This window comes from Gadus morhua, chromosome 11 (genome assembly GCF_902167405.1).
Source record: "Gadus morhua chromosome 11, gadMor3.0, whole genome shotgun sequence".
Classification (NCBI taxonomy): domain Eukaryota; kingdom Metazoa; phylum Chordata; class Actinopteri; order Gadiformes; family Gadidae; genus Gadus; species Gadus morhua.
Window position 1 is genome coordinate 7,801,964 of NC_044058.1, and position 52,500 is coordinate 7,854,463.

General features: G+C 45.9%; 3 protein-coding genes across 8 annotated transcripts; 2 read left to right on the plus strand and 1 right to left on the minus strand.

The window, feature by feature from the left end:
* The first annotated feature begins 5,179 nt into the window (after positions 1 to 5,179).
* Positions 5,180 to 25,740, plus strand: atp1a3b (ATPase Na+/K+ transporting subunit alpha 3b). 2 transcript variants are annotated; one of them, XM_030369859.1, is made up of 23 exons: positions 5,180 to 5,412; positions 5,518 to 5,663; positions 16,671 to 16,793; positions 17,637 to 17,696; positions 17,886 to 18,089; positions 18,502 to 18,615; positions 19,126 to 19,260; positions 19,469 to 19,586; positions 19,878 to 20,146; positions 20,463 to 20,661; positions 20,973 to 21,217; positions 21,649 to 21,841; positions 22,282 to 22,457; positions 22,609 to 22,745; positions 22,852 to 23,002; positions 23,292 to 23,460; positions 23,821 to 23,975; positions 24,112 to 24,235; positions 24,347 to 24,492; positions 24,626 to 24,756; positions 25,142 to 25,243; positions 25,344 to 25,435; positions 25,567 to 25,740. In XM_030369859.1, the coding sequence occupies exons 2-23, from the start codon at positions 5,658 to 5,660 to the stop codon at positions 25,593 to 25,595; spliced, it is 3,078 nt and encodes a 1,025-aa protein (XP_030225719.1). In that variant the 5' UTR covers positions 5,180 to 5,412; positions 5,518 to 5,657; the 3' UTR covers positions 25,596 to 25,740. The 2 variants fall into 2 exon arrangements, with proteins under 2 accessions (XP_030225719.1, XP_030225720.1); XM_030369860.1 differs by having other exon boundaries at positions 16,710 to 16,793; positions 25,567 to 25,595.
* A 3,064-nt stretch (positions 25,741 to 28,804) lies between these two features.
* On the minus strand, positions 28,805 to 33,659 carry rabac1 (Rab acceptor 1 (prenylated)). The gene is made up of 6 exons (XM_030369861.1): positions 33,553 to 33,659; positions 33,050 to 33,183; positions 31,462 to 31,674; positions 30,959 to 31,056; positions 30,303 to 30,404; positions 28,805 to 29,748 (listed from the first exon to the last, which is right to left on the minus strand). The coding sequence occupies exons 2-6, from the start codon at positions 33,169 to 33,171 to the stop codon at positions 29,660 to 29,662; spliced, it is 624 nt and encodes a 207-aa protein (XP_030225721.1). The 5' UTR covers positions 33,172 to 33,183; positions 33,553 to 33,659; the 3' UTR covers positions 28,805 to 29,659.
* An 842-nt stretch (positions 33,660 to 34,501) lies between these two features.
* Positions 34,502 to 44,412, plus strand: dedd1 (death effector domain-containing 1). Of its 5 annotated transcripts, none has more exons than XM_030371273.1 (7): positions 34,502 to 34,708; positions 34,848 to 35,358; positions 35,693 to 35,773; positions 36,218 to 36,358; positions 42,472 to 42,882; positions 43,196 to 43,225; positions 43,587 to 44,412. In XM_030371273.1, the coding sequence occupies exons 2-5, from the start codon at positions 34,869 to 34,871 to the stop codon at positions 42,864 to 42,866; spliced, it is 1,107 nt and encodes a 368-aa protein (XP_030227133.1). In that variant the 5' UTR covers positions 34,502 to 34,708; positions 34,848 to 34,868; the 3' UTR covers positions 42,867 to 42,882; positions 43,196 to 43,225; positions 43,587 to 44,412. The 5 variants fall into 5 exon arrangements, with proteins under 5 accessions (XP_030227133.1, XP_030227131.1, XP_030227132.1 ...); XM_030371271.1 differs by having other exon boundaries at positions 42,472 to 42,858; XM_030371272.1 differs by having other exon boundaries at positions 43,196 to 44,412.
* Positions 44,413 to 52,500: the final 8,088 nt, after the last annotated feature.

Sequence of the window (52,500 nt, forward strand, 5' to 3'; positions counted from 1 at the left end):
CACACACACACACACACACACACATAACTACACATAGACACACACAGACACAAACACACACACAAACAAAAATGTGCACACACACACACACACGTACACACACACACACACACACACACACACACACACACACACACACACACACACACACACGCGTACTTGCACACAGTGTCTTATCCGAGAAGTTCCTTCCCTGTATAAGTGACTGTGACACAGTAGGAGCTCAGCATACAGTCTGGAGCCCAAGGAAAGCTAAACAAGCTAAGCAGTTCCACTGAATGCAGCAGAGCCACTGGGATGTGGTGAACAGCAGTGGAAGGCCTTGGATTATTTGTATATGTATTGGGGAAAAACATGTTTGGACATGTATATGTGAAATTGCCATTGTCAAAATACGTCAAAGTACATTAATGTTATATTGACTGCGGTGAGGCATAAGCCATCTTTGCATCACTATTTGTATATTCTAGTCTTTCCGCCTTTCAGGAAAGACATGGGAAATTATACCGCAGCGATTTCAACAGTAGATATTTTGGAAAGCCGAGTTCAAATTGCAGAGGATTAACATGGGATAACACCCTGATAGAGTGTCTGATACAAGCATGCCTTCCACCAAACTATTCCATTAATAGCCTTGATTGCTTGTCTCAACTGTTCCTAGGATGGAAAGCCCAGATAAAAAATGGACACCTAAATAGGCAAAAGCCATTAATGAGACAATAGGCAAACAAGAGAGTCAGGTTGATGGACTAAAGTCCACTCAATAATCATGGACAGTTTGAAGTGAACTCAAGCACTTCACATTGCTGAAGACTGCTGTTTCAACAACCTCACTTATTACAGCGATTACAGTTAAATTATTAGACGCCTATTAAGAGAAAACTAACGGCAGCATCGACACACATCACATTAATTAGCCACGAGGAGCTGCTATTACTTATTAACCGATTACCGATGAGATCGCACTACCACACGTGTGTTGCCCAATCACAACTATGGTACGGATATACATTCAGCAGGCTGGGGTGTCAGCGTGAAGCGCTGCTGCTACCACCAACCGTGTGGGCCGAGGGAGAACCAGGGGAAGAGATCTTTTGCTGCAGTGGCGGAGCTGAGATGACAGTGTTGGGGGAGAAGGTGTGGTCGGTCGGTCGAGGGAGGGAGGGAGGGAGGGAGGGAAGGAGGGAGGGACATAATCAGAGGCACATTCTAAGAGCAAGGGTGCAGAGGTTGCTCGGAAATCATCTCATAAATATTCACATGTTATGCACGTGCATGTGTTATATATATGGTTACATAGATAGAGATATAGATTATATTTTATATTTATAGTTAGATATAGATAATGATATTACGGATTACTTTATCTATATATCTATTTGGTCATCCAGAAAAGCTGTGGCAGTACCTGTAGCCCACTGAGGGCTCTGGGAGGCTTCTGCATGAACTGGATCAGCTGGAACGGCTTCCTTAGTTGATCGTCTACCCTTGAGTCCTCTCCAGTTCCTCTCCTCCCTCTCTGCCTTCTCCTCTCTCTCTCCCTCTGTCTCTCCCACTCGTTGCATTTCCTCTCGGGTCCCATTATGTCGTCCGTGTTCAATGAATGGACACAGAACTTATTGTCTCTTCTTCGCCTGTTTCACCCTCCTCCTCCTCCTCTTCCTCCTCCCTCTCTTATCCTGCCACTCCTCTCCTCGTGTGAGTCACTCTTCCTCTCTCTTCCTTTCTCATCCTCAGCCCTGTGTTTTCAGTTCACACCCTCTCCAGGAACCATCAAAATATTTATTTTTCATTTTGATTTACATCAACCAGATTTGGGTTCTGGCCCTCATTCCTTAGCCTCAGCTAACCCCTCACTCAACCCTCCAGCTCTCTCTCTCTCTCTCTCTCTCTCTCTCTCTCTCTCTCTCTCTCTCTCTCTCTCTCTCTCTCTCTCTCTCTCTCTTTCTGTCTCTCTCTGTCTCTCTCTCTATTTCCCTTCCTGTCTCTGTCTCTCTGTCTATCTCCGTATCTCTGTCTCTCTCTATTTCTCTCCCTGCTTTCCCTGCTCTCTCTCTCTCTCTCTCTCTCTCTCTCTCTCTCTCTCTCTCTCTCTCTCTCTCTCTCTCTCTCTCTCTCTCTCTCTCTCTCTCTCTCTCTCTCTCTCTCTCTCTCTCTCTCTCTCTCTCTCTCTCTCTCCATGGATCCTTTCTCACTGCTTGCAAACAAAAGATGATGTCAGACAATATGGAAAATAAACTGATTAGCTGATTGCTTGTACACACACACACACACACACACACACACACACACACACACACACACACACACACACACACACACACACACACACACACACACACACACACACACACACACACACACACACACGTGTGTATACACACGTGTGTACACACACAGACCGGCCCAAGGGAGCACACACACACACACACACACACACACACACACACACAAACACACACACACACACACACACACACACACACACACACACACACACACACACACACACACACACACACACACACACACAACAGTCCAGAGGAACACACACACTATGTATAGTGCTGAACATCCCCCTATGCCACCAAAAACCAATGACATGAAACATTTCCAAAGAACATGCTGTGACTCACACAGTTGAGTCATGTGTCATATTTTGGTAGCCTACAACAAAAACACAGTATGCTCAAATTATTACACACACACACACACACACACACACACACACACACACACACACACACACACACACACACACACACACACACACACACACACAAATGGTCCACCAGCTCCATTTGTGGGGAGCATTTTCTTTAAAAACGAAAAGGAGAAAGATGAATATCTGAATGGTGGCACCGTGATGCATGGCAGCCATTCAGTCAGTGTAGGTGTGTTGTTTGAATACCGGGGACACAGATCTCCGATCCATCTCCTTCTAGGTCTGTCTGGGGTATTTTTTTCAGCCCTTTTCCACCTCTCCCATCCTTCAATTTATCTGACTCAGCACTGTGAGTCGGAGACAAGGTCACCTGACTGTTGCCGTGGAGACCGAGCATAGTTTTTTTTTTCCTCCCTCCCCCCTCCCAACGCTTCTCCTTCACTCTTCCGTTGCAAAGCGAGCAGGGTATTGCAGAGGTTAAAGAAGGATACTGCTGGCAGACATCTTGGTTTGAAGGAACTTTATTCATCCAGCCGCTCCGTGACAACAGAGAATGTGTCAACTGCATTGCTGATCCTGCCAGTACCAAACAGAGGTGTTTTAGTGATGCTGAAATACAATCCCTGTATGTAGAATAGGTTAAATCAACACATCTGAAAGTGGATACGATAATAAATACACATATATATCTGTTGTGGTAACTATGGGATTATACATTCAGCCAAGGTGCTTTGCTACTGCGTGACCTTCATCAATAGTGTTCTCACTGTCACACTGTCGCCGGGCGGGATAGGACAATGCAGTGAACATAAAGAGAAGGTGAAACACCCTGATGTGTGCGCTATTTCTACCACATCCAAAGACAAATGGAATAATATCTTTCCTTTTTTTTTTTTTTACCTGCTACACTGCGAGGTTGTATAACAAATGATATGCAATAAATCAACCACCGTTCCTTAGTGCAGAGGTAAAAATAACCCAACACATCTGCGGTTTCATCATAGCCAGTGGTAAGGGGCGGTCATGTGACCCTGGGTCCATTTTGCTCCATCTTCAGTCAGCAGGGGAAGCACAGACGCACACTCTCTACTACTCTACTATGAGAGAGAGAGAGAGAGAGAGAGTGAGAGAGAGAGAGAGAGAGAGAGAGAGAGAGAGAGAGAGAGAGAGAGAGAGAGAGAGAATATATATAGAAAGGAGAGAGAGAGATGGAGAGAGGGGATGAGAAAAAATAGTGGAGATATAGAGAAAGGAGAGAGAGAGAGCAAGAGAGAGGGAATATAAGGGAGAGAGAGGAGGGAGAAAGGAAAAGAGAGGAGATATAGTGAAAGGGCAGAGAGAGCAAGAAAGAGAGAGTGAATATATAGAAGGGGGAGAGAGAGAAAGAGGGTGTGAGAGAGAGAGGGTGTACTACCAACTAAAGAAAAGGAAATTTAAAGTACGGGCACTTTCAACTTCTTCACCCCATCCACGTTGTCTACGCCCTCTGTCCGCCTCCACCCAACAAACCCGCTGCACCCAGACTGTCTGAACTAAATAACGGTGATGCAACACTAAATAGTCAGTTCATACATCAAACTGTACACATTATATACATCAAATATATGTATCTCTGTAGGTCGCCTCCTCCAGTCTCAGTGCTGGAAGTCATTGTGCTTGTGATGTGCCAGTGTGGTCCCTTGCTCTCTAATGCTGCTGGTGAGTCAGGTCTTTTCCCCCTGCTCAGAGCAGCCACGTCCCTGCTCCCAGCAGGGTGCACACAGCCCGGTCCTACCGGGATCCCTGCACCGTGGACACACTGCCTCCAGGTTAAAGGACCATGCCCTGGCTCTAGTATCAAGTCTGGGCTTCTACACATGCTGAACATGTATGCTAGCTGTTCGGCTCATGCACATCACTGTGTTTGTGACTTCCATGAATCCATCGCATCGCAGGTATTCAAATAAATGGTGCAGTAACAGTAGTGTTCTTTTTTTTGCCTGGATTTAGATTCATCTGTATCAGACACACACACACACACACACACAAACTGACACACAGGCACGTGTGTGTAGTGTGTGGTGTTGGAACAAGGCCGTGAGTGACATTCACATGACAATATGAACATGACCAACAATAAGACACCTATATAAAGGGTATTTATCACATGCAACCGGCTACTGCTGTCAAGACTCATGACAACACATCTAAAACCACACAACGACCACGACACCTCAAATCTAACCTTGTGCGTCCATTTACACACGGTTTCAGCCTAGAGCCCCTCGACATTGCTGCCTGCAAACCTTAGAGTTCTGCAGTAAAACGGGAGGAGCAGAATGGCTTTCTATTGGCTACTGTGAATGATTATCAGCAACACATTGGGCAGATAACCCATCACAGAAGGGACGCTCGGCGTTGTGATTGGCCCACTGACGTGTCAGTAGGACGCTGTGAGCGTGGAGCTTATGGGCGCCCCCACCCGTTTAAACGGGGAGGGGCGTTCCGAGCTTCCATCGGCACTTATTTATGGGGCGGATTGCTGCGGGTTTAGAAGAGGAAGTGCTGCGGTACCGGTAAGCTCGCGGAGGGAGATCGGATTCTAATAAGGTAGCAGTGCGGCTTCTTAGATTCGCCGGTCTTTCGCTGCAAGTATCAGAGAGCAATAGAGGGTGCCGCGTCGACGCGTGATGCTCTGCTTGAGACCGCAACATTTCATTTGAGAGACGTCTCGCTGGAAGACCACATTCCTAGCCTCGCATTTTAAGGTTTGAGGGACCATTCGGTCATTTGAAGCTACATTTCACTCTTGTATCATATCCTATAGGCATCATCTTGAGTTGACGTCTTATATCTGCTGGTTTTTGTTTTAGGCCATAACCACAGCGCAATCTCTCGTCCGCCGCCGCGTTTTTTGAAGACGCACCAAGAGCTTTTGATATAACTCCTAACCTGAGGGCTGACACCTCTCAAGCTTTGCATCACCTGAGAGGAGAAGACCGACTGCGCCAACATGGGGGTAAGAGGAGTGATTCCACCTTGACTTGGTTAATTCCAGTGGCAGCCCACCTGAAGGGGCTCGGTAGGACGTAACGCATCACGACACGACACGAGAAGCCCCCCGAGAAGCTCCGAGTGACATTCACCATATTGCGGAATTTTGTGTTACCCTGGTCTTGTAGACTGCGACAAATCTATCCAACTGTCCGCTGTGGCTCAAGGCGAAGCGCACGCTGCACGGTGTGTGTGTGTGTGTGTGTGTGTGTGTGTGTGTGTGTGTGTGTGTGTGTGTGTGTGTGTGTGTGTGTGTGTGTGTGTGTGTGTGTGTGTGTGTGTGTGTGTTTTCACTGCTAAAGCCCTTGGTTAAATATGATAGGCTCCAGATGAAACATCTGCATTTTATTTAGCCGGTGGTATCTCCATTAAAGACCTCTCTGGCGTCGGATACGGATACGCGGTGATGAGTGCAGCGGTTCCTGTCGGCCTGCTCCAGTCGGTTTATCTTTACGCACAGCCATGACGGAGATCCCGTTAGCGCCACTTTGACTATCACCTTGCCGTACATCTTGTCCTCATCTGTTTATTCCTATAGAAATAATCGGGATGGGAGGGGGGATGGAGGAGGGGGACAGGGATAGGGGGGGGGTCGGGGTGAGCAGTAACATTTTGTCCGTGTCGTTGGTATTACATCCAACCGCAGTGGACCCGAGGTTCCCGGGGACATATGCCCACAGTGTGTCCTTCTGAATCTCCGCAACCCCCCTCCCCTCCCCCTCCTCTCCCATCGCTCCTCGCTTCGCAGTTTGTACAGTCGTATTTTATACTGCACGTCTCTGTTTTGCTAGAGAAGGGTACGGCGGGAGGAGACGCGCTGTCTTCCTCACTGACCCGTGCGTCATAATGCGGTTACTCGGAATAAGCGCCTGGCAGGCTTATTTACACTTAACATCATGATAGAACACCGAGTCTGTAACCGCTGAGCGCGGATGGGTGTCTAAATAAGAGACATTTGGAATGGAATTGAAATAGATTTCATTTACAAGACAGATCGGTGTAACGGGTTCGTCATGGACGTTATGCTAAATGACGCTTGTGATTCACCAAACTGCGCACCAGGAACGGGCCGGTCGGCGGTGTCCTCGGCACACAGGCCGTTTCCCCGCAGTAACGGCACTGGGATCGAGGAGGAACTCGCACAGCATTGGAAAATTACAAAGTGCAGATGCCGCTGTGTGTGTGTGTGTGTGTGTGTGTGTGTGTGTGTGTGTGTGTGTGTGTGTGTGTGTGTGTGTGTGTGTGTGTGTGTGTGTGTGTGTGTGTGTGTGTGTGTGTGTGTGTGTGTGTGTGTGTGGGAGGGGGGAGACGAGGGGCGGTTGTTGCGCAATTTCTGCTTCATCGTCATCCTGCAGAATGAGTTGTGATGAATGTAACGCCGCGGGCTCTGTTCCTTTAGTGAATAGATGAATTAAGATGTATTAAGGAACGACATTTAATCAGATCCGCGGTTGTTCCCGATGGTTTACTGGTGCATTCAGCGCCCGACTCGAGGCACCTGAATACAGATCGGTTATGTAACCCACCCAGAGGAGAGCGCGTCGGTGCCCGGCGATTCATTTCTAGATGAATAATCAGGAGCTCAGCGAAAGCAGTTGGCGACTATGCGTCAAACGCGCTGGTTATCTGGGCTATGGCGCTTCTCTGCGGGCTTACTGCAGCTGGATGCGAGGACGCGTCATACCGTCTCTGACCATCTCGTGACGTGACGCTTCACGAGAGAGCCTCAGAACCTGACTCCAGGGCCTGACGCGCCTCGCTACGGCATCGCCAGATGTCTCCTCCCCACTCTCCTCCATCCTCTCTTCTTCCTCTCTCTCTCCTCCAACCTCCCCCTCTCCTCCTCTACTCCCCCCTCCCCCTTCGCCCTTCCCCCCTTCCCCACAAGGCCGTTGGGTGGCGTTACGTGCGAAGCGCCTTTCTGCGTCAAAAAGGAGGCGGGGCGTCCGATGTGGAAATTCCCTGTCTCTCCCTGTGATAGGCTGAGGGAAGGTGGAACCGCGTTGCAAGGGTATAGCGGGGATGTAGAGGCAGGAGCGGGATTGCAGATGAGAGAGAGAGAGAGAGAGGAAAAAGCGAAGGATTGAAAGCGGTGAGGACGAATGAGGAGAAGAAGGGCGGGAGAGAGGGGGATAGGGGATGTGTATCCTGTTACAGGATAATGAGCTGAGCTCTCACATTACCATGGCTCTGGTTTCTCCCCACTGTCCTCTGTAGGGTTGGTTACCATGGAAACCAGATTTGGAGGGGGGGGGGGGGGGGGGGGGGGGGGGGGGGGGGGTTATATAAGAAATTAGGTATATATAGATATATCTATACATTTGTACATTTTTATACAGGTAGATATTGATTGCTGGTGGTTGATGAGGGGATTTCACAGGAACCAATGAGGATTAGGGAGAGAAAGAGAGGGAACATAAAAGAGCAACTGAGCGAGGGAGAGAGAGATGAGAGGGGTGCTGCAGAAGGGTGGTAGGGTGGGAGAAGGTCATCCTGACTAGTGACTCAGGGCGTGGCCAAATCTAAATCCCCCCCCCCCCCCCCCCCCCCCCCTGCTGGCCTCTTATTGGTGCATTATGCCATGTGGTACTCTCACCATGACATCACACAATGTGACACAGAGTGAACCATAGTTCTGGATCCAACCCATCGGCCTGGGTTCAGGCTTGAGTTTACCTAAGTGCACTGATACTGTACTGCACAGCTTGGGGCTGGGTGGGGGGTGGTGGGTGGGTCGGATGCGGAGGATGAAGGGTGGTGTAGGACCTGGTAGAGAGTGTGTGTGTGTGTGTGTGTGTGTGTGTGTGTGTGTGTGTGTGTGTGTGTGTGTGTGTGTGTGTGTGTGTGTGTGTGTGTGTGTGTGTGTGTGTGTGTGTGTGTGTGTGTGTGTGTGTGTGTGTGAGCGACCTCTGCAGCAGCAGCAGGCCCATCCCTCAGCTTTGGTGCAGAGTGCTCCACATCCCCTCCCTGCAGCACCTGGGCCGGGCACTGCGCTGCACCCCAGCTTGACTGACACCTCCCTAGGAACCGCCTCCTTTACAAGGGGAGAGACACAGAGAGGGCGAGAGGGCGAAGGAGAGGGAGATTTGATTGCTCCATATAGCGTTCCTTCTGGTCGGCCCGGAGTGATGGTTTGACCTCCGGGTTCCGGTTCCAAAGGACCCCAGGACCTCTAGGGGTCAAAGAGGCTCCTGGGGACATATTGTACTATGGTTCTCAGGTGGTGCTTGTGGTGCATGAGTGGGTGGAGAGCCGATCAATAGATCTATATTTGGATGAGGACCCACCCCGCCGCCATCACCGCTGCCGGAGGACACACCGCTTGAACACCTCAGCAGAAAGTACTGCAGTTAGCCTGCATGCTAACATAAAGCTAATGCCTCTCAGGTACAGGAACAGCGTGTGTGTGTGTGTGTGTGCGTCTGCGTGTCCGTGTGTGCTTAGGCGATAATAAAATGAAAGGTCATGGCTGTCTCCTTCACGCCGGGCTATAAAGGAGATGAAGGTGGTAATTGATCTGCCTCACAGTGCTCTTCTCTTGTTTTAGCGCTGATGCCTTCCTGCCCCAAGATTAAGCCTGACTACCTAAAGGACAATTACAGCCGGTCGTCCTAGTGATCAGTGTGTGCGTGTGTCTGTGTGTATGCACCCATGTATGCCTGGTGATGTTTCTCAGCACTAGGAAAAATATTTGAATTGTTTTAAGCTGCAGAGATAATGTCGACTCCGGTGTTGGAATTGGAACAGAATTATTAATTAATACTGGAATAATTAAATCCATTAATTACAATACAGACATGCTACCTGCATTGCACTGTATGACATTGGCATATGCAGTTAGATAGGCTTATAATACTGACTTGGTCATATTGCCAGCCTGAACGGGTTGGTGCATGCACTTAAGTGTGTGTGTGTGTGCTTTAGCATACCTTGGTGACACTTAAAGATGGCTAGATGCCATGTTTCCATAGAATTTCTGCCAAATCTGATTTAATACGTCAATCTAGTTTAGTCTAGCTTCCCCTCACTCACACATACACACACACACACACACACACACACACACACACACACACACACACACACACACACACACGCGCACCTACAAAAACTCTCCCACACATTAGAACTGTAGATGCACCGCGGCCAACATTGGAGTTTCACTTCCTCACTTCCTGTCAGCTTTCAAGTGAGCTTCCCTCACTTCCTGTCAGCTATGCAGGCCAAGTGGATCAGTGATGGACAGATGGCTCTGCTGTACTACCTCAGGTGGGGAGGGGCCGCGCTGGGCGGCGGCTAAAGCTCCATTAAGCTTTAGTTCTTTTACATGTGTCTGTATATTCATTCTCTGAAAGAGTCCCAACACAGATCATTTCTGAGCTTAAGAGAGTTCATTTCCCCGTTTGGTGTGTGTTTGTGTAATCTTCATAACCAAAAAGGATTTAATTTTAGTCCCCTACTGGCGCCACATTCAGTTTTTACCTTTTATTTCTCCCATTAAATCGGACCCCTTAAATGTGCTAAGATGTACTGGACACAGCGAGAACACTTTCAACCATCCAATAGCTATTTCATCCTTGCATTCCCTCTTCTGAATAGTATGTGTTCATTTGGACATGTTCATTTCTCCTCCAGTTTTGATTTGGTCCAGTCAATACCATAGATAGAGAGAGAGAGAATGGATTGATTGCCATGTTTTTTCCCATACTTATCGTAAAGTAAAACTATTGATAATACTGTCATCATGGAGTAAAATCCAATCAGGTAACCAGGCGTTGATAATCCCACCTCTATCGGCAGCAGTGATCCGTGGTGACTACCAGAGTACAATAAAGTGTGTTAGTGTTTGATATGGACAGAGTGTGTGTGAGTGGGTGATCAAGTGTGCGTGTGTGTTTGGGGGGGAGGGGTAGTTGGCTAATCCAGACTAGTAATCAGACCAGCTAATCCCAACAGCTGTGTCACTAAATCTCTATCCTGAGACCCCCCCTTCCCTAAATGGGCCGGCCAGGAACCAGCAGATGGTCCACTGTCTCTCCAAGGTCACACACACACACACACACACACACACACACACACACACACACACACACACACACACACACACACACACACACACACACACACACACACACACACACACACACACTCCAACACCACCACCTTGACGTCTTCAACCATAGACCAAAGATGCTCTATGCTCTCTCCTCCTTAGGGTTTGTGAGCTACAGATAGACATAGACAGACACAGCATCACATAGAGATATTCTCTCTGAGGGAGATGTACACAGCCTGCCAGCATTCCCGGTTGGGGGGCCTTGACCTATCACGAGCAGGCTAGCATTTCACCACTCGATGGAGGAAAGTGGACCAGACTGGAAATGAGTTGGGCATTCCATTTAGACACGCGTAGAATGCCATAGAATGGGATACAAAGGAATATAATAAAATGGGATGGAATGCAATGGAAGGCATTAGTCCTATTGAACCTGTTTTGTAATAATAAAATATAAAGGCCACAGCAACACTATGGCATTTCTAGTAATAATCAATAACCTGCCCATTTTTGTGCGCTAAAGGCCATCCTTTGGTGATAACTGCACAGTTTCCGTTACCTGGTCCCAGTGCACCTATTGTTTCCTGTACCAAGGAAGGGAAGTGTGTCACCATAGCAACAGCTTGCGGGCAGACCTACCGGCAGGTGAACTGAGGTAAATGGTCACTAATAACAAATACTGGAAGTGAAAGATAGTTGAGTTTTAAATCTCCAAACCACTTCTATTGTAGGTCCTCCTATTTTAGGATCAATAGTCGTTACTTCTCTGTCCCTGCATGAAGCATCGCATGGCGGTGGCTTCAAGAACATGAGTCATTTGATTGCCTGGAGCCCCTGGGAGCCCATTGTGCATTTGTGCGTTTGTGTGTTTGGGTGTGAGTCTGCGTGTGTGTGTTTGACAAGAGGGAGAGACCCTACATGATTGTGTAACAAGTCCCAACTTGTTTCCTTTGTGGTGCCCTCTGGGATTTCACTGCTGCGTCCTCTCAGAGCCACTCCTTCCTCCCCGAGACGCACACCAAGTTACACAAGTTTTCCCCCATGGTGCATCATAAAAAACCAGTCCACCCAGAACCTAAAACCTCCCTCTCATGTTGGCCGTTGGATGCTATAAAGAGGATGCCGGGGCTAACTAACGGCTAATCTCTCTGTCCCAACATGCTCCTTGGTGCTAGAGTGCTGGGCCAGGCATATTGCTCAATACGCTTTGAACTGATGCTTTATCTTTTTTGTCCTAACTGTTTTTCCCCTCTTCAAGTTCTCTCTCTCTCGCTCTCACCCTCGCTCTTTCCCTTTCTTTCTCTCTCTCTCTCTCTCTCTCTCCCTCTCTGTCCCTCTCTCTCTCTCTCTCTCTCTCTGCCTCTCTCTGTCCCTCTCTTTCGCTCTCTCTCTCTCTGCCTCTCTCTCCCCTCTCTGCCGCAGTGCGTGTAGACGCTGCGCAGACAGCCTGCATTCACCACAATGACTCACCTCTGTTCAACTGATGTGGAACTTCTCCTCTCCTCTGTATAGCACACACGCACATACAGAGACACACGCAAAATACACATATGACCGCATGAGGTTGCTCGCTCATAGACACATACTCTATGCAAACATGTTCAGGCAAACAAACACAGCAGGCAGACAAACTTAATTAAATGGAAGACCTCTAAGCAGCAGTGAATATGGTGTGAAATTACAGATACATCAATTATTGCTGGTCCCAGATCAGTAATTAATAATTGATGTATAGCCTCCCTGTAACCGTGGTTACTTGCCCTGCAAACACTCTCCAAAAAACACAAAAATATATTTGTCGAATGGGGTCGGATTATAAACAAGAGGACCGGCTCACTTTTAGTAATTATTTTAAGGTCAGCGGGATTGATGAGCCGCTTGTTAAATACAGACGCACACCGACGAGAGATTAGCGAACGTTTTTATTTTTTTATTCAAATTCCTCTGTCCAAAACGTGTAGCATTGTTACAACTGTAAAGTGTCTGTTACAGTTGGCTGACATCATGAATGAGTTATGATGAACATGTCATTGTTGGCAGAACCGGGGACCTAGTTCTTGGAGCGGTCTGTAAGTGAGAGCAGAGGGTGGGGCGTGCCTGCGTCTCTGCGTCCGTCAGTAAGTGTCTGTCGGAGAGGGGGAGGCCTCTGTAATTCCAGCTCTTTGTCTCCAGTTTCCTGCCTGAAGAGACGCTGGCGCTCCTTACGTTATCACATGAGACACTCGCAGTACTAGGATCTACGCACGCACGCACGCACGCACGCACGCACGCACGCACGCACGCACGCACGCACGCAAACACACACACACACACACACACACACACACACACACACACACACACACTCACAAAAACACACACTCACAAAAACACACACACACACACTCACAAAAACACACACACACACTCACAAACACACACACACACACACACACACTCACAAAAACACCCATACACACTCTTAGACATGGCACACATACCACACTCTCGTACGCACGCACACAAACACACACACACACACACAGGGCGGATTGTTGACATGTGTTAGCCCACTCTGTCTTTCATTATGAAACTATTTTATACACAGATACACACACATATACACACCACACACACAGGCACATGCACAAGCACTCGCACACACCCTAACCAAATGGAATTGCGACAATGTAATCTAACACACAGGGCATTATCGTATGTAAACGCGCCTGCAGGCGGTTGGGGTTAATCTACTCAAGTAAGGACCACCTCGTAGGCAGATAGTGAACCGTAGCCAACAAACAAACACTGCCATACAAGAAGTAGTGTGGGAGAGACTTGCTGGCAACACCCCCCCCCCCCCCCCCCCCCCCAAACCTATCTATCCATCTCGTCCACCATTGACACCCCATTGTATCACCACCACCCCTACCCCCCACCCACGCACTGTGGTCTCGATTTCAATCTGTCTTGGCCTAACTCCTCCCCTTTTTGTCTATCTGTCCGTCTGTCTGTCTCCCTCTCTCTTGCTCTCTTTTCTCTCCCTTACTATTTCTCCCACTCTCTCTCTCTTTCTCTGTGTCTAGTATACTCTCTCCACCTATCTGTATCTCATTATGATCCACTGCCAGAGGCTAGGCAGCTCTCCCCTCTTCTGACCAGCCCTAAACCGACATCCGTTTGTGTGTGTGTTTGTGTGTGTGTGTGTGTGTGTGTGTGTGCGTGTGCACATGTCTGTGTGTATGCATGTTTGTGTGCATGGCACATTTACTCCATATTTCCGTCTTTTATAAGTGTGCTCAGAGGCGCAGGTGTGCTGCAGAGATAACAATGCACGCCCCAACGTCTCGTATGCATACTTCACACTCTATTCATCCTCTATGGAAATAACCCAGAACCCCCCGCCCTAGTGGCTCTCAATTTACCTGCATACGCCCAGGCCTGTCCCCACCTGTACACACGGGGTGTGTCATGGTGGTAGAACACAAAGCACTTAAAAACACGCTCTATGTGACCTGATACCCAGGGTTCAAACGGTAGAGGCCCTTTTTAGTGGAAACACATGGTGTAAATAATAAGTTCAATATTAATATAGTCTATTTATACATAGCAAAGTGCTGTACAGGGCCAAAACATCCTAGAGCTTAGAATGAACAAAGAGCTTAAAATAAATGCGGAATAAACACGCATTGCACATTTCAATCACTTCCCTAACGGCTAATAATAATAATAATAATGATACATTTCTTTACATGAATAATGCTTCCCTATGTCAAAATCAGTTCCCGCTGAAAGATCTCGGGGAACAATAATCGCAACCTGGTAGACTTAGTCAGGGGAGAGTTGTGGTGTAGAACATCTGTTTTCGTTGAGCTGTTATCGCTATGAGCAGACTCTCCTTCATGGCACCACAGTGAACAGGAAGAACCAGAAGACCGCTCTAGACAGCCTCCAAACTGTCAAGATAATGTGTTGTGAAAGTTGTGTTGTGAAAGTTGAAGTGTGTTCAACTTTCAAATTATCAAATAATTTTGGGTTATCATTTACTACTACGGTTTTTATAAAGGATATACCGCATCGAATATTCCAACACTATTTTAAGGGATCAAATTCGAAACCAACTAATTTGCTCATCTCCTAATTGGACTTTACACGTTAAAGACCCCCACCAAATTCACCCCCTCTCTAAAACGATCACTACAATGTTGACCTTTACATTCAATCGTTTACCTTTTGCCACATGGTACACTTTCAATCCTAAATGAACCAGAGCGTTGTTATTGATGATGAGTTGACGAAATTGATTTTCCCGTCAATCCCTTCCCAGATAAAGGGCTGACATGTGACTGGGTGTGGGGGGCGGTCCTGAACCCTGACAGACCCATTCAGAGCCCCTACCCCTCACACAGGGGCGTAAAGACTTACGGATGGGTTTGATTTGCCCAGCGAACATCTCTCTGATAGCTAGGTTGAGTCAATGTGGTTCCCCTCTGACTGGGACCCGAGCGTGTCTCCAGGGAGACCGTTTGGATCTCCATGTCCGTCCCGGCCTCTGATCAGGGGACGTTTGTATCGATCAGGCCCCTCTCCTCCTAGGCTCTGGATGCAGCCACAGACCTAGGAGGCTGCAGGGTCTGTAGTGAGGGAGGGCACTGCTGGATGACGAGACCACATGCCTGTTTGTAGTTTGACAATGTGAATGGAATTATGCAAGGAAATTATTGCCAAAAAATCAACAAAGGTCCGTGCTTTCTTTATGTGTGGTTGTGCTGTGTTACTGTGTTAGTGCACGCATGAATGCATGTGTACGATGAAAGCCTGTTAATGGTTTTCATCATACACATGCATTCATGCGTGTGTTTGTGTGTGTGTATGATGAAAGCCTGCGAAGGTTTCATCTCCCTGACATCAAAGTGTCGCTAATGCATCCAATCTAATAGAGTACAACATACCAAGATGTAATTGGAAGGTCTTTGATGACTTAATATAATTCAGTTTGTGTGGCTGCCCTCCCCTGAATGCTTTGTTGTGGATGGCCTGAGTGGATGGTTAAAAAAAAACCTGTGAGATACACCAGGAGTCACGGAGGCAGCAGCGGTGTGTCCGTCAGTGTCACTTTGTCATGGAAAGCCGATTAGGGATCAAACGACACTTGGTGTGCTTGGTACGGTTAAGAATAGCACGGGCTTGTGTGTGTGTGTGTGTGTGTGTGTGTGTGTGTGTGTGTGTGTGTGTGTGTGTGTGTGTGTGTGTGTGTGTGTGTGTGTGTGTGTGTGTGTGTGTGTGTGTGTGTGTGTGTGTGTGTGTGTGAGACACCGTTGCGGTGACACAGCCACGCTCTTGACTCTCTAGTGTTCTGCAATCAGGAGAGACCGGGGTAACACACATTCCATAATCCGCTATTTTAGATGTGCTCCATATGCTGATGATATGCTGATGATGAGTGGTTTATAAATAACCACGCACAGGCCACTTCAGACTGATCCCTGCACTTTTCCTGTTCAAGGTCAAACCAAAGACTAGCCATACTGCTCAAAGGCACACACCAGTCAAGAAAGAGGATGGTTTACTTTATGAGACAAGTAGACACAGATGTAAGCATCATAAGTGCTAATGCCTTGCACATAGTCTGGACAGACGGACAGGGAGGCAGGATGGTCTATTGGTAAGGGCGTTTGTATCCCAGGCCGAAAGGTTGTGGGTACGAACCCCAAAACCCTGTAGGCCTCCAGGAACAAGATGCTTAACCGCATACCAGCTCCATAATAACGATATCTAGAACTCACTACAAGTCCCTTTGGACAATAGCATCTTCTCAGTGACTACACTTAGTACAGTCACCTGCGGACACCTGGCACCTAGTCCAGGCAACGGCAAGGCCCCCCATCTCACTAACACAGGGCAAAGCATGTATAAAACGTGTGTGTGTGTCTGTAGTATGGGCGGTCCGACAGTTACCGCGTTGCCACCACACAGGACAAAGCTGATCGCTCCCCGAAGAAGAAGAAGGGGGCGAAGGGAGCCAAGGACATGGACGACCTGAAGAAGGAAGTACCCATCGTGAGTACACCGTCACCTACCACTTCCTGTTTCCCGTCTTCCTTTGGTGAACTGTGGGGCTAACAATGACTGAGTGTGGCGTGTGTGAGGTTGCACACGAGAGCTGAAATACAACCAAGTTATATACTTTCTTCAACAGGAGTTTATTTATTTGATTTTATGTGTAATTAAAGAAGGTAGATCTTTGGTAATAAATTAAAACACATGAATACAATTCGGACGACAAAAGTAAAACATGAGATTAGGTTAATAATGATATCAGTCATCTGAATGCTTTATATCATTTAGATGAAGAACATTGACAGTGCATTTGTAGTTCCAATGAAGGATTTCTCTGGTGTGGATCCAAGATACAGTGAGAGAGGGATAGAGAGACATCGAGCTACAGAGTTAGAGAGAGGGAGAGAGAGAGAGAGAGAGAGAGAGAGAGAGAGAGAGAGAGAGAGAGAGAGAGAGACTCCATGAATTCCATGAAGCCCAAATGAATGATGATTACTGGGTGATAAGAGCGGCGACCTGTAATCAGAAGGTCGTCGTTCCATCCCACTACCCCTGCCGAAGTGCTCTTGAGCAAGACACAGAGCAACAGGGATGCCGTACCGGGCTGCCATGAGCCTCTTACGCCTCAGGTGAAATGCATGCAGTACTACTTTAATGATCAGTTGGAAGAGATATGAGAATGGAATTTATTTTCTGTTTATGAAAATAAGTAACTTTATTTTCTCCTGTAAACCAATTTGGAACAACAGTGTGTTTCATTGCATGTGCATGCAAACAGTCAGGTCAGGAGTGTGAGGCGGGCCACAGACAGGAAATTCACATTTTTCTTCAATCTTCTTTCAGACGGAACACAAAATGTCCATAGAGGAGGTATGCAGGAAATTCCAGACCGACATCGTCCAGGTGAGGATTTGAAATTCCGACAGAGAATGCTATACATAGAACTGACCACTAGGTGGTGATAGGGCATTTCAAAACAGTATGTAGCTGCATCATTTAAAGTATGTGAATTTTATTTTATTTGTAACTTTATCTTTATAAAGAGCAATTGTCACATACGTTTGGTTACCTTAATAATTCTTCTTCTTATAGGGCCTGACCAGTGCCAAGGCGGCTGATTTCCTGATCCGGGACGGTCCCAATGCACTCACCCCTCCCCCCACCACCCCAGAGTGGGTCAAGTTCTGTCGCCAGCTGTTCGGAGGGTTCTCCATCCTGCTGTGGACTGGAGCCATCCTCTGTTTCCTGGCCTACGCCATCCAGGCAGTCACCGAGGACGAGCCCGCAGGAGACAATGTGAGCAGGACACGCACACGCACACACATACACACTCACATATGCGCACAGACACACGCACACGTATGTATCCACACACAAACAATCACACACACACACAATCACACACACACATACACATACACCCACACACACACATATGCGCCCACACACATACATACATACACACACGAGTCTCCACACACCCGCAGACTCATAGTGTGTTCCCAAGTACCACAGCGGGTCCACCCCACGTTATGAACACGTCCAGGCTCACCATGACGGCACCTCGGTCAGCCGATCCGTCACGTCACGCCAACCGACATCCCACACCCTCTGCACTCAGCACTCCTACTTCTCTTTATGTCTTTATCTTTCATTTGGATCTAAACAGTCTCTCTCTCTCTCTCTCTCTCCCCCCCTCCCTATGCAGCTGTACCTGGGTATCGTGCTCACGGCCGTCGTCGTGATCACCGGCTGCTTCTCGTATTTCCAAGAGGCGAAGAGCTCCAAAATCATGGAGTCCTTCAAGAACATGGTGCCTCAGGTGAGACCCCAGCCGCCCGCCGGCCCTCTGCCAGTCCCGCGCTCCCTGAGTGCTCCTGTCATTCGATAGCGCCTCAGGGGCTTTGGGAATTCAGTGTTCTGTTGTGAATTCACAGAGGAACACGCATGACTTTTGGTTCAGCCCCAAAAGCCAAATTACCATAGTGAATGTCACCTGCTCTCTAGATAAATATTTATAAATATTATATATTTGTCTCTAATATATTCTTTTGTAATTTTTGCATTATTATATTTCTTATATTTTTATAATAACAGAATAACTTTCCGTAATAACATTCAGATAACATTGTCTAACACTGAGACTCCCTCTCCTCTGAGGGATATTGTAACGTTCCCATTGGCGTTGGTCAGCTTCTTCCTCTCATGGGTCTCAAAGAGGGTGTCTTGGGGGCAGAGGGTCTCGGCGTTCTCCCTCATCAGACCCGTGTGGACGTATGTGTGTGTGTGTGTGAGCATGTTCCCTGACGTTTGGCCCTCTGTGTGTCTACAGCAAGCACTGGTGATCCGGGAGGGAGAGAAGGTGCAGATCAACGCAGAGGAGGTGGTGGCTGGAGACCTGATCGAGGTGAAGGGGGGAGACAGGATCCCCGCCGACATCAGGATCGTCTCTGCCCACGGCTGCAAGGTACACACACACACACACACACACACACACACACGCACATACACACAGTCCACACTAACACACACCTGAACTAACACAAACACAAACACAAATAAATAAACAAACACACCCAGGCCGGGACTCCGTGTGCCACTAGACACATCGAATGACACCGTAACCTAATGCCTCGCAAATAAACAATTTATGTGTTTGTGCTTTCCCCGAACAGGTTGATAACTCCTCCCTGACTGGCGAATCAGAGCCTCAGAGCCGGTCACCTGACTGTACCCATGACAACCCCCTGGAGACCCGTAACGTGGCTTTCTTCTCCACCAACTGTGTTGAAGGTAGAGTGGCTGCGACAGACTCTCCGATGATCAATTGATTAAGCTAACCCGATACATGCTGAACAGTGAACGTATCTTAGTATAATGGTGGCCACTGTTTAAAAATGATAAAGTATAAAAATATAAATGATGGTTCCTCTGTTTTTAATCAGTCAGTCAATCAAACAATCTATCCATTTACCTATCTATATACTTCTCTATCTATATATTACAAAGCACCATCATTTCACAAAAGGGGGGCCCATTGAGTGGGACTGAGACGGTCCTATTAACCCCCCCTTCCCTCACCAGGCACCGCCCGCGGCCTGGTGATCTGCACCGGGGACCGCACCGTCATGGGCCGCATCGCCACCCTGACCTCCGGCCTCGAGTCCGGCAAGACCCCCATCGCCAAGGAGATCGAGCACTTCATCCACATCATCACGGGCGTGGCCGTGTTCCTGGGTGTGTCCTTCTTCGTCCTGGCCCTGATCCTTGGGTACAGCTGGCTGGAGGCCGTCATCTTCCTCATCGGCATCATCGTGGCCAACGTGCCCGAGGGACTGCTGGCTACCGTCACTGTGAGTGGGCCCTTTGGTTAGCGGAGAGAGGACACTAACACTGTCCTCAGGCACAGGCTGGCCCATATATATATACAGTGTATAGAAGGCATCTATGTATGCATCATTTGAGTAGCAGCAATGTAAAAACAAAACAGTAAATGGGAACAGAACAAACAGTCAAGGTGGACTATGTTTAGTTGAGGTTATTATTATCAAATGACAATTATTTGATTGATAAATAAAGCCTAAATTTCAAACCATCAGACTAAATCGACAACTTGGTGGTGGTTTACAAAAAATATCAACACACTGTTTTGTGTCATGTGATCTGCAGGTGTGTCTGACCCTGACCGCCAAGCGCATGGCCAAGAAGAACTGCCTGGTGAAGAACCTGGAGGCCGTGGAGACCCTGGGCTCCACCTCCACCATCTGCTCCGACAAGACCGGCACCCTCACCCAGAACAGGATGACCGTGGCCCACATGTGGTTCGACAACCAGATCCACGAGGCCGACACCACTGAGGACCAGTCTGGTGAGTGGACAGGAGCCGGTGCTGCAGTCCAAACCCAACTAGGGCCCGCCCACACTCCCAGGACACAGACATATGTTTATGTAGGACTTATTTACACCAATGTTTTTTTTTTTTTAACAAAGTCAAATACAAAGCAGAGGCGGCTAGGTACTGGGTTTGATGCCCGCTAGGCACCCTGTAAAGTATATAAATACACCTCACCTGCATACCAGCATCTGAACATTTCCCTTCGCAAGTCCCTTTGTATAAAAGTGTCCTATGCTCTACCACGTGCCATGAAAACAATTAAATTCAAATGGTTTCTTCTTCAGGCGCCTCCTTCGACAAGAGCTCCGGGACCTGGGTGGCCCTTTCCCGGATCGCAGCCTTGTGTAACCGCGCCCAGTTCAAGGGAGGCCAGGATGGTCTGCCCATCCTGAAGAGGGACGTGGCCGGTGACGCCTCCGAGTCGGCCCTGCTCAAGTGCATCGAGCTGTGCTGCGGCTCCGTGCGCACCATGAGGGACAAGAACAAGAAGGCGGCCGAGATCCCCTTCAACTCCACCAACAAGTACCAGGTGAGTGGGGGGCCCCCGGCAGAGACCCACAGTCTGCTGCGGCTGGGCTGGTAGAACTCACCGATGAAGCTCATTCAAACGGGGCTAGCCACTTATAGTGAGACCCTTCCTCTACCTGATCTAGAATTCTTCACTCCGGGGCCAAATAATTCACTCTATAAATCACTGAAGGGTCTAATTGAATATAAGTTGGATGGTTAGTGTTTATGGTGAGCAGAGGGTGTGTTTCAGGTTCTGGGTTCAAACCCCGACTGCTTCTTAACGACATGCATCTTGGGCAACAATCAGATGCTTTAGATAAATGTCTGTGCTCACGACTACATTGGAAATCAATGAAGCTCCCCCATGACAAAATCACACTACACACACTACAGCACGACTGACCTTGTCCCAACCCCCCCCCCCCCCCCCCCCCTTCTCCTCCACTCCAGCTCTCCATCCACGAGACGGAAGACCTCAACGACAACCGCTACCTGCTGGTGATGAAGGGAGCCCCCGAGAGGATCCTGGAGCGCAGCTCCACCATCATGATCCAGGGCAAGGAGCAGCCGCTGGACGAAGAGCTGAAGGAGTCCTTCCAGAACGCCTACATGGAGCTCGGAGGGCTGGGAGAGCGAGTGCTTGGTGAGCTCTGATGCTTTGGTTAGGTTTAGGTCGGCCAAAACAAGGGGCAAGCGGCCTTATTCAGCCATGGAACCAATATATGGATCCCAGGTGGCCGCTAGATGATAAAGGCCCATAGAGAAGACTTTTGATGAGCCTTAAAATTGAGTAGTAGTTGAACTATTAGAGATGGGGGAAAAAACCCTGAAAGAAAATCTAAAAAGTAAAGGTCATGAAAGGGGAACACTCACCTGGAATTAAGTTGAGAAGGAGCAATGGACGTAAACATTTATTTATCTCTTACTTGCTTTGCCTGCTCTTACTGGCTTTGCCTGCTATAGGCTAACTGCCTTCGTCTTTAATCCACACTTGGTCCCCACCCCCTCTCATGTGACATTAACAATAGATAAGACTCACATTGTATCCCTGACCCCTCTCATCGCCCCTCTCCTCCCCACCAGGTTTCTGCCAGGTTATGATGCCAGAGGACCAGTACCCCAAGGGCTTTGCCTTCGACTGCGATGACGTCAACTTTCAGACAGACAACCTGTGCTTCATCGGCCTCATGTCCATGATTGACCCTCCCCGTGCCGCCGTACCTGACGCTGTGGGCAAATGCAGATCTGCTGGTATCAAGGTAAATCGGCCGCGACTCACACAACACCACCAGGGCTTATTCCGGATTAGTTTGATTAGTTTTGAGTCATTTTTTGTTTTTAATGCTTCGTCGTGAAATGATTAGAAGCATTACCCAGCAATTAATTATGTATTTATTTGTTTTCTTTTAGGTCATCATGGTCACTGGTGATCACCCAATCACAGCCAAGGCCATCGCTAAGGGTGTGGGCATCATCTCCGAGGGCAACGAGACAGTGGAAGACATTGCTGCCCGCCTCAACATCCCCGTCAGCCAGGTCAACCCCAGGTAAGGGTTCGGACCGCCCCCCCCCTCCCCACACTAAACCCAGAGGGGTCTAGCAGCTCGTTGGCTGTGGAGTGGTGAGTCAAACAGAAGTGCTGCGTGTGTTCAGGGACGCCAAGGCCTGTGTGATCCACGGTACCGACCTGAAGGAGCTGTCCCAGGAGCAGATGGACGACGTCCTGAGGAACCACACAGAGATCGTGTTCGCCAGGACCTCCCCCCAGCAGAAGCTCATCATCGTAGAGGGTTGCCAGAGACAGGTGAGCCCTCCCTCTCTATTCTCTAAGGCTTTATACATCATGTGTTAGCTTCGCTTGGCCACATTATAAAAAATGAACACTGCTCGAGTCCTGTTCCAAGTCTCTTATCAAAAAATAAAATAATAAAAAAAGAGAATAGTTCACATTAAAAACTCAATCAAAACAAAATGTTCAAGCTACATTATCAAGTGGAACGGGGCTGATCTGAGGCTGTGTTCCCGCCGACGGTTCCCTACTGTATCTCTACCCTATGGGTCACTTAGTGTGCTCTCGTGATTGTCCCTCTCAGGGTGCCATCGTAGCTGTGACAGGTGATGGTGTGAACGACTCCCCCGCCCTGAAGAAGGCCGACATCGGTGTTGCCATGGGAATCTCTGGCTCTGACGTGTCCAAGCAGGCCGCTGACATGATCTTGCTTGATGACAACTTTGCCTCCATCGTCACCGGAGTAGAAGAGGGTGAGCCACCGTTCAAATGAAAACATTGATATGAAGTGGAACCATTCTGCTAGAATGCAGGTCACATGTACGTCAAATACATTAAAGCATGCTTCATTGTTTATTTTGTGATGCATTCAAATGCAACCACTTACAAGAATTGTAGTGCTATGTAGATCACATAGAGCTTTATCTCAATACGAAATGCTTACATTTTTATTGAAATATAATGCTAGCCATGCCTTGATATAATATTTTCTATTGCAACCATATACCATGAAGCAACGCTTAAGACACACAACACAACATTGACCTGTCCGTTGAAGCATGGCCCTAAGTACCTTCAGTAGTCATCTCCTGACTTGTCTGCTCTCTCTGCAGGTCGCCTGATCTTTGACAACTTGAAGAAATCCATTGCCTACACCCTTACCAGTAACATCCCAGAGATCACCCCCTTCCTGTTCTTCATCATCGTCAACATTCCTCTTCCTCTTGGAACCATCACCATCCTCTGCATTGACTTGGGAACTGACATGGTGAGAAACGCACTCATCACATAAACACACAGCTGTAGGGAAATTAAGATAAGGCAGGATGGTATGTTATTCATCCCATATGGGGGGGTCACCATAGCATGTCACACTGACTAATAACCACACCTTCTCCCCACAGGTACCTGCTATCTCCCTTGCCTATGAGGCAGCTGAGAGTGACATCATGAAGCGCCAGCCCAGGAACCCAGCCAGGGACAAGCTGGTGAATGAGAGGCTCATCAGCATCGCTTATGGCCAGATTGGTGAGTCCAGTTGGAGATCGACACAGACCTACTCTTCTATCCTTCCTCTGTGGAAGTAAGGGTCCTCAGTGTCCTGATGTACTAAATCATTGCGTTGTGTTTGCCTCCCAGGTATGATCCAGGCTCTTGGAGGATTCTTCGCCTACTTTGTGATCCTGGCTGAGAATGGATTCCTGCCCTCCATATTGGTGGGCATCAGGCTACACTGGGACGACCGCTCCCTCAACGACCTGGAAGACAGCTATGGACAGCAATGGGTACGGCCATAGTGTGTGTGTGTGTGTGTGTGTGTGTATGTGTGTGGCTTGTGTGCGCGTAGTTGCATATGTAGGTGTGCTTATTATGTACGTCTACATCACCGGCCCTTCTCTCCCCCTTCCCTCTGTGCAGACGTATGAGCAGAGGAAGATCGTAGAGTTCACGTGCCACACAGCCTTCTTCGTGAGCATCGTGGTGGTGCAATGGGCTGACGTCATCGTCTGCAAGACCAGGAGGAACTCTGTCTTCCAGCAGGGCATGAGGTGAGACGGAGCTTTCTCAGGGGACTCTGTCCATCATCTGATTCATATCAAAGTAATATTATCCATGCAGGGGATTTTCCTTCCCTAACTTTCGGCTGAATCACGCACAGAGTGTGGCTCATCAAATGAGCCGACCAAGAAGGCAACCCGCCCATTAGAGACCCACTTTCACTTCCGGCCTGCGGTCACATAGTGCCAGTTTCATCAACCCACTTCCCTGTCCCTGTTCACATCCTGTTTCCAATGCATAAAGATTTAACTCGCTAGTAGCAGCGTTGTTAGAGACGACAACACTTTTGAGAGATCCAATCCTAACGTGCCGCTAGCGAGTGAGGTCGTGAACGTGTTGATGCTAACCCCCTGTTCTCCCTGTGCGTCCCACCAGGAACAAGATCCTCATCTTCGGCCTGTTTGAAGAGACAGCCCTGGCTGCCTTCCTGTCCTACTGCCCAGGCATGGACCTGGCCCTCAGGATGTACCCCCTCAAGTAAGCACCCTGACATGTACCTTCTTCACTAGACATGTGGCACTCGCCTCCCGCCTCCCCTTCATCTGACTCTGTTCCTCCTCCCCCTCCTCTTCCTCAGGCCTACCTGGTGGTTGTGCGCGTTCCCCTACAGTTTCCTCATCTTCGTCTATGATGAAGTCCGAAAACTCCTCATCCGCAGGAACCCCGGAGGTCTGTACCACTGCGGCCCGTTGAAGAGAACGCACACAAACTCGACATGATATTTCCATTCGGGAATTCAAATTAGGTTTTTCTAATAGTTTGAACTAACGCGTCCTCTTCCTGTCTTGTCTTTGCTGCAGGTTGGGTGGAGAGGGAGACATACTATTGATCGATGGATCAGCTTCTTTACTCAAACCCCCCACCACACTTTCCACTTATTTCTTCCCCCTCCCCCCCTCTCCCCCCCCCCCCCCCCCCTGCCCCCGCCCTCCTCCAAACCCCGCCCTGGTCACTCCATCCTGGCAAGACGCTCACCGCCCCGAACAACCGCTTCGAAGCAATTTTCATCATGACTGCCCCAAAGATTAAAAAAACAAACAGCAGAAGCACCTTTACGACTTTCTATATTGATCCCCACCCAGTCCTCGCCATCTCCTATGATACTCTTTGCATGTGTTCTCTCACTGCTGTGTACATAAACCTATATCTACCAAACGGCAGCTGCATATTGCGTATGTAGATTTGAATGAGCTAGGATGCGACAGGAGTGTCTCATTCTGCAAAAAAATATTTAAAAAGGGCCATTCAGCTCCTCTCTCCCCCCCCCCCCCCCCCCCCCCTGCGTCCACACGCTTTCTCCTCTGTACCTCTGTTGCATTTTCTGTCCCCCCCTGACCCCACCCCCCCCCCCCCCTTCCCTCCCCTGCAACCCCTTTGCTTGTCGTCCAGTCACACACACACACACACAGATATACAGACCGCCAAGCGAGACCCCCACCACCACTCAGACCACCGTCTCGGGAGGACCTCTCTCTGTCGTTCTCGCCGCCGCTGCCGCGTCCATTTTTAACTTCTCTTTCCTTTGTTGTTGCTGTTGTTGTCGTTTTTCTTTGATTGGTCACAGTGTTGTATTTAGTTTTTTTAATATATACGGGGTAGGAAGGGGGGGGGGGGGGGTTGCAATGATTCTTTTTTTTATTGCTCTGGCGGGAGGGGGGGAGGTGAGAGAATCCCCCTTAACCCTGTTCATTGAGGCATAACAAAGCACACCCCATGATGTTCTGTATCCCCCCCCCCCCCCCCGCCCCCACCCCACCCGGCTCCTGTCTCTCACACCCCTCCCTCCCTCCCTCCCCCCCCCCCACCCCACCAGCCATGTTTGTCTCCGTTTGTGTGCAAAGTGTGAAACCATTGTCCTTGTTAATAATCACAGTACACCCCCCTACCCCACCCAGATGATGAAAAATACAACTCAAAACTTTCTGTGTGTTCTAGGAAACTATATAATTCTATACTGAAATTAAACGAAACAATAAAAAAAACACATGTTGAAAATAAACAGCTTGAGAAAGGAGTTTATGGAGTAGACATATCCAATGATATATCAGTACGCTTAAAGTAAAAAAAAAAAGATCTCTGTGTTTGCTTTTGTTCATTTGGTTTCAGGTTTTTCCGTTGTTTTTTCTTTTCAGGGTAATGTAAAATGATAAAATAACGCTAATTACAAAAGACAAAAGGCAGGGTTTTCGGTTGTGTTTTTAACGAGTGAGATGTGAGTCAACAGCCGTGGTAATCAGGTTCCTATCGCTGCAGATGTGTGGTGCGATGTGGCCGTAGTTCGCCCACTGGACCACGGTCACACCCTGACAGGGGGCCGCTCTTAAGTTCTGTGTGAATGTACGTGTTGGGAGGACCGGTGAAGGGGCCAGCATTCTAAATGGGTCTTAACTGAACAACGGCAGTAGGGGTTGAGATTGAAGAAAATACTTAAACAAATATTAGATCATACTGTGTGAAAGAAAGTGACACCAATAAAACATCTAGAACATTTAATACAACCAAGCTCTGTCTCTCTGTCTTTATGTCTCTGTCTTTGACTGGACGTTTGGCACTCCTTCTCCTATTGCTTTGACTTTTGTCCGCCTGTCTTGTCAGACTTGTCTTGGCCACTGCCTGCCGGCCTGGCTGTGTGTATCTAGTTTATTTTGTATTATATTCAGTCTTCCATTAAATGGAATAACCCACACAATTATGAAAAAGAAGTAACTATCATCATAGCTTGAATAATTCAGACAAAACAAATGCACTCTACAATATGGAATGAATTCAGATATGTTAGTAACTGTTAGCTTCATCTGACCTTTTGTAGCTCATGTGCGCCATCTAGCGTTGAGTTTATAAAGCCAACTGCAGGCTGCATAGCATGGCTTCCACATAAGAGGCTTGGCAGGGGACCAACGTAATGCACCAAACCGCGTAGTAAAAATGTGTGACGTGCTGACATCAATGCTAATGTACCATGGTAAGACATAACCGATACAAAGAACAGATTCATGAAACCCCACAACATGCAGTGTCGTGCTGGATTTTAAATAAATTGATTTAGAGGTAAACTACCTCACTAACAGCGATTATCTCTTCAGGTGAAAGAACAAGTTTATTTGAAAATAATTATTGTAATGTCTGAAAATTTGAATAACAATTTATTATTTCCAGCATTCGCAGTGACAAAGCCTACATTGGCCATTGCTAAATTGGAGAGCCCTGGTCATTACCTTTACACCCAGAACACGACCATAGAGCGAGACTCGAGGTGCACTTAAAGGACACGGCTCATCCCCCGTACGCCGTTAAGCAAGATGGGACATGTCTTCGCAGGGCGCTACAATTGGGATTCAAGGGGACAGCGGGGGTCACCTTGCCCTGACACATTCTGCTGGAATTAAATAAATACAAGTTTGCTTTGCCTTATACTTCCCGACGAGAGACAAATGAATAGTCTCTCCCCTTTCCAGACATATTGTTTGAAACACACACACACTGGCCTACGCCCACTGTTCTGCGGCGCTCTTGCTCAAACCCCCACCCTCTCACTAATTTCCCCAGTGCCTCTGCAGTGAGCTCACTGCAGTGTGCCTCCCCTCTCCCTCGGCCCCCTCCCGCCGTATAATAGAATATCGATCGGCTTGCCTTTGCCGCAGTGCATGAGTGTGTGTGTGTCTGTGCGTGAATGTGCGCGAGGGGGCCCCTCTCCAAGGTCATTGCCTTGGCAACCTGAGCATGGGGTCCCTCTCGCCAGGCTTTGACAGAGCACAGGGTCATGGGGTCACGTGAAGAGGGGAAAAGGGGGGGGGGGGGGAGAGCATTGGGTGTGCTTAGTGACAGTGACAAGCATCAGGGGTCCGCTGTGTATTCACACACACAGGACAGAATAATTTGAAAAACAGCGGTTGAGAAGTGCTAAGGGTCCCTGTCTACGGTGTAGTCCTGACTCCTGTCTGTCCTCCATGAGCAAAGTGAGGATGTGATGGTTAAAAAGAAAGAAACTTCATAAAATGGAGATCAAACCAGCGGCATGCAATTTGCCCACTCTGGCAATCATGATGAGGAATAATAGTTTATTGAGAGTGTATACAAACAGCCCAATATTATAATTTTGAAACACAATGCATTTTTTTGGCAATGATAAAACTGAAGGTAACAAATAAAATAGATATGTAAAATGTCCAAGCAAGTCGTGCTTATGCCCTATCTTCTGTAAACCGTTTCCCCATACATATGGTTTGACCCTTTTAACCTGACCTTATCGTCAGTTACTATAAAAACATTGCTATTCTAAATCCCTTTCTTGATTAAAATCAGTTTTATACACGTTGTCCTATTTATTAATGCACAATCAAAAAAAGACATGCTTAAAGAATAAAGTGGCACTTTTTCATTGGAAAGGTAAAGAAATTGGATTTGGTAATTTATGATTTTCAGTATATATGTAAAATTATCTTCAACTAAAGAAAATATTGTCAGAAATCAAATCAAAGCAATTTATGTAAATGTTATAGCGAAGCTATCCAAAGTCAAATCAATGACAGCTTAAACGTACCTATATTGGAAAAAAAGGCATAGGATTTGGATTACATGTGAACATTTAGAGTAGTTCTCCTTGCATATAGTACAACTTCTGCATTGACAGGCATTCCCTCAGTACAACAGAAAATGGGTTCGCCCGGGGCCATACAGCCTGTGAAATCCTCAAACAACCATCAAAACAAGGTGCCCCATCCTTTCACTACTGTAACTCCAGTACAAGGGTTTTATGTGGGATCCAAATCCGCTGTCATGTGTGCAGTGCATCCGTCTGCGGGCTCGGCGGTGGCGGGGGTCAGGTGGAAACTGATTGCGGGCTGGCTCCTCACAAGGTCGATCGCGGGCGAGGTGAGCGCGGGGAGCCCGTCCCTACACGGGCTCCATCAGCAGCTCCTCCATGTCCGATCCCTCCAGCTCGCGGAAGCCGGCGTGGGAGCCAATCACAAACAGCGTTGCTCCTGAGGAAATAATTGGCAGTTGTAAGGTTCCACGTAGGTCAGCGAAGGACAAGGCCTGCAATTTCTGTTTTTGTCGAGGAAGTATCTATTTCCAACTCGTGCTATTTATCATCAGGCAGCATCTTTTATGCGTTTAACGGTAAATAATTGCCACATTTTTAGGAATAACAACGCAAATATATCTTAATAATGACATTTATTTTGATATACTATATTATAGCCATTTTTATCATTTTCTACCACATTACTGCTGGAGCAAGCAAGGGGCGTTGCATCTCAGAATCCCCATTGCATTTATCAGTACCAAAATGTCCAACTGTGTGGGAAACATGTGGGTCCTTAGAACGATTGAGGACACACTTCTATCCGAACGGCCCGTTTCCTTCCAGTGGTTTTAGGATAATCTTATAGTTAAATTAATTTCTAATATTCCATTACAGACATAATTTATATTTTTCATTCTTTTTTTTTTAAACCACACAAAGCAACCAATAACCCCAGAAAAGAACAGGAGTGAATAAATCGATCCTATCAGGTGCTGCGGATGGCCCTACCGAGAACCCAGAAGACGGCGGCGCCAGCGCCGGCCAACCAGAACACAGGCAGGGACACGGCTCCCGCCAGACCCAGCTGATGAGGGACGTTCAGCTCCCTGCCTGGAGGACCACAGGACACACATTACCATCTCAAGGTGGAAGGAGACAGACAATGATATTGACATCCTTCGTACAGTTAGTCAGGGTTCATCTGAGGGGTTTGAACCCTAATACCGGCAGTTTAAGCATCTTAAAGCATCTTAAAAGCATCTTGTTCACTCGTAGCCTACGAGTGAACAAGTGATATATTTTTAAGCAATACGAGTCGTAGGAAGGTTTGCATTTCAAAATTATTTTAAAAGTAGTAGGTATATATATATATATATATATATATATATATATATATATATATATATATATATACCTTGACTGCAGCTTTACCACTATGTTAATCATCAATTCTAATGTCACAGAATAATTTATAATTTGAAGGCAATAGAACTGCCTCCTTGTTTACTTTTCCGACGTGCATTTTCTTGACGAATAAGAACTTTTTCTTAGAACCCCTTTTTCTTTTACCAGAAAGTGAAGATGACCGTCAAGATAAGATGTCTGGCTCCTCATGTTTTATGCAGGACGTACGTGTACATACACATTAGTGTGACTTTACTTACCAAGTATGACCAACTTGGATTCCATGGACTTGAGGTGAATAATGTAGAAGGCACCGACGAACACCGCCAGGGCGATCAACAGCATGGGGGAGCTGACACTGAGGAAGACCAAGGACAATGTTTATCAGGAGGCACGGGGAATAACAGTGAGGGTACAATAAGTTGAAGCCTGGCTTTCTTTGATGAACTGCTCTTCAAAGTTTGTTTTACTGTTAAGTTATCGGTCTCCAATTATTTAACGTTTATTAAAAAACTTAGGCTATTTGCTATTTTGCCTAGGTCCAATTATTTGCTTTTAGTTAGAGATTATTTTATATTAATATAAAATCTATACTTATATATTATATACTTATTATATTATATAATATAAAGTGTACATGTACAATTGTTTTATGAGGATGCATACTTCATGCAATCATTGTCATGTCCATTTCAAATTAAATGCTAATCAGTTCAATTCTAAGCCTAAAAGACTCCGTTCCGTTCCTCGACTCCGTCCTTACATGCAGTAGAGGATCAGGCCGAGGAAGATAAAGGTGTAGTTGCTGTTGTAGGTGTCCACGTTCTTCACCATCCTCTGACACAGCTCGCCAAAGTTGCGCGGCTTGGAGAACTTGCGCTGGTCAACGAAGCCGGCCCACGGTCGGATGGACATCCGCCGCTTCTCCAGCCACTCCTTGATCAGGCTGGCCGAGATGCCCTTAGGCAGCCAGATCCTGCGAGGGAGAGAGGCGACATCACCTTTACCATTCAGTCCTTTAGGACACTGTTTCCCAAACCTTTTTCGGGGGATTTTTTATTTTTTTTTAAATGACAGACCATCGTGACCCAATTCACAATAGGCCTTGTGTATAAATCATGAGAAGTAAAACTTTTTATGCAAGCGTTATTGAAAACATAATACACACGTTGAATACTTTATAAATGAGACCACGTAAATGCATTTAGGTGGAGTTAACAGGCTCATTGTTTCTCAATGTACAATGTACAAACTCAATGTACGCTAGCCTTTCATTCTAGAGTTAATGTTATAAGTAAAATTATCAGAACAAAACAAACATTCAGTACTATCAAAAACATGCTTCTTGTTGAAAGTTTTTTTAAATGCTCATGCCAAACAGGTAGGCTTGTGTTCCACAATCACTATTTTAACAACATAGGCATGTCTTCCCCTCTCTCTCTCATACCTTCCTGTCTTAATCTACATTAAAGGAAAATACCTTAATAGGAAAAACCTTTAAAAATATATACATAATATTGGGTCCCATATTTATTTGGCAACCCGAACAAGGTCTCCCATGACCCATGTGTGGGTCGGGACCCAGTCTTGATTTTTAACAGAGCGGAATATAGTGAGTTAAGGATCCATGTGGGTAAGGGAAAGGGATCTTTCTTGAGGATGCCTCAGGGCCTAAGGACGTGGAGTATCCTGCCCCCTGTGTTTGTAGACCCTTGAAATAAAAACACAACGGTTGTATGCATACCCCCAAACTGTGCAATCATTTTATATGAATGGACCATAGCCACTTTTAGTTATCAAGACACTAAAACTGTTGAGTGTCTTTTGAATGCCAGATCCTATGTATTTTATCCCTAATAAACTCGGGGTTAGTGCCAAGACTTTTGCATTATAAAAATGTTTAACTCAAGCATCAATAATGTGTTTATATATTGTATGTTTTAAAATAATAAATATATATCTAGTTGAGTAGTCTGTACATCCCTTAAGTTTGTTGTGTTTCGTTGTTACTTGAACTTTGTTAATTGAAAATAACAGCAAAAGCAAACCCCTTGAAAACACAAATGATTAATTTCAAGGCAGATCAGTTATGTTTCAACATGTTTTCCTCGCTAAATACAGGTGTTAAAAATAATAAAGAACATGTAGTGCTAGTCAAAAAGGGCCCCAATAAGTAGATAGAAACATTTAAGGCCCAAGACGTTACAAAGTAACATAACTTGTTACGTTCGAATATAAATGCTAATAAGACAACAACGATTGCTTGTTTGCTCTAATATATTTGCGTTATTATAAGATTATTAAAGTAAGCACAGTAGAGATTGACAAACAACGACGATGAAGTTCCTTACCTCGACATGATTCCTGCTCCACCGGTTCCAGTGGGGTGGGATTCCTCCGCGCTGAACAACCCTCCTGCCTTGCTGTCCATGTCCACCAGGCAGTTTTCACCCTTGGGGGCTCCGGTTGTCATCTATTCCAATCCCTATGAGGTGTGTGCGCGTTAAATATAATTTATAGTTGTTTTATCCGTACGAAGACATTCAAGGAATGGAAAATATGTGTAGACATCTTAGTCACTAAAAGGTTATTCACTGCTAAACTCACTAACAGGACTATATTCAGTAAAGTAACATAGGATGTCTATGCTTTGTATTTAGGTCAACACAACATTTCCAAAGTGTATGAAAAAGAAAGGTTTACTGAGGGCTGTGACTGGCATAGGCTCCACAGTCAGAAGTGAGGCTACATCGCCCTAATACAAACCGCACTTTTTCCTTCCTTCAAAATTTACTGTTTGATAGACATACAAACCCATCGGCCAATGCGTTCGAAAAACGCGAACTATACTCACAACAGAGGTTTCAAATCTTCTGCCCTGTTGTTTAGTTTAAGTTACCACTTGACGGATGTGATGTGTAGCTATTGGTTATACTTCCTGTGTACATGCTCACAGTAGACGTTGCCCCTTGTGGACAACAATGGAAACGCCATTGTATTATCTGGTCCGGGGTCAGCTGGAGCGTCTCCTCTCTGCGGTGAATCTACTATAAACTCGTACAGGAACCGATCGGAGACCGGTTCGAATCAAACGACACAGGGTGCTTTGATTGGTCGGTGGTTTGTTATTGCACTAGTAGAATGAAAAACCATGAAAAAATACCATGAAAAAATACGGATCTTAAAATAACGTAACGGTGAGAATTGATAGGCTCTATAATATCCACAGTTATGTGTGTATGTATACGCAGAATCTTATGAAAACACAAGTTAATGTGGATCAGTTTCCTGACCGAGGAGTCAGCCCCTGGTATGTTAATTGTTATGTTTCAGGTCATCTGGCCGCAGGGAAAGACAGCATTCCCAAATATTTGCTTTTTGAAATATTTTTTACATTTTACATTTAGGGCATTTAGCAGACGCTTTTATCCAAAGCGACTTACAATAAGTACATTTGTCATCATGCATCAATATATCGCTGTCGGTACAAAAAGGATGTTCATAGAACCAAGTGCAATAAGGTTGACATTGCAAACACGATTACACTTGCTTCATACTGATTGCAGCCTACTTGCCCTGTCTCTGAGTCTTTATTTCGACGATATGTCAACATGTGTTTTATTGTTTTTATTATTTGTCTTGGTTGTTTGTGGTTTTTTTCCCCTCTACAGGAACGTGATCAGTTACGTAATGAGAGAGAGCGCGTGAGAAATATACATATATGTATAGATATATATGTATATATATATAGAGTGACAGAGTGACAGAGAGAGAGAGAGAGAGAGAGAGAGAGAGAGAGAGAGAGAGAGAGAGAGAGAGAGAGAGAGAGAGAGAGAGAGAGAGAGAGAGAGAGAATTTGCTGCACCAGTTGCTGGGCGTGTATGGACTGGAACTGCTGCTTTCCTATGGACACCGTGTGTAGTGAAACGACGACAATAGTTTCACACTGCAGCAGAGTCACACTCATTCTTTCTATCGGTTGGACTTGTTCGACGGCCTCTTAAAAGCAGGTAAGTTTGATAAACTTTACAAGTTTCTTTACGAGTAACTTTTCCTACAATTAACATTACTTAAAAAACGGGATTGCAGCTGGTGATATTCAGTATGGGTATACCTATGTATAATAAACAATATAAACATTTTTAACAGCTCTGGTCCACACGAAAAGCCATGAGAGTATCCTCGGACATGGAGTTCATTCAGACTCCAAGCTGTCTCAATGATTCGTTTTACTGGGATGAAACTGAATGCCTCAACTACTACGGGATGCTTTCCCTTCACGAGGTGTTCCAAATAGTTGGCTCTCAACTGACAGTGGAGGACATTGAGGTGCTGTCGTTTCTGCTGGACGAATCGTTTTGTGCACAACACCCCCTTGATCCAGCAGCGTGGACAGTCAAGCCCTGCGAGGAAGACCCAACTGACCCAGGCGTGCCCCCTACTGCTGAGCTCCTTAGTGCGTGGAGGAGGTTGAAACCCCAGGGTAACCCAGGGAATACGGCCTCCCTGCACACCCCTAAAAGCGGCCTGGATCTGCTGCTGCAGCTGGAGAGACGAGGTTACCTCAGTGAAGAAAACCTGGAGCCCTTGCTCCAGCTCCTGAGAGTCCTCACTCGTCACGATCTCTTGCCCTTAGTTTCACGCAAGAAAAGGAGGACAGGTGAGGTGCTTTTTATTGTCAATGTCACAATACATAATCCGATCACTTAACTTGATCTAAATGTCTTACAGATGAGGCATACAAGTGTGTAGATGTATATGGTATGACCTATGTTCAATCAAGGTGTGGAAAACAGTCTTTATTGAAATACAGGGAATAAAACATAACTTATGTTGTACAAGTTAGAAATAATTCAAATGTGGCCTCCATTTTGTCTATTTGGAAACTGATATTGGATTCCTATTGGAGAAAATTGGTAGCCTTTTAAAATAAATTGTTTGCATATTGATATTGGAGCGACCAGATGTTGACCCATGTTTCTTTTCTCATTAAGTGTCTCCAGAACGAATAGTTCCCTACTTTTCTACAGAGAACAAAATGATGCCTGTGTCAACAATAACACACCGGAGAACTGGTGAGTAAGCACACATTCCTGGATGCGTGTTGCTTTTTAATACTCATTATACATCCTTTTAAGGAATGACAATCCAGCATTGGAAGTTCAATACATTTTATTTTATTAATTGGTCAATTCAATACGTTTTTAATTGACTTAATTGTAACTCTTTGAAGGCGCAATTTATATATATATATATATATATATATATATATATATATATATATTCTACGTCATTAAAATAGGCAAAGGCTATGATAATAGTTTCATGATAATGTCCTCGAAATCCTTTAATATTGTAGTTTTCCTCTTCACCACAAGGGTGTCATACAAGAATGTGGTCTGGAGACGGCCTACAGAAACATAAATGAATACCATAACACCGACAACAAAAACATAAAAGAAGACTTGACATTGACTGGGCTGGATTTCCTTGATTAAGTACCAGCCTTGTCCTTCCAGATACTAGCAGCCCCTCCCTGCCTGGGGACCCTGCCTGCAGGACGAGGAGACGGAAGAGGGGTTACGGCTGGAGCCGCAGGCCCAAGCGGTCCAACCAGCCGGGCCCTCCGCAGCTGCTGCAAACAGACGCAGTTAACTTCGGTGAGTGCACCTTTTTTATTATCTCTAACAGGGCTCCCCCACCTATAACCTGCCTCTCTCTTCTTCTTCATTTTCCCACCATAATCTCTCCCCATCACTTTTACGACCCAGTACTTTTTGTGAGTTGGTTCTGTTTACCAACTCCATCATCTATTCATCTCAAACATCCATGGTTCTTTACAGCGTTGTAGTCAGATCCCCATCTGTTATGCAAACTAACGTCCATGCTTTGTGTGTAAGCCCTGTTCTACCTTTTAGAGGTAATTATGGGTGTCTAACTAATCCAGTTTTTTCAGATTTTTAGATATTTTCTGCAAGGACAGCCTAGGGAGTAACGAGGGAGGCATGAATGTGAACTACCACCTACAATCAATGTAACCTGTGCTGACCTCTCAGAACAGGTCCTATTTTAAATGCATTAAAAAATGCAACTAAAGCCCTTTAACAATATATAGCTTTACATTTTATTCAATAATATTTCGAAACAAATAAACCATTGTTTTAATTTGTTTAATCAATTTAATCACATCCTACAACTGATTTATTCAGCAAATGCCAAATGATGGGTTACAATACCTCGTATACAATAATCTTTCTACCGGTACCCACAGAACCCCTCCCACTCATGCCACCCAGCCAACCGAGCCAGTCTAGTTCACTTCACACAGCTGCATAGACAGTTGGAGTGGACAGAACACGTTGAGTTTTTAGAATCCTGGAAGTCTCCCGCCTACTAGCTGGTAAAGGCTAAATCTTACACATTGCGACTTTAATGACAATTATAGTCAAACTCTAGCTCTGTATGTTATTACAGAGTTGCCAAAATATTTTTCTTAGCCATGTAATAATATTCCTTCAGTGATCATAGTATCAAGCTAAATGTTTATAGAAAAAAACAACATAAAAAACCATTGTTGTTGATTGATTGTGTTGCACCCAATTACTTGCAAGGAAAAATATGACTGTTGACCTTGAACCCTGCAGGACCGTTTCATCGCAGATCAGTTATGCCCCCAGAATTAATTAATTTGCGCCAGATGTATGACGCCAATGAGCTCAGGTCTATTTTTAAGGTAATGACCAGAAGGCTGGTTTTCAAAACTGCTCATGGAATTGAAAGGAATAGTCAAATACTGATGTTTCAAAAAGATTACATTGAAACATTTAACTCAATTCAAGTTGAATGACTACAGAGGCTTGGGGGATTGTCTTGCGGTACTTGAGCTTAAAACAAACAACACAACAGAATAGTAGAATGCAATACATGAATGCCAGACAGGACATGACAAACATCGTGATGTAAAGCCACGCGTCCATTCGAAAGGGCCGCTTTTGATGACAGAAGCGGAGGTGGCTGGCAGACCTCTATATCTTCGCCCATTTTCTCAACTGCCAAATGATTTATTTATGTCTGAACAGGTTTTGATGAAACAACCTTTTTATTTTCCATGACTTAAAACACCTACCTGATCTGGGGGGTTCTCTCCCTGCCTCCGTGTCCTCTATTCCCTTCCTCTCTGCTCATTCCACCTCTTTCTCTCCCCCCACTAAAGCATTACCTTCAGCTGCAGTGGTTAAGAGCCCAATCTGGTACGCAGTCTGCTCTCGTTTTCCCCCTCCAGTAACAGACTTGCCTGCTCCATTCAGCACCTGAAACAGCCCATGATGGGCTCCATTCCTGCTAAACATTAATGACATGGCGATGATATCAGCCTGAAGAAGTGATTTTTAAATGAGTCATTTAGATCGGAAAAAACTCAAGTTCATTTCCTGAGTTTTTACCTGCCTTCCTTATGCCTAAACAATTCCTCTGACTGCAGTGGGATGAAACAAACACAAACATGAATGGCCTTTGACATTGATTGAAATATGCTTGCCATTCATGCAGGTGCTTTCAATGGTGGTGTTTCTCAATGACTGTCCTGCCAATGACGGCGTTCAGGCCGACGCATGCTTTACTAAAACGCATCCTCTGTTCATATCGAGCTAATGCAAAAGCCGGCCTGGCTAGCTATGCAGAGTTAGGAGTGATGAGAGTGAAAATGTTGCTGTCTTGACGCCACCATTTGATTCCACCAGGTTGACTCAGGATTGCGACTCAGAAAGAGTAGCCTTGGAATCAATGGATGCATGGAGAAAATAAATGTGAAAAACAGGGAGGCTGGGAAACGGAAAAAAAAAGTCTGTAAGTTTGTCTCTCTGCTATGTGCGCACACGCATGAGTGTGCAGCTCAGTTGCGGTCTCTCTCCTTCATCGGTGTGCAAAGTAAACCCCTCCCTCCTCTCACAGAGGTTGGGGGTGGTGTATTCAATGTACCATCTTATAGCTGTCCTTCCTGACCCCTTCACAAAACAATCCTGTGCTGCAATCCTGTGCTTCCTTCCTTGCTTTTGTATTTGGATGCAGTGGATGAATGCATCTTCTAAATCTTTTCTATTGAAATATTCTCATTTGTCTTTTTCTCAACTCACTTGAAAGAACTTGACCTACATTTGATCTGAGAAAGACTGATCTGAATAGCTTGGCTGATATTTCAATTGTGTTTCAAATTTTGTGACGCATGCCTATTTGATCGTTTCATATGAACCAAAATATATTATTTACAACCAAAACCCACATCTCTTGGAAAATACTAAACCAATGCCTGTTTCTACTCGCACTACCTTCAGTGGCTTCAGTAGTGTGACCGACATCCATAAATGTCCAACTAGTTTGGCTGGATGGTCCGAATGTTTCTGGTTTACAAAGCATAAACTGTCTTCAGGCCCCCAAGTCACCATATTTACATCTGTAAGGCGGTTCAACTGGCTCTCTCAGGTCTGTCCTCCATATTATGTCTTGGTGAATACCTAAAATGGCTGACAATCAGCCTGGAGGCAGAGCACAGTAGTTTATGAACCACAACAGTTGTGTGTGTGTGTGTGTGTGTGTGTGTGTGTGTGTGTGTGTGTGTGTGTGTGTGTGTGTGTGTGTGTGTGTGTGTGTGTGTGTGTGTGTGTGTGTGTGTGTGTGTGTGAGCGGAGATAGATAGGGCACTTGGGCCGGTTGACGGCTCCACCTCTAATACCATTACCTGTCAGTATTCATTTCTCAGATCATTTTCAGTGAAGTGTCTCAATTACCATCCGAATGTTACAACGTCCACTACAAGTGCTGGACACTGTGTTGTGTGTGTGTGTGGAAATCTTCAGCAGCAAGTGTCGGCTTATCTAAATAGGATGCCTGTGATGCCTGTTAGTGGTTAGCACGGACCATAACCCTGAGAAATATTAAGCTCATAGTGTGAAGAAATGGGGCTGGGGGATTGTGGGTACTCATACGCATCCCGCTTAGATGCTACTTTGTCACTGTAGAGTGCTGATCTGCAGTCCATTCCTCGAGGATTTACTTTCCATTGCCAGTTGTAGCCCTAATGACCAATCTCTTCGCCAACTAATGGAGGCTTTGCCATGTCTGCCTGTTCTTGAAAAAAAGAGTCAGAAGCGTTCCAATGGACCCATATCCAACCCACTTGTACTTTTCTCTCCTCTCTCTCTCTCTCTCTCTCCCTCCGCCTGTCCTTTCTGTGTCCACAGTTCTAAACAGACCGACCTGTGTATGTCAGGAAGACACACACACACACACAGTGTGTCCTCAGACACAATAAGAGGGTGAGAACGAACACTGAGCGCTCAAACTACGCAAAAAATAAAGATACCCAGAGCTATTTTTTTTTTTTGTCGAGTGGGGGGAAATCACAAAGAGTTTTGTCTGCCTGTTTCTACTGCGCTCCCCCAACTCTCTCCACCGGCTCTCCCTCTCTCTCATGGTCAGTCGTTGAGCAGGAGAACGGATCAATAAACGGTTGAAGCTCCCTGCACCAAGTGACTTCTTATAAATGGGTGCTTAAAACATTTTTTGGGGGTGTGTGGTTGTTTTTGTCTTTTTTCCTGGTGGGGTGAGATAAAGGAAGCAGAGAAGGGCTTGGTTTTTTAAGAGGGGGGGGGGGGGGGGGGGGATGAAAACTTCTAATGTCGTTTTTTTAAGTGCATTGCTCTGCTGTCTGCTGAAGCGTGAAGTGCTCTGTAACCCTAACGAAATGACTGCTGCTGTGCTGCTGTCATTCCGTTATTTTTATATATATATATATATTTATTTAGTATTCCGCGCTATCTTTTCACCCCATGCCGCTCCAATAGGAAACGGAGAAGGCGGTCTATAAATGCATTTAGTCACATGAAGGGCGAGTGTTTATCTCAAGAGGGGCTTTGGCTGTTTTTAAGACGTCTCAAAGTATAAACTTGCTGTCCTTGTGCTTTGTTCAACGTCTCTCCGGATCCTTCTTGGATGTGGAATCAATGTATTGCCAAATGGAGCCCTCCCTCTAGGACACTCTGTTCCCCTGCCTGTGTGAGAAGGGCGATGCTCTGTTTGTCCTTCTGTAGATGCATTTGCCTCCCATGAAAGAGGGATTCAGTCCGCACCTGCTATGTTAATGAGGAGTTTGACAGTCAGTGTGTGTAGGAACTGATTGTGTTGTATGCTTAAGGTCCCTCATAACTTGTTATATGCAAGTGGCCTGTCATGCTCCACTTTCTTTATTTGCCCAAGGACTTGTTATTATTTTGTTCTAATTTTTCTCAAAGTCAACCCTTGTGTTTTTAGGTCAATCAAACTGTTCTTTGCTCTTTTTCTTACATTGACGCAAAGATAATCTATTGCAAATGTCTCCTGCCTTCACTTATTGTCTTTCTTTAAATTGGTTAGTTATTCCCTCATGTTCTTTCCTTTCCAACTTACTCTTTACAAATATATCCAAAAGGAGCAAATGTAAAGTTACACTGTTAACTATAATTCTTCACCGTTTTGACTAGCAGAAATCCACTTTGATTTTATGTTCAATACTTGAACTTGCTTTATTTAGTACCAGAACCTTTCTTGCAATTAAACCAATTGCTTCGTTTTTTTTTACATATTCCATGGTCATAGTCTTTGCTTTCTAGATTCTATAAATGTCCGATATTTGTGAGCATGAAACGCAGTTTTAGATGAAAACAATGCCTGTTGCAAGAAGACATCTGAGGCTGTTCCCTGAGATCACACCACTGGAAGTGTACGTACCATCCCGATGGTGAAAGGGGTTGTAGGGTTTGGGGGGAGGGGTGTCTTTGTTTCAGCTCAAAAGTCGCCTGCTCCAGGTGTCCGCTGCGAGCTCTGGGATAATGACATGAGACGAGGATCACTGCGTTGCTCTTGCTCAGTACAGTATGTATCTTCTGATCCTTCTCTGTGCTTCGTTGTGCTGTTGCATGAACGCCAATCCTTTTACTGTGGAGCTCGAAGGCCATTTGTTTTGGGACCCTAATGACTTTAATATTTTATGTTTTTTTTTAGAACAGAAACATACCAAAAATACAATATAATTTTAAAACATATTGCCCTTATTAACCACATCCACAACGCTATTTGATTCTCCTCTGCCTTTCCTCAGTTGTTCTGAGCCTGAAATCTCAATCCTTGAATCCTGCCTGTCTGTCTATTAAAAAACTGGTAATTGAACCAAAGAACTCGAACACATAGTGCGCTAGTGAATATTCAGCTTCTTCAATTCTGAATGATCCACTACCCAATCCTACCCTACCGCTCTGCAAACCTTACTGTCTGCACTCCTCAACACGCGCTCTCCACAGGCTGCTCTCAAAGAGTTCCCACTAGCTCCTCCAGTCAGTCCGTCGACACAGTGTCACAATCCAAGCCCTTCCACCTTCCTAATGCAGACCCTGCTTGATGCAGTCCATTCATGTGACCAACTTCAACAGGCCGATCTGGTTAACTCTTCCTTTATGTCCCTCTTTCCCTTTTGTGTTCTGAACCGTGATCACGTCCTTGACCTTCACCACCACCCCTCCTCCAATTCCACTTCAACTCCTGTCCCGTTTCAACTGCCCAAACATCTATTACTCTCCTTCCAACTTCCCTCTTCCTCATTCCATATCCTCTGTCTCTCTCGTCTTGTATCGTCCTCGCTGCTCCACCTCTCACTGCATCGTCAACTCATCCGCTCTTCTCATCAACTTATCTACCCTCCCTCCCCCTCCCCCTCGCCGGCGACGCCCTTCCCCCCCCATCACAGCTTACGTGCGGCTGCGCGTGCGCGCCGAGTACATGGAGCACGACGCGGCGCTGCGCAGCGGCGTGTCGTCGGACAAACCCAACCCGCTGGAGCGGCAGTTTGAGCTGTTCAGCCGCGCCAGCTCCCTGCTGGGCGCCCGCAGCCTGGGCTCGGTGGGCTGCAGCATAAAGTTCACGGAGTGGGAGTACCTGCAGGTCTTCTGGGAGGACTACCTGAGCGGGGTGCTGCTGGAGTCCCTGAAGTGCGTGTTCATCACCGACTCCATGCGGCAGGCGGCGGGGCGGCAGGGCGTGCGGCTGCTGATCAACGTGGACCAGGACGACTACGAGGAGGGCTGCCGGGTCCTGGCGGCCGGCCGGAAGAGGTTGAGGAGGCCCTCCGTCAGCGGTGGGTAGACGCAGAGGGGATTGGGTATGTAGACGCTTGAGCACCTGCTGATTATTGATCTATGACGTTGTTTATGAACAAACATGGTTTAACAAGGTGCTATATGAATGAAGTCTTTTATTATATCCTATATCCTAAAAGATAGTTTTCACACTCTTTACAATTCAGTATGGAGTGGAAATGGTAACCACCGTCCTCATTGGTTTACGGTTTGAATACAATACACGAATGAACCACTAGATGGCAGACCTTTGCAGTATGTTGTTGCTTAACATAATAACGGATCACTGTTATCAAATGTAGTCTAAACCAGTAATGGGTTTTTCTTTCTTTTCAGGAGCTGCATCTTAAGACGCATGTATAAATGGTGAAGATGAATGAGTTCATTATCGTTGTTCCCAGTACATAACAAAGAATCAATCGGCAGCTATGCACCAGCAGACAAAGGGAATCCCCTTCTGCTTGATGCCATTACAAAGGCATCAGGAGACAAGCTGGCCGACCAGAGGCCTTACGTTCTAGGTGCTCGCAAACTGTCATGCAAGAAGAAAAAAACAGAATATGGCCGATGTAGTCGCTGTTGGTTTGGGTGTAGTCTGTTAATGTTAAGAGTTTTGTGTATTTAAAAGCAAGTAAATGGAAACCAATTGAAACACGCCTACCTCTCAAAAACACCTGACCAATGTCAAGGATATTGTTTATTATATGACCTTAGTTTCTTGTTTTAGGTAATTTCTAGGGGAGGGAACGGCTCGGCTCTTGAACGTGATCTGTGATTCTGGACAGCTCTGGTTCACGCACAGACAGCCTATTAAACCAGGCGCTCGGTGTGTCCCGTGTGTCATGATAACCCAGCTTGATGTTTTGAGTTGCCGAGTGCATGGGCAGGTGCCAGTAGATGACAGTGGTGATTAGGGCTGGCCCCTGGCGGACCGTGGAAGATTCATCATCGCACTCTTGTCAGTGCTAAGCGGGATGACAAAATGGCGCCATGTATGTATCCGGATCTCCAGCCCAGGCCGCCGCCTGCCAGTAGCTCCCTCTCAGACATCCCAGCTCCACTCAGCTCCAATATGTTGGCCCAGTAGATGGGCTTCCAGACAGCTGTCTAGTCACCCTGGTGGAACTAATGCCTGGACTTCACTCATAGAGGACCCGATCAATAGGGGCCCCAAAGTCCCTCCATACAAGAAAGACTTAAGCACATAGACTTCTTGCCAGTGTCTCAGGCTAAGGGCACTGCTAGCCGGCACAAAGAATAAACGTAGAGAGTGCAAGGGACAGCCATGTTCATATTTGTGTTTTTGTCATTCTGATGTCTTTGTGTACGTTTATATTCATAGGTGAAAATGTGAAAAAAAATGGGGAAAAAAGTCAAAGTGGTAATGTTTTGTTTAAGAAAGGGAGTATTTACTCTGAGCATGTCCTTTTTGGGGGGGATTTACCTTAACATTGAATTAAATTGTGTCAGAACTGTGTCCATACAATTATTTTATATCAGTATGGAATTGTAAATGAATCAGAAGATAATAAATATAAATACTTTAGATGACATCAATGAATGAACATCCCATGATAATTCAACTACTGAAACTCTTTTGGTAAATGGTCTAAATGTATGGCAGCTGATGATGCTATTATCATTATGGGAAGATAACGATCAGTACGCTTTCTTAATATTTACAGTAGGCTGTTTCATTTTATTTGATCAACCTTTTACCCCTGCATCTTGTATCTGGCGCCTGAAGATTTAATTCAAAGCTTATAACAGTCCTGTAAACGTACTCAAGTTCTCCAGCTAATATGCGTTTTCATGCATCTTGGCTTATGCACGGTTCCAACATTTACTAAACAGACCGCTGCTCTTGATTATTTTTGGGTGATTAGAAGGCCCGATTATTCTCACTTGCCGGTCTAAACACTCAAACGTAAAGGTCCCATGACATGAAAATCTCACTTTATGAGGTTTTCTAGCATAAATATGAGTTCCCCTAGCCTGCCTATGGTCCCCCAATGGCTAAAACTTGCGTTTGGTGTAAAACGAGCACTAGCTGTTCTGCTGGCCTTTGAAAAAACGGAGGCTCAAGTGCGCTGATTTGGAATGTCTGTATTCATGACGTCATCAGGAATCTCAGCTCCTCCCCTTACTCTGCCTGGCCCGCCCAGAGACGTTGGCCCGCCAATGAGACTCGACCGGGCTAGCGCCACGTGTGTGTGTGTGTGTGTGTGTGTGTGTGTGTGTGTGTGTGTGTGTGTGTGTGTGTGTGTGTGTGTGTGTGTGTGTGTGTGTGTGTGTGTGTGTGTGTGTGTGTGTGTGTGTGTGTGTGTGTGAATACACACACTGTAACACAAGTGTTTCTTGTCGGTTCTTTGACGTGTCTTGTATTTCCACAACGAGACTGTTGTGGGGGTTATCTGAGCCATGGTTGAGAAGGAATTGGGGGAAAGGAACTTTGGCTTTGACTGGCTGAAGTACATGAACTGCGACATGCTGCCGGTTGCCGCGAGGCACCATCGCCCGGCAGCGGGCAGCCGGCAGCAGGCAGCGCCCGGTTCAGTCGACTTCAGGTTGATGTGAAAGTGGAAGAACCAGAGACGTCGCAGAACCCGACAAAGTCGTTTGTGATTCATTATATCGTCTGGAGGCGCACACAGCTTTTGGCCGTGATAATATGTATTAAATGATATAGATTTCTATATATGATATGATATTATTTAGATATAGAGCTCCAGGACTGTAACGCAAGTGTTGTAGCCTACACTTCCTTATTATTTGGATAACCGTTCTGCTTTTGGCGTTATGGCGCATAACACGTCGGACTCTCGTCTCTGGTATTTCTACAACGAGACTCGTATTGGGGGTTATCTCAGCCATGGTTGAGAAGGAATTGGGGGAAAGGAACTTTGGCTTTGACTGGCTGAAGTACATGAACTGCGTCATGCCGCCAGTTGCCGCGAGGCACCATCGCCCGGCAGCGGGCAGCCGGCAGCAGGCAGCGCCCGGTTCAGTCGACTTCAGGTTGATGTGAAAGTCGAAGAACCAGAGACGTCGCAGAACCCGACAAAGTCGTTTGTGATTCATTATATCGTCTGGAGGCGCACACAGCTTTTGGCCGTGATAATATGTATTAAATGATATAGATTTCTATGCATTATATGATATTATTTAGATATAGAGCTCCAGGACTGTAACGCAAGTGTTGTACACTTCCTTGTTATTTGGATAACCGTTCTGTCGGACTCTCGTCTCTGGTATTTCTACAACGAGACTCGTATTGGGGGTTATCTCAGCCAAGGTTGAGAACGGAGGCGGAGGTGCCTAAGCGCTGCCCATCAACGATCCCTTTCTCCGCCTTGTCACGGTTCAGTCTACTTCACATTGACGAGGACGTTGAAGAACCAGGAACGTCGGAGAACCCAACGCTGTCGTTTGAGATTCATAATATCGGCTCACACAGCTTTTGGGCGTTATAATATATATTATATGATATAGATATATATGTAGGCTATATGATAATATTTAGATAGGCTATAGAGCTCCAGGACTGTGTTCTAGAATATTTACAGAACACGGCTAAAGGCTGTGTGCGCCTCGCCATTGCGATACATCCACTGTAAACAGAGCGCATGGTACCGTGGCTGCAAGCTGCTCAGGGCCACACCCCCACCCTCCTCCTTGACCCGCCTCGCTCCTCCTCATTTGCATTATAGCTACAGACACCAAAACAGTGCATTTGGGGGATGCTCAATGTGCGACTGGCTCGGAGTGGCTGTAACTCTGCACCACGGCTGAATTTCGGGAACGTCTTTGAATACTGTGTTAGTTGCCCACTAATACCTATGTTAAAGAATACATAAAATAGCATGTCATGGGACCTTTAATTACTTAATTGGCGACAACGTTGTCTTGTAATCCACATTAGTCATCCAGCTGTAATCAGAACCACGGACAGCGGGCGCTGTCCTTGGTGCTGATTATCCAAAACGTACTGTGTCTAAACGCTGCATTAGATAACTGCATCAGAGCTAAGGAAGCTTTTCACCTTTGTTAAAGGATTCTATTAAATAGTTGCAAACGTACCCATTTTCTATAATTTGACCATATTTATTCAACATTTTTAAAAAGATATAGGCTGCTAAACTCAACATTTTATTAGAAAATGTTCAGTTCTGTCCCAAAAAGCGTTGCTGTAGTCCAACTTCGTACTTCACAAAGAAATGAATAGCTTTCATCATGAACACCCACAATCAGTCAGTGCTTCTAAGACTTGTTTCTAATTCGAATAGCCTACTTGATGCATTCATGATTAAACAATGTATCGAGTTCTGTGGCTGTGCATATTTTTTAGTTTAGATAAGTTGTTTAGTCCAGGTATGACTTATATTGACCACAGACCACATCAAACAGAAGAAAAAAAAAACTTTATTTATGTCTTGTAGACTGTGAATATAGCCTATGATAACCTGTATTTGGTCCATAGTTGCGTCGTCAGGAAGGCCATGCTCCCAGACGTGTGGTTTCATGCCGTAGTCCTCACGTGCTCAATGGACGAGGCAAGGTTTGAGAGATGTAGGCTACCTGCATTACAGGTAGACGCATTAAGTTGTAGTAAAATATTACTAAAAACAACATTGCCACATTAGGTTCAATGTGCAGTAAGGGAAACCATATCTGAACATGGGCAAGATGTTGGTGCATTTAGGCTGAGTTTGCATCCCTTAGGTGTGTATGTTGGAGCCTAGCTATGCCTGTGTTAAACGAGTCGGTGAGCTGGTTGAAAAGGTATTTGATTTTAATGTTTGCTAATGGTAGTCTATATTTTGTAGTGTGCAACACATCTGCGTTTTCGTGCATGTCTCATGAAGGTAAAATACATGACCCCCAAAGAAGATACATGGATACAGCCACGGACAATTCCCCCATATAATCCTCTTTATGTTACCTGGTAGATGCAACAAATTATATAAAGGGTTATTAATGTTTGATTGGTTGCCGTAATTTCTGTGTGTCCCAGGGTGACTGTGGACGGCAGTGCTTTTTAGGAAGGTTCCTTAAACAAATGACCCGGAAGTATCTGTTGGAAGCCATGGTAAGAGCTGTTCCTATTGTCTGAATGCTAAATTGAGGGGCTGCTTGCTTTCGTGTCTCATTTCACAAAGGGTAAACACATGCAATAGATCGTTTTGTTTGAAAGCTTAATTTTTCGGAAAATAGAGAAAAGTCCAAAAATCTGAAACAATATAAATTGAACCAAACACAAAATAGAGGAATGGCAATTGGAAATAATTAATTAATATCTATGGGAAATAATCCCATGATTTATTTTTAAAAATCTAAATCGGGTGACACTTTGGTAAGGAGATATTCAACAGATGTGAAACTGCCCTTTGTGTCGAATTGTCCAAGCACCGCTGATGTCCTTGTAATTGTAAATCTTGACTGCTTTCCTTGAAACATTATGTTTTTCATCGAGGTCAAGTAAAAGTTGTAATGAAAGGACATAGGATGTAATGTGTTTTACTATTCAACCAGAGCCACAGTGTGTCTAGCGGTGTATATATTCCCAGTAGAGGGAGAAAAGTCCTGTCGGGTTCCGTATAGGAATAGGGCGAGGGTTGAATGATGTAGCCAGATCCCACATTGTACCCACTTTGCTTTGCATACACCTATTTAATCTGGTCGGAAAGACTGAATGCAAGCCTGACCACCTTAGGATGTGGTCTTACTCATCGGATGTTCTGATCTAGGACTGTTCGACTAACTGTAACCTTTGCCACCAGATTGTTCTGGAACCCTTGGTATGCAACGGAAATAATGTCAGTTAGATATATAGCTAAACTAACCCCAAACTCATCTACATTATCCGGAATACCAACTGAGTTACAATATTTTTAACTATGTAGCTAGCTATAACGTTAAAGTTTTAATATGCAACATTTCAACTAGCTTGTAACTTGAGCGTGCCCAGACATATCTTTAGTCAATGCGGATTTCAATAATGTTGTCAATAAAATCACATACTGCAAAAGATGTATTCTACTATAAGAAAAATGCTGGCCAGCCCGGACCTCACTCTTTCTTAACAAGAATGTCCTCCAGTGCGGGCATGTCTCATCTTACTATCAACACTCCAGAACCCCTCCCACTCACACATCCAACACAGACCAGCTATGCTGACTTTGTCAGTTTGCCTTGAAAAGTCCCAAGCAAGTTAGGGTGAACAGAACCCTGTTGAGGTTTTTCTTATTCTGAAAGTCAGGGCTCAATCTCACACATGGTGACTTTAGCTGTCAGTTATTTTTGCCGCTGTACTGACTGATATCATGCAACATTTTGTTAGCTAACGTTAGCCTAGTCGGTGCACCGCCATCTTGCCTGCTGACTGGCGAATATACACAAGTTAGGCTACATTTACCTGAATTAAAGGTGTATCTATTCTTCTTTTTAGTGCAAATCGATTCCTTTTGCTCCATGTGTGTGTTTCGATCTTCCGAAGGTTAAGGCTACACAAATTCAGCCGGATTTGGTCAAAGTAAAATATCATAGCAGAATATCTTTCAGTGTTATGGGTGAGGGTGGTCTGATTGGGCTGTCGAACTACGTTTTGTTTGATATGATCAACCGCTTGTGATTTGGCATCTTAGACGCCTAACATCAACCCGGGAAATAACTTGTGTGAATTTTTTGTTATTTCTTGCCTAGTTAGACAAATCCTACCATGTGTTCCTTGACAGTGACCAATAGGATGTTAATATGGCAAGTAGAAAGAGAACAGAACAACAGAACCATGGGTGTTGCAAAGGTGTTGACAGTTTCACACCGGTTGATGCTCTTCTGAGCAACGCCCGACGGGTAGCACCATATATATATTTTATATTTCTTTATATATATGAATAAAACATTCACAGCCCGAATCCTTCCGTGTCTGAATTGAAGCAAGCAGATTTAAAAAATGTAATCTTAATTTCTAAAGTGGATGAATTCTTTAAATCAAATGTTATTTAGTCACTCCAGACATGGTTGACCATTTCTTTCCAATCCTCCCTGACAACCTATGAACTTGTGCAAGGTCGTAAAAGAATGTTCTATGTTCTAAAATGCATGATTGGTCAGTTGAATAGGAGTAAAAATTGTAGAAAAACAGGCAGCCCTGTGATTTGAATGGTCTCCGTCAGATTCGTGCCCGCCTGGATGCTGCAGACTAGATTATCTAGTTAACAATTGCGTTATTAAAAATGCAGAGCTAAAAGTAAAAATTAGAAATTAACCAGCTATATATCTATATATTGAGATTGCCTGAGCCTAGGAATTGTGGACAATTTAGCAAATAAAAAGAGAGAATACATTTTCATTAGAACATCCCGATAACTTATTTAACCAGATCATAGTCCCATTAACTTGATTGCTGGCACAGTTACATCATTTCGGCCAGTGTACTTGAAATAGAAAAGGTAGACTTGACACAATGCAGCCCTAGTTGTGCATCTTCAAAGGCTTCAAGTTCAAAAATTACCTTAAAATCAGTTTGTTGTTGGCTAACACATCAATGTTTAAAATAATAGCCTATTCTTTCCAACCGTTTCACATTTTTGCTAACCGGAGTTAACGAGCAGCTTTTTATTACAGAGAACAGCACCGGCGCCAAGCCCCCGGAGATAAACATGATAGGGCCGGTTCAGAGCGGCACACGGTACGCGTGGTTAGACCAGGAGCCAGCTGGCCCCAGGCCTGCCTTGGGGAATGTGAGATTATTTTTGAAAATCAAGTCCTCTCCACAGCCAGCCTCAGAGCGAGTGCAGATTTGCACCAAATGGGCCCGGGCAACCTCTCTCACAAGTCTGCAGAAACTAACGGGTCCAACTTCAGGAATCCTCCGATGATGATCCCCTGCCTGCGAACCGCCTCGACTCCACGCTACAGCCCCCTGCTGTTATAAACGGCGATGACGGAGAGGTGCATCTGAGGTGTTCCGCCGCTTCACACTCCCAGCTCGGCAACACAGTTAGATCCAAACTGTGGTCTCCAATCAAAGGCGTCTCTCCCCAGGCGGACGGGATGCTGCTGCCGCTGCCGACTCCCATGGGTGTCTAATCACCGCAGGTCCCCTCCATTACAGCACTCCGAGTCGGGTGTCACCATCAAACAACCGCAGACCTTAAACGACCGGGGAAGTTCTGTGGCGCGGCACCCCCGGTTCTCATCCCATTGATAGTTCCTCGTCCCCTGTGGTGCGTGTGCAGCTGCTTCTGACTGCAGCCAGAATCACTGTGACTGATCATCTGCTGCCTGCTGGCATGCCACCCTGCGCCTTCTGACCGACGCCGCCTCCTCCGTGAGCTTCCAGTCGGACGGTTGTGGGACCCCCCGCCGGGCCCCCCCCCCCCGCTGGCTGCCGCCTCCTCCTCCCCAAAGGAGCAGCCGTTGCAGAGACACGTTGTTTCTTTGTGAAGAGATCTGTGAGTCTGGTGGCGGCCATCTCTGTGTTGACCCTCAGGGCCCCTGACTCCCTCATCACTCCTGCCACCAGGACCGCCACCTCCCTCGTCCCCACCATCACCACCCCACATCCTCTGGACACCCCTCCCCCTCCCACAGCAGCCCCCCCTGTCCAATCGTCTCCGCCGGCGCCTCACAGATCCACATCCAGGTCAAGGATCCCTTGGATGGGGTCAGGGAGCTGGTTGCCATGGCGATGAGGGGTCGGGCTGCATGCGCAGGACAGTCGCAACGTGAAGGAGTTGAGCCCGTGCCGCCATCCTGCACTGTGCTGCTGACCTGACGGCCTGGAGGAGACAAGCAGGAGAGAAATGGCCGCTGCCTGCGTTGGACATGGCTTCACCATAGCAACCAAAGGAAAACATGTACTTAACAAATAATAAATATAGTGACATTTGAACTATATTTTTTGCATGCAGGGCATTGTTGGTGAGATCAAGTTTTAAATATAGTCAAAATAAAAACAGTAAACAAAATAATACAATTTAAAACAAATAAGGAATGTTTCAGGTGCAGCTGGGAGTGAACAGTTATTGTACGGGAGATGAATGTTGACTCAGATTGGCTAAACAATTGACCCGCAAGAAAAGCATGAGGTCCGGCCCTCCATGGTGCGGAGGTGATGAACAGAGGGCTAATGTGATGTTAGTTTGTGTGTGGCAGGACATTGGCCATCACCCTCCTGTAGACTTCATATGAGGACCACTTCCACTGTCCCCAGGTGTTCCTTGCACCTCCTTGATTGGATGGAGAGTCGAGTCATCATGGCGTTGTCCACAGCCTAAATCAGCCCCCCCTATCAAAACGTGCCATATAAAGCTGATGGACACTAAAGCCTTCTGCCGTCCACCGTTGTACACCTGCAGCATATGGTACATTACTCTGATAGAGTACATTGTAAGGGTTTTTTATTGAGAAAAGACAATTTGATTATAGTTGAGGTTCTTCTGAAGAAAATAAAATAAAAAATGTTTTTCACATTTGAGGCTACGAGGTGTAGGCACAAAAGAGGGTTTGATGGTCCAGTAGGGCTGTAAAAAATAAAAGATTTCGTTATTAAATGGAAAATATGTGTCTTTTGTTGTGTAAATGTTATGAAGTAGGCACTCAAAATGTGTCTATGTAATAAAAATATATATATATTG

What these genes read in the sequence shown, in the direction of transcription:
- atp1a3b (XM_030369859.1), top strand. An exon ending in TCCAGACCGACATCGTCCAG is followed by an intron (nt 17,697 to 17,885) that starts GTGAGGATTTGA and finishes TTCTTCTTATAG; the next exon opens with GGCCTGACCAGTGCCAAGGC. An exon ending in GCAGATCTGCTGGTATCAAG is followed by an intron (nt 22,458 to 22,608) that starts GTAAATCGGCCG and finishes GTTTTCTTTTAG; the next exon opens with GTCATCATGGTCACTGGTGA.
- rabac1 (XM_030369861.1), bottom strand. Translation starts at nt 33,171, where the DNA reads ATGACAACCGGAGCCCCCAAGGGTGAAAACTGCCTGGTGGACATGGAC. An exon ending in GGAGCAGGAATCATGTCGAG is followed by an intron (nt 31,675 to 33,049) that starts GTAAGGAACTTC and finishes TCTCCCTCGCAG; the next exon opens with GATCTGGCTGCCTAAGGGCA. An exon ending in GGCCTGATCCTCTACTGCAT is followed by an intron (nt 31,057 to 31,461) that starts GTAAGGACGGAG and finishes GGTCTTCCTCAG; the next exon opens with TGTCAGCTCCCCCATGCTGT.
- dedd1 (XM_030371270.1), top strand. Translation starts at nt 34,869, where the DNA reads ATGAGAGTATCCTCGGACATGGAGTTCATTCAGACTCCAAGCTGTCTC. An exon ending in ACGCAAGAAAAGGAGGACAG is followed by an intron (nt 35,359 to 35,692) that starts GTGAGGTGCTTT and finishes TTTCTCATTAAG; the next exon opens with TGTCTCCAGAACGAATAGTT. An exon ending in AATAACACACCGGAGAACTG is followed by an intron (nt 35,774 to 36,217) that starts GTGAGTAAGCAC and finishes TTGTCCTTCCAG; the next exon opens with ATACTAGCAGCCCCTCCCTG.